Source organism: Podarcis vaucheri, assembly GCF_965113315.1.
Source record: "Podarcis vaucheri genome assembly, chromosome: 7".
In the NCBI taxonomy this organism is placed as follows: domain Eukaryota; kingdom Metazoa; phylum Chordata; class Lepidosauria; order Squamata; family Lacertidae; genus Podarcis; species Podarcis vaucheri.
The window spans coordinates 55,670,664-55,742,083 of record NC_138765.1 but is presented as its reverse complement, the minus strand read 5'-3'; the positions used below and the strand labels follow the sequence as shown (position 1 = coordinate 55,742,083).

General features: G+C 43.6%; 2 protein-coding genes and 1 long non-coding RNA gene across 6 annotated transcripts; 1 reads left to right on the top strand and 2 right to left on the bottom strand.

Annotated features, from left to right (window-relative positions):
- Nucleotides 1–12,336: 12,336 nt before the first annotated feature.
- On the bottom strand, nucleotides 12,337–15,567 carry LOC309537870. Of its 2 annotated transcripts, none has more exons than XR_014222018.1 (3): nucleotides 15,475–15,567; nucleotides 14,684–14,832; nucleotides 12,337–12,503 (listed from the first exon to the last, which is right to left on the bottom strand). It is a non-coding gene; the product is annotated as an uncharacterized lncRNA (long non-coding RNA). The 2 variants fall into 2 exon arrangements; XR_014222019.1 differs by lacking the exon at nucleotides 15,475–15,567 and adding an exon at nucleotides 14,982–15,227.
- On the top strand, nucleotides 14,831–37,490 carry LOC309537830 (hepatocyte nuclear factor 4-beta-like). The gene is made up of 10 exons (XM_082232961.1): nucleotides 14,831–14,965; nucleotides 24,556–24,727; nucleotides 25,954–26,048; nucleotides 28,798–28,904; nucleotides 30,064–30,219; nucleotides 32,079–32,166; nucleotides 34,034–34,186; nucleotides 35,680–35,916; nucleotides 36,575–36,694; nucleotides 37,326–37,490. The coding sequence occupies exons 1-10, from the start codon at nucleotides 14,848–14,850 to the stop codon at nucleotides 37,463–37,465; spliced, it is 1,386 nt and encodes a 461-aa protein (XP_082089087.1). The 5' UTR covers nucleotides 14,831–14,847; the 3' UTR covers nucleotides 37,466–37,490.
- A 3,746-nt stretch (nucleotides 37,491–41,236) lies between these two features.
- ZDHHC7 (zDHHC palmitoyltransferase 7) lies at nucleotides 41,237–68,407 on the bottom strand. 3 transcript variants are annotated; one of them, XM_082233011.1, is made up of 8 exons: nucleotides 68,178–68,407; nucleotides 60,741–60,822; nucleotides 53,937–54,259; nucleotides 49,276–49,400; nucleotides 47,785–47,881; nucleotides 46,277–46,358; nucleotides 44,810–44,940; nucleotides 41,237–44,625 (listed from the first exon to the last, which is right to left on the bottom strand). In XM_082233011.1, the coding sequence occupies exons 3-8, from the start codon at nucleotides 54,240–54,242 to the stop codon at nucleotides 44,449–44,451; spliced, it is 918 nt and encodes a 305-aa protein (XP_082089137.1). In that variant the 5' UTR covers nucleotides 54,243–54,259; nucleotides 60,741–60,822; nucleotides 68,178–68,407; the 3' UTR covers nucleotides 41,237–44,448. The 3 variants fall into 3 exon arrangements, with proteins under 3 accessions (XP_082089137.1, XP_082089138.1, XP_082089136.1); XM_082233012.1 differs by lacking the exon at nucleotides 68,178–68,407 and adding an exon at nucleotides 63,341–63,531; XM_082233010.1 differs by lacking the exon at nucleotides 68,178–68,407 and adding an exon at nucleotides 63,345–63,531.
- Nucleotides 68,408–71,420: the final 3,013 nt, after the last annotated feature.

The following is a 71,420-nucleotide window of genomic DNA, read 5'->3' as shown; positions in this document are numbered from 1 at the left end:
TCTGTTATTTTCTCCTATCAATAGGGAACCTATGTAAGGACTCTATATGGGCTCTATATGGGAAGCAAGCAAACCCTACTTTAATTTTTAAAACATATGCCCCTCCTTGGGGTCAGATCAAACCATCTGTCCAGCTACTGTCATCACAATAAAACAATTGCAAATTTGTAATTGTAAAAAAGCAACAACCCAACACTGCAAGTATAAACAATAACAGACAAGGATGGCAGATTATTTCCTGGACTGCACCACACAGACACACACACACACACACACACACACACACACACACACACCCCTACACCTTGTGCTTGAAATAGTCTACACAGTTTCTGCTGAAATCTGGACTTCAGACGTGCACCTGGGGGCATGTAGTTTCAAGACCAACCTTGGCCATGTCATCCAGAACAAAATGGCCTTTCTTATGTTCTCCTCTCTGAAGCCCTGGGCTGGTCAGGGTTTATGGGAACTGTAGCTGAAAACAGCTGGAGGACAGCAGGTTACGGAACCAACTGAATGTCCAATGGGGCATGATGAGCCTTATCCCTTATACACCCAGTAGACGGCTGCAGTCTTCAGGAGGGTTTCTCCTGCAAGTTCCAACAATCTCAGAAGGCACAGTGATTCAGATCAGGGCTTTTAGTGTGGCTGCCCCTGCTCTGTGGAATAGCATTCCTGTCAAGATATGACAGGCACTCACTCACTGCACTTTCCAGAAGCAGCTGGATAAATGAGTCTTTACTTGGAGCATCCAGTTGTTAGGGTTTGGGCCTTGTTTTAAAGATATTCATTGCTTTTAATAATAATAATAATAATAATAATAATTATTATTATTATTATTATTATTTATTTATACCCCACCCATCTGGCTGGGCTTCCCCAGCCACTCTGGGCGGCTTCCAAAAAAATATTAAAATACTGTAATACATTTCAAACATTAAAAGCTTCCCTAAACAGGGCTGCCTTCAGATGTCTTCTAAAAGTCTGGTAGTTGTTGTTCTCTTTGACATCTGGTGGGAGGGCGTTCCACAGGGAGGGCGCCACTACCGAGAAGGCCCTCTGCCTTGGTCCCTGTAACTTGGCTTCTCGCAGTGAAGGAACCGCCAGAAGGCCCTCAGTGCTGGACCTCAGTGTCTGGGTAGAACGATGGGGGTGGAGACGCTCCTTTAGGTATACTGGACCGAGGCTGTTTAGGGCTTTAACACTTTGAATTGTGCTCGGAAACGTTTAATGTTTTGAAACCTTTGAGGCGGGGGCTTTGAAGGCAATTAATAAATCAAAGTTAATTAACTAATACATTAATAAGCTCATTTGTCGGAGCTCATCGCATCACTGAACTCAATCCAGATTTGCATACTAATACTGCTTCAATCTATGTTTAAGTAACATCACCACAAAACCCACCTGGGTAACTCCCACCTCCCATTTAAGGCTTAAATGATGGATCTGATTACTCTGCTGATTCAGCAGCTTGACAAATTGCATTCCTTCAGGCTGGGAGTCTGAATGTTCAAAAAATTACGAAATGCATTGCTCAGCAAAAGAGAGGGGTGAGGAGGGTGGAGAGAGAAGCCTTTATGGATGCCTATAAACCAGTGGCCATATTTGTTTAGTTTCATGGAAAGCGCTCTCGGAGCGAGTCATTTCGCCGAAGTTCAAAGTGTATGGTTTCAAAAGGGTTTCAACGGTTGCCAAAACCTTCCTGGTTCCGAGGGTCTTGTCATGCTAAGTGGTTGTCATGGGGACAATTCTTTCCCATTATTATGCCTGGAGTCTTTCCTAAACCACATTAGAAGTGGATACTGTTACAACGGTTTCAGAATCAACAATGGAAGCTCAGAAGAGGACAAATCCTTTCCAGATGTTGTAAACTAAGAGTAGTTTACCTTTCATGCAAAAGGGAATAATTTTTGGAATGATTCTTAATGCCTGGGGGGTGGGGGTAGAATCCCCTCTAACCAATCACCTGTTATATCCTTGTAGTTAAGATCGGAGGTACACTGGTACCTTGGGTTACATACGCTTCAGGTTACATATGCTTCAGGTTACACACTCTGCTAACCCAGAAATAGTGCTTCAGGTTAAGAACTTTGCTTCAGGATGAGAACAGAAATTGGGCTCCGGCAGCGCAGCAGCAGTAGGAGGCCCCATTAGCTAAAGTGATGCTTCAGGTTAAGAACAGTTTCAGGTTAAGAACAGACCTCCAGAATGAATTAAGTACTTAACCCAAGGTACCACTGTAGTTGAAGTACCACTGTACACATTTTGGGATAGGTCTCCCTTTTAGCATGCTTCTAAGAAGTTTACATCTGAGCTGTGAAAGGATATATTTGAATTGGGAAATAGCCAGTGGCTTGTTCCTTCTTCACATTCTGTTTCAATATAGGACACCTTTTTAAGATGTAAATGAATTTGTATATATTCAAATTCGTCAGGGATACAGAGAAATGCAAACAGTGGCTTGTTTCTGTATCATATATTTTTATCAGACATTTTGCTTGTTTTCGATATTGATCCTTTATCCCCTCTTTTTGGCACAGAAAGATTGGCCTCAGTCTTGCCCCAGTAATGCTCCTTTGTAGATTTGAAATTTTAATTAAAAGCTGAGAACTTGGGTTGTGGCCAATGTTAGCCTTACTTTGGTTAGCTGAAAAATTCCTGACATCCGCAAAGTAAGTTGCTGAGCTGTTTTTAGGAAGAGTGATTTTTTGCCAGAAATTCCACCCTGACGCCATTTTTACACCAAGAACCCATTTTGTGATTTTTCCTGATGTTTGGCAAGCCTAAAGACTTGGGTCCATGTGAACACTGTATACTTAAAGCACTACGACAATGTGAATAGTCGTGGCTTCACCCAAAGAATTCTAGGATCTGTAGTTTCTTAAGAATACTGAGAGTTGTTGGGGACCCATATTCCCCTCACAGAGCAACAATTCCCACAGCGGCTTAACAATTAATCGTTCTGCACAGTGAACTCTGGGGATTGCAGCTTTGTGAGGGGAATAAGGGCCTCCTAACAACTCTGAGCACCCTTAACAAACTACAGCTCCCAGAATTCTTTGGGGGAAGCCATGATTGTTTAAAGTGATATCATAGTGCTTTGAATGTATGGTGTGAATGTGGCCATAGTTGGATGCAGCCCTTAACTAGTGGCTGTTAATGAGTCAATGCATGCTATGTTGAGGTTTGGCATCTTCAGTTTAATACATGTTGGGAGAAATGGCCAACTGCTATCGACAAGAGTGAATCAGCTGGCGAGAGGTTGACTAACGGTTAATAGAGGAATCTGCACTAGACAGTTCATGCTCCGCAGGTGATCTTTTGTAAGATGCTCCCTTCCTCTTATCTTTTCCAACAAGGCAACCTTGAGACGAGTCATCCCTCTAATCAGGCTGTGCAAATATTACTGGGCAGGAGGAACCAAATGTTCTTGTCCAGAGTGGTGTATTTATAGACCACAAGGGCTCAAGATTTCCCCTGTTCTACTATAGAAATTGAGGCATCTGCTCCTAGTACTGACAACAGCCTTACTCTGGTTGTAGAACTGATCAACGCTGATTAAGTTCCATGCATAGAAAGCCACCATAAGTCAACAAAGGAGTTCAGAACATAATGAGAGCCCTACTGGAGCAGTCCAAGGGTCCATCTTGTCTAGCATCCTCTTTCTCATGGTGTCACTAAATACCTCTGGGAAGTCCACAAGCATGACACAAGCACAATCATGCTCTCCTGCTGATGTCACCCCAAAACTGGTGTTCAGAGGTCTTTGACCCTGGAAGTAATATAGAGCCATCAAGACTAGTAACCATATGTTGATCTATCCTCTATGAATTTGTCCAGCCTCTCTTTAAAGCCACCTAAGCAAGTTGCCATTGCCACATCCTATGGCAAAGAGTTTCATTGTTTAACTATGAGCACACTTGAGCTTCAGGCAAGCAGGTAAGACAGAGTGCCTGATTGCAAACATCAGGGGCTACCACACAAAAGACCCCGGTCTTAGTAGACATAAGATGGACCTCGGGAGCATGTGGCACTACTAAAAGTGTATCCCTCAAGAATCAAAGGCAGGGATATGCATGGTAAGGTATTCCCAGAGGAAACTGGGTTCCAAGTTGTTCAGAGATTTGAATCTCTACAGCAAGACCTTAAACTTGACCCTTAAAGCACATTCCCCCCCTCAAACAATTCTGGGCACTGTAGTTTGAGAAGGACTGCTAGGAATAGCAACTATGTGAGGGGTAAACTGCAAGGCCCAGAATTCTTGGGGTGGGGATGGGGTGTGTGTTTCAAATGTGCTTCAAAGGTATAATGTTTACGCAGCCTCTCTCTTCATAGAGGCTTGTCCAGGTGATCAACCAAGGAGAGATTAAATAAGTTCTAAACATGGAAGCCAGGGGGCAATATAACAAATAATACCATGCCCAGTTGGGGCAGAGGAGTATTGGCTTTACTGACTTCTAAGCGCCGGCAGAAAACAATCCTATCATCCAGAGTTTTTAATAGATTATGTATTTATTACTCATTTGCCATCTTAATTTTATTGCTGTGCCGTGGGTTGGCTTTTACTGCTCTTGCTGCTTCTCTCCCATTCCTTCTTGTCACCTCTGCTCTCAGTGCACTTTGTCTCAGTCATCTTACGGATTGGATGGTTTGCATTTTTGGCCTGGCCAGGACTGAATTAAGACCTTTAGAAGAGGCCCTAAGCACTGAAAAGAGTATGGTGCCCCCCATAAGTGATTCAAAATAAAAAGAATATTGAACCAGAAAATATTTTTAGCGTTTTGATTTTTTGAATGTTTTAAATAGATGTTTTAAGAACATATGAAGAACCTGCTGGATCAGGCCAATGGCCCATCTAGTCCAGTATCTTGTTCTCATAGTGGATAACCAAATGTTTGTGGGAAACCCGCAACCAGGATTCAAGCTCAAGAGCACTCTCCCTTCCTGTGGTTTCTAGCAACTGTTATTCCAGCAACTATGGAGGCAGAGCACAGCCACCATAGTTTACTAGACATTGATAGCCTTATCCTCCATGAATCTGTCCAGTCCTCTTTTAAAGCCATCCAAGTGGGTGGCCATCACTGCCCCATGTGAGAGCGAGTTCCATAGTTATGTGCTTCATGAAGAAGCACAGTGGTACCTTGGGTTACAGATGCTTCAGGTTACATACGCTTCAGGTTACAGACTCCGCTAACCGAGAAATAGTACCTTGGGTTAAGAACTTTGCTTCAGGATGAGAACAGAAATCGCGTGGCGGTGGCGCGGCGGCAGCGGGAGGCCCCATTAGCTAAAGTGGTGCTTGAGGTTAAGAACAGTTTCAGGTTAAGAACAGACCTCCAGAACGAATTAAGTTCTTAACCTGAGGTACCACTGTACTTTCTTTTATCTTCCAAAATTCAGCTACATTGGTTGGCTATGAGTTCGATGTTATGAGAGAGGAGAAAAAAATTTCTCTATACATTTTCTCCATGCCATGCAAAATTGTATAAACTTCTTCCATGCCATGATCATTTCCTTAAAAATCCCTCCTCACTATTTCTTTAATCTCTAACGTATTTGTTTTGCAACCCAGGATTAGCTTGCTGTCTAGGATTCATTTCTGAGGTTTCAGAGTCCTTAACAACATCTCATCGGCAAGGCATACTAAAGTTGCCGGTTGGCCTCTCTCCCCACCCTCTTAAACCTACACAGTTTCAGCCAAATATTGGCCCCAGTTCTGAAAATAAATCAAGAGAATAATGCAAATGGTTAGCAGCCAATTTATGACATACTCTGAAGAAAGGACTGGCTAAGATTTATGCATTTTATGACACTCTGTCAAAAGACACACATCTCAACCAAATAGTAGCTAGCTAATTATTAAACACAAAATATCTATCAATGATCTGTGGAATGGGATGGGCAAGTACAGGGGTTTTCTCAAAGCTATGGTATCCCTTCTGACAATTTGCTGAGGTCTAACATTTTCTAAGGTTGAGTCTCCATCCCAGTATTGATTTGTACACACACACACATTATAATCAGTGCTCTATGTTTTCTGTGGGGCTACAGAATTCAGCCTTAGAATTAATTCAGGTTAACCAATGTATCTTGAACAACATATGTGAGGTAGGAGCCAAATGACTGAATGTTCCATCACTGTCATAGTCAGGCTACAAGTAGTGCTCTGAGATCCTTCAAAAGCCAGAGAAGAAAGCCAGCAGCCAGGACTAAAGAGCAAGTCAGGATTGAAGGGGAAATCAGGGACAACAGGTCAGGAAACAAGACCAAAGGACACAAGAACACACCAGGGTTCAGGAAGACAGTGGTTTAAGCAAGGCTCAGTTGAAAGAGGAAGTCTTCTTATACTCTCCCCTGTCCAGAAGGAACCAATGGCCAGGCTGCGCGTCATTCCAGGACCTGATGGTATTTCAGGTACACACACAGTTTCCTTGCCAATGGAAAACAAGCATCTTGGAAGGAAGGTTAGCTGACAACCTTTGCCTGGACGTTCTGCAGCCTGAGGGCTGCCATTGCCTCCTGAGCAATCTTCCAGGGGCCGTTTGCCAATGGTAGGTTTGGGCAAAAGTAAAAGTGGGTGCAGCAATGAATGGAAGTGTTTGTACGGTGCGCAGCATTTGAGTGTTGCAAAAGCCATACACCTCTCCATCCTCCATCCAGGCAGGCAAGAGACATTATCAGCAAAAGCACTGATGCAGAGCAGAGGCAGTGGGGACAATAGCCTAGAAGGGGAGTCTCAAGGGCCAGATGGAGAAGCCTGAAGGGCCACATCTTGTGCCTAGATCTGAGCTTCCCCAATCCTGAATGTGCAGAGATATTGTTTTTAAGGAAGAATCATTGTGGCATCCTCATCCAAAGCTTGTGTCATCACCTTGCTCTCCTTATTTATTTATAAGCCTTTGGGGACAGAATATTGTATGGGGGTAGGGATAAACCCTGGATTGGTTGAGAAATAGTTGCCTTCGGTGAGTCAATCTCAGGAACAGCAAAGGAGAGCTGGTGTACCCAAGATACATATGTTTTCCATTGATGAAATAAATCTCCACACACACGTCTTGGCTCCCAGAAACTGTTGATCCTCCCCATTGCATAATATTATTTTGTGGCTGATTTAATTCTCTTGCTTTCCACCCTGACACCTACCTTACAGAGAAAGCCAGCACGGCGATTGAAATAAGGCTAAGACATCTGTGATTTCTCAGAAATTACTTTCAGCAGAACTATCTATAACCTACGAAGGGAAAAACATATGCTAAAAAGTTCTAAGCAGTGCCACAAGCCTATGCAGCAACCCATCTAGCACATTCAGCAGCAGTATTTCCCCAGCCACAACTCAAAATGTTCCACTGAGTCAAATTGTTGTGATTAAGCTACAAATATTGTATCTAGTCACATGAAGAAAGGCAGATGCAACCAGGTAAACTTAGCCAAGGGGAATCATTAGGTACTTAACAGACTTAGCAGACTGGCCGATGGCACAACTTTGCATAAATTTGCATAAACTTTGCACATGTTAATTTATGCATTAAAGAATCGCCAGTGTGGTATAGTGGTTAGAGTGCTAAACTGGGACCTGGGAGACCAGGGTTCAGATTCCCACTTGGGCATGGAGCTCTCCTTGGGCCACTGGGCCAGTCACTGCCTCTCAGCCTAACCTGCCTCACAAGGCAGTTGTGGAGATTAATTGAAGAGGGAAGAACCATGTGTGCTACCTTGCGCTCCTTGGAGGAAAATCAATAAATAAACAAATATGCAGACCTTGCATACAGTTACATGTACTGAATTATATGTATACATGGAAATTTAGGCTGACTTTCAGCACTTGTTGTCAGGCCTTATTCTGAACTATGAGTTCATAGGTTTGGGAACCTAAAGCACTGTAAGTGGGTTAAGCAGGTCCCAAGGAGCTCAAAGTGCCAGTCACTTGGTTCTTCCCCTCCCTTCTTTTATCCCCACAACAACCCTGTGAAGCTGCATAGGCTGAGAGCTTCCTGGCCAAGTGGGAACTTGAACCCTGATCGCCCAGTTCATAGCCTAATATTTTAACCACTACATTCCTTCTCTCAGTTTGGCTTTCTCTGTTGGCATTGATGAAGAAATAGAACTTTCTGAGCACCTGTTTACATATGAGCTCTGACAGGGGTTGACATTCTATCCCTTTTTGATGATGTCTCCCGTATTATGGTGAGCAAACACAAGTGTTCTGGGGAAATATATTCAGGGAAGTCCTTAGTGGAGTAGACTGAGGTCACATCCACACCATACATTTAAAGACCACGATCCCCCCCACCCCAAAATTACCTCCCGTGGAATTACAATTCCCAGCATCCTTAACAAACTACAGCACCAAGAAATCTTTGGTGAAGCCATGAGCTTTAAATGTGTATTGGGTAGGCCTTCAATGTATGGTGTGGCTATGACCTGGAGCCATAGCAGACTTTCTATTTTCTTTTGGCCCGTAAATTAATGTTTGACAAATGGGGTGTAGGTTTGTAGCAAGCAGAGTCAGAGGAAGCTCACCGGCAGATGCAGCCCCCATGGAAAACTTCCGTCAACTGTGTCTGAATCAGTGTCTGTGTCTCCCTGGCTTCCAGTTGTGTTTTTCACTACTGTATCTTCTGGAAATTCCTCTTAGGCAGAAGTGTTACAGAAATTGTCAAAATCAGGCCAAGAAAAGAGAGCAGGCTGCTTTCTCCAAAGCTCATGTTTTCTTTGAATTTTTTGGACTCTTTGAAGAAGAGTTCCTACACTGACTGGCAGCAGCTCAGTATTACACTCTCTCTCAACCCTACCTACAGGTGCTGGAAATTGAACCTGGGAACTTCTACATCCAAGGCCGTTGCTCTACCGCTGAGCTATAGCCCTTCCCCAAAGGCAAACTGTACCTGCTTCAGTGTTGGAATTAATATTTTTTGAAATTCTTTTATTTAAAATGGAAATTGGAAGGGGTAGAAAGAAGAGGGGAGCAAACCAACAGAACAATGAAGTCACAGGAAGAAGGAATTTTCCGCAGCATTGTGTACATACACACACATATGCAGGAACCATAGACTCGGCACACTCTTTTACAATCCAGATCATGACTTGAGTTTAACGACAGCTTTGCTAGCGATGGGGGAGACATAACTAACAACAGCAAGAAATTACTGGCTCTAAACAACATTCCAGGATGCAATACAATGCAGGACGTTCAAAATGATACTACTGAGACAAGGCAACTGATTACCCAGCCATCTGGTTTGGGTAAATGTGTTACGGCTGCGGTTATAAGATTAGACTCTAATGATTTGATTTCACACCACTGATTATCACAGGCAGCACACTGTTTCTAATTATATGTTTCTCCCCCCAAAGACATCCATTGGCTTCTGTATTTCAGCTATTGAGTTTATCCAGAGAAGATCTATTAGATTATTGACCTTGCCAATCTTCTCTTCTCAGCCATCATCTGTAGTAAGGACGGGGAATCTGCAGCTCTCCGGGTGTTGCTGCAGTCCATCTCCCATCAGCCCCAGCCAACATGGTCAATGGGTGGGAGTAATGGGAATGGTTGCCCAGCAACATCTGGGGGCCAGAGGTTCCCCATTCCTGATCTGCAGTAAGGATGGATGAATAGGGAGTTGGGTACATTTGGCTTGGAGAAGAGAAGACTGGTTGGTGATATGATAGCCACCTTCAAATAGCAGAAGGTCTGTCAAATGGCAGATGGAATGAGCTTGTTTTCTGCTGCTCCAAAGGGCAGGATCCAAACCAATGGATTCAAGTTACAAGACAGGAGATTCGGACTAAATATTAAGAAGGACTTCCTGACAGGAAAAGCTGTTCAACAGAGAAATGGATTACCTCAGAAGATGGTGGGTTCTCTTTCATTGGTGGCTTTTAAATGGAAGTTGAATGGCCAGCTGTCAAGGATTTTTTATCTATGAATCCTACATTGCAGGGGATTGGAGAAGGTGACCTGTGGGGTCCCTTCCAACTCTACGGTTCTGTGATTCTATGAATAAGTCAATAAATTGGATTTTTTCTTTTGAGGAGAATGGGAGGGTCCTTTCCCCCATTCCCCCCTCTTCAGGTTTTCTTTTTTCTTTTTAACTTCCATTTGCAATATTTCCATGTTAGTTTATGAAGTTGTTTTTTGGGGTTTTTAAAGTCCTGGCAGAAAGAATTTCAGCATTTTAGTGGGCAAAATATGTACATTTTGTATGCAATTTTTTCCAAATATACACATTTTTGCAAGCAATTTCCCCTAATATTTTGCCTTTTGTTTATTTTCATGGATACATACACACTGTCCCTCAATATATGCATGTTATTGGTTGGAAAATAGCATCATAAAATGCAAATTTCAAACTGTAGCTTGAATTTTGGGTTGTGTATTGTTTCAGGAAGCATGAATTAGTTAGGTTCACATTAAAATGCAAACAGGAGGGAATTTCTTCACCATTCCTATTCTACAGAATATGAAGTTTTTTGTGAAGGTGAAGGGCTTCACCATTTTCTTAATGAATGAATGAATGAATGGAGGGAGAAGGAAGGAAAGAGTGGTTAGTCTTATTTACAACCCTGGAATCTCCACAAGGTGCCACCCACCCGAAACAGAGACTTCTAGGAATTTTTGGGTCCCCAAGGCATGGATGGTACCCACAAAAGCTGTGATCTTATTTTTATAAGATATCCAGTAAGTAAAAAAAGGTCAAAGTTCCGTAGAGTGACTGCAAACAGATCACATTGGGTGGTGAACTTTCTGAAATAGCAACTGGATGTAGTCTTTCCCATGTGGTTAATTTCAGTGCTTTTGGCTCAAGGCTTAAGAGAAATGCTTAGAGGATAGGAATTGGGAAAGTTTTTTTTTCAGCCCAGGGGTAACATCTCTTTGTGGGCAACCATCTGGGCCTGCAGGCCAGCCATGGGCAGGAACAGAGGAAAAGCTAGAGAGATCAATGGAAGTTTGTGCAGCAGGGTGGATTCCATTCATGCCAAAGCTATAGGTTTTCAGTCCCACATCTCTTTCTATCCTCCATCTAGGCAGGCAAGAGGCATGGTCAGTATTCAGGGACACAGTCCAGCCAGGCAAACGAGGGTATGAAGCAGAACTAATGAGGGATGTGACCTGGAGAAGGAGCGTGAGCTGGTGAGAGTACCAGATACGAAAACCTAGAAGGTTGTGTTCTGCCCCCAGGGTTGAAGTTCCCCATCCCTTTAGAGAATATACCCATCAAAAAGCTAGGTAATAACATTGTTGTCTCTTGCCACTGAGAACAGAATAGTAAGAGGAAATTACCGACTCCCTCCAAATACAGTTAAATCCTGTGTCAACACAGTATATTAGTGTGATGCCACATCAAAGGTCTTAGAAAGATGTGGGTTGGTGGTGCTCTCAGGTTTCCCTGGGCTTTGTTGACAGTGGAAAGAAGAAGAAGAAGAAGAAGAAGAAGAAGAAGAAGAAGAAGAAGAAGAAGAAGAAGGAGAGAGCTGATATAACATATGAAAAGGTAATTTTGGGGTAGGCATCTGTCTTTGAAGATCCTGTGTCCCTACTCCAAAATGGGTTTACTATTCATAGTTATAGGATGCATTTGGTACCCATTTAGCATGCTGACACTCCAAGAAAGGAGACATAACGTCTGTCTTTAATAGGCCAGCCTCCAGTGTTCTTCATGTTTTAGAGCTAGGAATGTTTGACTTTTGCAATGTTTGTGTTTGGCATTGACTGAAAGAAAACTCAAATGTCACCACCAGCCATCTTCAGGAAGCTGTTTCTGCTCATGGTACTGGGAAGTGGGAATGTTTTGATTCTGCACACTCTAACTTAGTTGGCACCAACCTGGTGTCCTCCATATGTTGTTGGACTACAACTTCCATAAGCCCCAAACAGCAATGAACTTATGGGAACTGTAGCACAAGAACATATGGAGTGTGGAAAGCTGATCTCACAGTCAACTCTAAAAGGGCATAAAGAAAAATGGGTCAGCAGGTCTTCCATAATACTGTGCAAATTCCATGTTGGACAGGCAAAGCAGGAAGTGCTAGCAAATCCAACTTCCTGTGTAATGTATCAATGGGAATCTAGGCATCTTCCTTTGTCATTACATTAGTGAGTTGTCCATGTGTCTGAAAAATACCCATTTCCTGGTTGGTTGCTTTGCTGTGACATAACTCTCCAAGACCCACTATGAGAGTCACAAGCAAAATCAGAACTACTAATTAACGCCTAATTGAGCTGATGCTGGCATTTCTGGAAGCCTTGGTACATAGTCCAAGGATAAAAAACATAAAACTCTTATCTTTCCAAGGAGTCTGTGCTGTGCTTATTCTTTGAAACAAAGAGGGAATTGATTGCACAACTTAATTATTTTATATCTTGCACATGATAACAAACGTTCTTGCTTGAAGATAGATTTTAGGGGTGGTCTTTGTTTCAGTTTTCACACCGGCTGATGGCAGACCAGACAGATCCAATCTTGTGTTTTCACAGGTCACATGTTGACGTGGTAATGCGGGGTCTGCAAGTCAGAGACAACAATCAGAGGTTGAGCCTAGTGACCTCCAGCAAAAGGTTAGCCAGTCTGAGGACTGAATTGAGGTCACAAGTATGAAAAAGAGAGAAAGACAGAAGATGTCGAGCTGTTCAAAGACTGGCTTTGGCTCGTCCCATTATTTGTATTATTTGTTTTATTAAAGGATTTATTAGGTTAAACTGGGCCTCCCTACTAATGGAGTTGAATCTGAGTTCAGGAAATTTGGCAGAGAAAGCAGTTGACAATCCTTTGGCCCAAAGCCTTCCTTCTGGAAATTGCAGGGGCCCCCCCATCTCTTTCTCTTGAAACATGACTGCATATCAGAGTAGGTTTGCCTAGAGTTGAAATAACAATCCAATCATTCAATTTTCCGTGGGTGTACTTTTAGTGAGGCACACACAAATTCTATGAAGGTCTTTCTTCTCGCTATCTTGGGCTGTGGGCCTCACTTTAAGTTTCTTGTTCAAAACTCCAAATCTGCCACCCACACAGTTTCAAAGTGTGCCACTGGATTTTATTCCCCATAACTGATGCTGCTCCCACTTCTGTTTTTGTGGTGATATTTAATGTATTTTGTGTGCATGCATGTTCATATGCCAATGTACATATATCAATTTGGTGGCCATTTTTTCCACATGCACCATTGAAACAGAATGGTGGTGGCCAGCAGTGTGATCCAAATATGGCAGCCATTTTTAAACGTGCAAATGCATGCTCACATGAAGAATGAGGACAATAGTTTGAATCAAGTGAAATTACTTGGGTGGAACAACTTCTGCTTTTGCAGTGGAACTTCCCTTCCTTCCCTCTACTTATCCCCTGTCCCCTGTGCCCCTCCCAGATCTGCTCAAGAGGGTTGGGGGGGATAACAGAGCAGATTTGGGGGAGGTCACATGGAGGGGAGGGAGGGGAAGATCCGCTGCACAAACAGAAGCCCTTCTGCTTATGCAATGACTTCATTGGATACAATCCAGAGACTCAAAGTCCCCAAATGAGCAGCCCTAACTGTGGATACTAGTACCAGATACCAGTTTATACCAAAGTATAAACAAATACTGTATTAGCCCACTGTAATGGATCAAAGTGGAGCCAACAATGGAATGACTGAAACAATTATCCTTCTCTGCACCATTGTGGTTGGTGATACTAGGGCTGCCATACATTTTCGAAAGGTGGCGCTGTGTCCTGGATCTTAGGCAAGTCAATTGAAAAATTGTGGGGTTTTTGTTAAAAAAAGCTCAACAATTTTGGGGTGTCTTTACTTTTTGAAATATGGTAACCCTAGGTGATACAGTAATGCATTGCATCTGGTATTAAAGTCTGGGCATTTGAGGACTTTGAGTTGTTGTCCCCATCATTCTTTGTGCTTGCATGCACATATGTACAAAGGATTGCCATCTTTGGCACTCAAATTTGACACCTGCCACTCCTTTTACATTTCACCTTTCCAATAGTTGTTCAGACATCAGAATTTTCAATGGCATATACACAATGGGTACGCAGTACCAGCACACCTCTCTCTTTTGGTTAAAAAGAGTAGCACTTACTGTAACAACTTCATAATGAGTATGGCACCTACTTTTCGGGGGGGGGGAGCACTGGATATACATTATATTTCCCAAGCAGAAATACATGGGGTGGTTTGTTTGTTTGTTTGTTTGTTTGTTTGTTTGGTCTAAGAGCCAACAGTGGCCTTCATAGAACCTGGATAACTTTCTCTGGGCTTCATATGCTTCCTATGAATGTGTGGCTTTCATGTAGTTTCCTCCACATAGCCGAAAACTTGCTTTTCTTTTACAAAATGGTGGCACTTTCCTTCCAGCATCCTTTCTGACAAATATCAACATTTAAAACCCTATAATAATACCTAGAACGTAAAAGGGCATGATAGCCTCCAACACTTCATGTCCTGCAGAAAGAGTATCTTAGATCATCTGTCGTTGCTTGTGCTTTTCAAAATGTTTGCTTAAGGATTGCCATAAACCACACACTATTGAACGGAGGATGCAATTTAAGTTGATTTAGACCAGGTCTTATCTGCCACCATATAATCATGATTCAGGGCATAGACTCATAGGGCACAAGGCAGAGAGAGAGAGAGAGAGAGAGAGAGAGAGAGAGAGAGAGAGAGGCAGAGCATGCAATAAAGACTAGGTCATTTTTACCTTCCAACCTTCTGATAGTGGTGGGGGAGGGAACAGCGGGAAAGTTAGGTAATGATTTGTCATCCTCAAGCCTGCCGTAGTTGTCAACCCTACCGTGCTGGAGATCCTCGCTGTGATTGACAGCAGGGTCGTGGGGGCCTCACTTGTCTCTGTTGACAGTAATAATGCGGATTTGTCAAAGCCTAATGGACATGGAGATGCCAGATTACGCTGAGTCCCTCGACTCCTCATACACCATGTTGGAGTTCGAAAACCTGAGGGTGCTGCCCACAAACTCATCAGGTGAGTGAGGAGATACCTTCCGTTGCCTCTCCAATCGGCCTCTGCTACCTTTGTTCAAATGTTGTCCTCTTCGGTGGACAAGAAGGAAATGGGGTCGAAGGGTGGAGGGTGTCGCATTTGTGTGGGTGAACTCTTGGACTTCTGCATTGGGACGGGTCTTATGCTGCGGCCTTGAATTATATTGCCGATAAGGGACTTAGATTGAAAAGCTTGTTGTATTGTGATTGAGAAAACGGATTTCTAATCAATGGAAATCTCTTGGAAAAGGTGTATTCCACACCTCACAAACCTTGCTATGACATCACAATGCTGCAAAATACTTAGCCAACAGCAAAGAATATTGTTTATTAAGCCTGGAAAAATCTACTTTCCAAATATTATGCTGATGATGCATTTATCAAATAAATGGCATTTTATACCACTGTCCACTTTGTTTGGCAAGATGTACCATTGATAAATGAGATGGTGGGGAGAGATTACATTTAAAAATATATATGAAATAGCTTGGCCTTCTTCTTCTACCTCTCCTTCTCCTCCTTCCAAATCACTCTCATCCGAAGCTGATTTCTGGGGCACAGGGAGAGAGGTCATCAGAGTTTTGTTGGTCATGTTCATTGTGAATGTTCACGGAACTTGCATATATTTAGAATCTCATGTCATCTTGGTTCTGATTGTAGCTCTTGGATTTCATGACCATTCGGACTTACTCTTTACACACGTTTCCCCCATCTACCAGCTGAGGAAAACATAACATTTTACATATCTGATGAAGTACAACATTTCATTTTCCAGAGGAGGAGCTGTGTTTGTCTGTTGTAGCAAACTCAACAGAGAACCCTGTGCTACCTTAAAGATGAACACATTAATGATCGGATAAGCTTTTGCGGACTACAGTCAATTCCATCACTCCATAAAACCTCACACCATTATAAATGAGTTAGTCTTTGAGGGGAGAAATGGCATTTCAAGCATCTGATAAAATGAGCTCGAGTCTTGTGCTACAAGATTTCTCTTAGTCTTTAAGGTGAAACACAGGTGCCTCCCTGTTCTTCTTAAACAATATGGTGACACCTTTCTGTGACTTTGACACAGAAGGCTTGTGGGTAGCCAGAAAGCTTGAGCTGATGTTTCCTTCAAATATGTCCCACCCACCCCCTTATAACCTGTGGCTCAAGTGTCACTGACTGGACATTCCTAGGAGTACTTCTTGTGGTTCCCCATGCCCCTGAATTTGGGCCAGCCTCTGCTGTGGTAGGCAGCCTTTAGTGTGGTAGGCCCTGCCCTGTGGAACTCCTTGCCAGTAGAAGTTCAGCAAGAACTGTCCCTCCCTCCCTTCAGACATCTTCTGAAAACTGTTTAATTTAGAAAGGGCTTTGCAACCTGATTTTTCTTTTAACCGATCAATATCTATTGTTATTCATTGTTTTATTAATGTTTTTAATGATGTGTTATGGATCTTTGATTGGTTTTATCTCTATAGCTCCACCTTGCTATATATTTAGAAAAGTTAGGATTCATAAATAAATTATATCTATACAATAGTGTAGAAACAACATGCTAGCTTTTCTGAAAGGTGAAGGCTGTTTCAAGTTGGCATTGTGGTATTTGCCTACTTGTTAATAAGTAAACCAACATAGTCAGGAACTTGCTGTTTTGAAATGAGCATGTTTGTCTTGGGTAAGCATCCTCATCAAAAATTTGTCCAAACAGCTTAAAAAAGAAAACACCCCCCTCCCTACAAGCTAGCCAAAACCTTGAGACCGCGACATATCCCATTAGTAAAGTGATCCAAATGTAAGAGGTCTATCCAAGAGCTTTCACAAAGCTCTTACAATAGACAAACAGCCATCTTTTTAATGGTGTTTAGGGGAAATTAGGGGAGGTGTTTGCTCAAATTACGGAATTAGCAACTGGTTTAGAAGAAAGGAAAGGCTTTGTCTTGTATTGTGTTCTCAGTCTCATTCTTATCCTGGGCTTTGGAGCTTTCACTCGTGTTCCTGCCCACCCCCCTCTACCAAACAAAAAGGAACTTTGATAAAGTGATACTTCTCTGTTGCAATGGGGAAGGGGGAATATATTGATCCCTGAAAGGAAGTTCACATTGAAACAAAATTAAGACTCTCAAAATGGTGGTACATCACTGAAGGGGGAGGAGATAGTTTTGCTGGCACTGCTCCTGCTTATTCTCTAAAGGGTGGTATGCCAGGAAAACCCTGAGGCTGGCTTTAGAGATGAAGAATAAAATTAAATCGAAATGTCTTTTAAAGCATACAAAGATGGTGTTGACATGAGGTGGTGGTGGTAAGCTGCACTGCTTATCACCAGAGATATCACAAGCACTCTCTTGAGTAAGGTGTTCATGACATTGACGCAAGCACACCTATTAGGACTCTGCAAGTTTACTGGCTGAAAAGCTGAGCTCCCCTCCCCTCCACCGATTGCAATTTATTGCAGCTTGAGCACCAGGGAAATGGGATATCCTTGAAGCAGAAACACTTTGTAGAAGGAAAACTTGGCGGATCTCATCTTGCACGATAAACAAGCAACATCTGTGCACTTGCTTCTTGAAAAGCTAATAATTGGGTAGGGTTTTAGATATGCCCCATTGAATCATCTTATTTTGTCGAAGCCAATGCCCTTTCCAATGCAGATTTAAGAGTCAAAAGAATTTCAGAATTAAAATCCAGCGATGAAACCTTCTGACTTTCTTAATTTTGTAGTGATTTCCTGTAACCTCCAAGAACCCCACTGGATTTCAGTGGCCTTTCGGTAGCCTTCCCAGTTGTTAAGATGGTTCACTTCTGACATGAAATTGGGGGAGAGCTCTATGGTAGAGCATCTGCTTTACATGCAGATGGTCCCTGAAAAGTATATGTGATGTGCAAACAATGCTAGTGGGGTTTCAAGAAGCACTGTGAAAGTTGAGATATATTGTTAAACTAGAAATAGAAGTGGGAGAGAAGTCTAATGGCAATATAAATAGAAGAAATGTGTAATTGAGAGGCAAATATGGATGATTGTCAGAGAAGCTGAAGGAAGTCTGTTTGGAGTCAAATTTGTGGAAATTTTGATATAATTGTATATTTGTGTTGAAAAATTAATAAAAATTATTTTTTAAAAAATACATGCAGATGGTCCCAGGTAACATTCCAGCATCTCCAGGTAGGCCTGGGGAAAGCTCTTGCCTGAAACCCTGGAAAGTCATCATCAGTCGGTGTAGCCCAGGGTTTTCCAAACTTGGCCCTCCAGCTGTTTTGGACTACAGTTCCCATCATCCCTGACCACTGGTCCTGCTAGCTAGGGATGATGGGAGTTGTAGTCCAAAAGCATCTGGATACCCAAGTTTAGGAAACCCTGGTGTATACAATACTGAGCTGGATCGACCAATAGTCACTAGGTATAAGACAACTTCCTATGTTCCCATGTGAAGCCGGCATAAATTGGCCTTACAAAGAACACCTATGTGGTCGCTTGGCCCCACTGCTACTCACCTCCAGGTGGACGACAAAGACAGTTTCATTTCAGTGGCATTTTTTTGAAGACTCCTTGGGAAGGGGATTTTTTGCTGACACTGTCTTTGTAATAATTTTAGCTTGTTTTATCTGGTATGATTGAAATTGTTCTTGCTTCATTTATTAGTATGCATTGATTTTTGATTTTTGATTTTTTTAAAAAAGAAAATCCATCTTGAATACTTAGTGGGAAAGTGGGATATAAATTGTGGCAATAAAAGAAAGAAATATACATCTCTTTTCAGTAGATTTTAGAATTTTGAAGATTCATCAGAAGTGGATTGAACCAGAACAAGATGTATGGTTGTAATCTAGAATACTTTATGATCCTGTTTCTTTCCTTTTCAAACCAACTCTTACAAACTTGAGAAATATTCCCCATCAGGCTACATCTGTTTATTTTTCTCTTAGGTACCATTTTAGCTGTCCTGGTCTTCCTAACTTACATTGTTTATGCTGGACGAACACCTGCCCCATGATACAATTCCTCATATTGTTGTTTCAATATCTGGCTGATGTATCTCATTACTGTAATTGGAATTGCTTTGACAACTGGCTTGGAAAAGGAACTTCTCTTATGAAAATGTTTCGTTGTTTGCCCTAATACTTTCCCCATCCTAGAAGTTCAGCATGACCCTTTTCAAAAATGTCACAGCTGAAATCTGGTCCATGGGTGGTGGCCAGGATAACCAAGTCAAACAAAGGAAGCTTATTGTAGAGTAACATACCAAGAAGGCAATAGACTATATATCTGGATTCATGGAGAAATGCACAGGGCATTGAGAGTAAAAATGGCTCCACTCTTGAGGTGTGGCAGATCAGGCCAGATAACATCTCAATGCCGTTTCAATAAGCCTCACCCAACTCATTGGCAAGGAAATACCCTTAATAAAATACATTGTGACACTGAGTAAGTTGATATCACATTATCAAGTGCCATATAACGTTCATTCTGCACTTGTAAGGAATCATAAGAACGTTAGAAGAGCCTTCTGGATCAGATCAAAACTCCATCTAGTCCAGCCTTCTGTTCTCACAGTGGCCACCAGATGCCCTTTTAGGAAGCCTGTGAGCTGAACTTGAGTGCACCGGCACTCTCTCCACCTGTGATTGCTAGCAATGGGCAACAGCACCTACTCTTTGGAACACTCTGCCCATTGATATTAGGCAGGTTGCCTTCACTGTATTGCTCAAAACTTTTTTTGTTTCACCAAGCTTGCAAAGGCATGCCATTTTAACATGTAATTTTTAGCAGGTAGCATGGCTGATTTTATTTGCATTTTGAGACTTTATCCGTGTCAGCTTGATTTTAATGCTTGCTTTCATCAATATTTTAAATGAATAGTTGTTATTGTTCTTTGTAAACCCCTTGAAGGTTTTCTGTCCAGTTAGCAGGATATACATTTTGTTCCATAAGAAGTACAGAAGAAGAAAACAGGGAGAAACTTGACACACAAGCTGCAATTCCACTGCTAGCTCTGTGGAATTAAAATAATAATTGAGATTCCAAGATGAAAACTAGGACTGATCCTTTGTTATATAGAGAAGCTCTAGGCTGCTCTGAGTGACTTACAATTATAAAAGCATACATGATACAAAATTTAAAAGACATCAGATAGATGAAATGGCATCCATTGGCTAAACTCTGCAAAAACAAAAAGGGCAAAATCTTACCCCACACTACTAAAAGAAGAACACCAATACAGCCTAAGGTATTGTCATTCCCAAGTGACCCCAATTAATAGGCAACTAGTTGACTGAAGAGTAACATCTTTGCTTGCACTAAGAAGCTGAGAATGATGGCACCAGGCACATCTCTCTACGCACGCACATAATGAAAACACACAATAAAATAATTTCACCAGAACATCAAAATAAATTAAAGTGTACAATAAAACAAGCCCATTAAAACAACACAACAATTTTAATAGCCCCCCCCCCATTTAGAGCAGGAATTTCAACTTAGCCAATTAGGGGAATGCTTGTCTAAACAAGTTTGTCTTCGAGAGCCGGAGGAATGCCAGTACTGATGGGGCATCTCAGATTTCAGCAGTGAGCTCATTCTACTACACTGGTTTCACCAGCGAAAAAGCCTGCTTCGTGTTATCACAAGCTGATAGCCATCAGACCATGGTGACATTAACCAGGTTCCATTTATTGACCGTAATGCCCTTACTGGCCAATAGAGTGAAATAAAGTAGAGGGGGTTTTTTTAGGGCTTTATAAGTAAGAACATGGCCCAGAGTTGTTTAGGGATTTATAAGTAAGAAGGAGTAACAAAGAAATAATTAAGTCTATCTTGTTGAGTGCTAAGCATAAACTGTAGGTTTTCAGGTTTAAACGTCAGCCCTTTGTTCTGCATGCACTGTATATATTGAAGATCAACAATGTGCTACGCACTTCCTCCACACATGATGCGGTTGTGAGGATACATTTTCTACCCCGAGACATTGCCATAAATTCCCAAACTGCACACAGTGCATCCATCATAGCCAGAATGTTTGTGGAACTTGGACGGAGTAGATTATTTTTCTGCCAGAGAATTCTCACCACAAATATATATCAGAGCCACTCCCAGGAATTATTTTCTTGCCCCAGAACAAGGCCATTTATTGTATTTAAATTAGGGTATGATCAGAGGAGATCTAGAACCCAAGTTCCATTAAGAACAATTTAAAGAATTATTTTTTAGCCTGGAGAAGATTATGGAGAGACATCATAGTGGTCTTCAAATCTCTGAGGACTGTCGCACAGAAGATGGACAATACCTGGGTCACATCCGCACCTTTTACCATACATTTAAAGCACTATTATACCACTTTAAAAGTCCTGGCTGCAATTTCTAGAGTTCTCTATGAAGAGTGATTGATTGTTAGACCACTCTGGAAACTGTAGCTCTGCAAGGCGAAACAAGGGATCTCCTAACAATTCTCAGCACCTTTAACAAACAACAGCTCCCACAATTCTTTTGGGGGAAGACACGACTGTTTAAAGTGGTATCATAGTGCTTTAAATGTATGGTATGAATGTGGCCATATATTGCCTGCTTTCTTCCCACCCACCACCTGCTTTTGAAAAGCACTTCATCCCCCCTCCTTTTGACATCATCATAGCATCATTAATATTATTTCACTCACTAAAAGAATCAGCCAGCCTTTTCTTTCCAAGCAAAGGCATTGAGGAGTCTTTATGGCCAAATAAAATGTCATCATCATATATCCCAAGCTAACATTTACTTAGCTGAGTTAAACTAAATGACAGGTGGCAAGCATCAACAAAGGATTCCATTTTTTTAAAGGTTTCAGAAGGCAGGATTGGAGAGATGGCCCTGTGACACAAAATATTAATGCCAATGATGCTTACCTTGGTTGGGCACCTTTGTGGGATGGCGTCAGGATCCAGCAAGCACTCTGGTGGCGAGGCACTTCCCTGAGCCTGGGTGAACCCACAGGAGAGGAGAGTGCTGTTGTGTTCAGGCCTTGCTTGCAGCTTTCCCAGGGGCATCTGGATGGCCACTGTGAAAACAGGATGCTGGACTAAATGCATCATTGCCAGTGTGGTGTAGTGGTAAAGAGCAGTGGACTCATAATCTGGTGAACCGGGTTTGATTCCCTGCTCCTCCACATGCAGCTGCTGGGGACCTTGGGCTAGTCACACTTCTGTGAAGTCTCTTAGCCTCATTCACTTCACAGTGTGTTTGGGAGGAAGGGAAAGGAGTTTGTGAGCCGCTTTGAGACTCCTTAGGGTAGTGATAAAGCAGGATATCAAATCCAAACTCTTCTTCTCTTCATCATTGGCCTGGTCCAGCAGAACTCTTCTTATGCTATCTTCCCAAACACCTGAATGGCTAAACAAGGGAGGGACTTTTCAGTGCTCACACCTGAATTTTGGGATTAGCTTCCAGAGATACCCACCCAACTCCATCACAGTTGAGCTTTAGGCATCTGATTCATAGAGCAGAGGAGTCAGTAGATGACCAGCCTGTTCACTGCTGGATGGCTTGGCTGCTTTACTGATGCTGTGGTCTCTTATAATGCTATGTTGTATTTTAATTCTCTTGGTTTTATGACCACAAGCCACTTTGGCGATTGTAAATATGAGAACGTCGGTTATGGCTTATGGCTGTGCACAGCTCATCCTCCTTCCATCCAGCCTGTGGTCTCAATTTGGGTGGGCAATCAGGTTACACCCCCCACCCCACCCAGCCACTACCCCAGATCCAGTCCCAAATTAGTTTAGGGGTGGGGCTAATGTTTATTTCCCCCCTTTAAAACCTAATTAAACATACAGGTGGGGGATGTTGCAACTCCCCACTAACTGAGAATAGGAGGGTTGAACCTGGAGGGGGCGCTGTTTCACAAGAGGCTTTCCTGCAGGCAAGCCACTTGGGAAGGAACACCCTGCATCCGTTGTTGCACAGAGACACCAATCATGTGAGGTGCTGCTTCAGAGATGGCGCATCAGCCAGGAAGGAGAATCAGGCAGCACTGGGCCCCTATCTTATCTTGGGAAGATGCAGCTGGTGGTCAGATAGGCCTTGGCCTCTTAGTGGAGGTTTCCTGTCCACCACCTGCCTCTCATTGCTGCCTGATGCCAAGTTGGTTGCTTGTTTTTTAATGTGAAATGGCAGCTGCCTGGATTGAGAAAGCAGCATTGGTAAAATAAGGTGGTCTGTGAGGGCAGTTACTGGAAGATCCCTGTGCAAGACAAGAAAATAGAAGTCCGTTGGGATACTTCCATGTGTGCACAGTCTTGTTGCACCATCTTTTGCACGTGGCCTTGCACAACATTTCAGGATACTTGCTCACAGAAGATCCATTGCACATCACCACACAATGTTTTTCTGGTGGCTCTTGCACAACAGTTAAATTGAACAGCACCGCTGCCAGAAATTTGTCCTCTACTGCATCTTTGGATCCAACTCTAAATAAATAACGCTTCCCCTCTCCCCAAAAGATTGTCAACTGATCCTGGTTAGGCTGCTAATTTATTTCTCTGCTCTCTTGTGTGGTGTAGCTTGAACCACCTGAATCAATAGCTTTTTAATGATCAAGAATCTGTTTTGTTTCGTTTACCTTTTCAAGACCTATAAGGCACCATCTCTTGGCTTGGTCATGGCTTGTAGCATCATATCCGAGGACTGCATAGACCAGGCATAGGCAAACTCGGCCCCCTTTTGGGACCACAACTCCCAGCATCCCTGACCACTGGTCCTGCTAGCTAGGGATGGTGGGAGTTGTAGTCCCAAAACATCTGGAGGGCCAAGTTTGCCTATGCCTGGCATAGACTGATTTTCAGGATCCTGATTGGACTAGCTTAGGAGTGGGCAGATCTTGCTTCCATGGCCAATTTCTGGTGGACCACCTAGAGTCAGCTAGTGGCTTTGCTAATTTAGACCACATTCATATCATAGACTTAAAGCACTGTGATAACACTTTAAATAGCCATGGCTTCCCCCAAGAATTCTGGGAACTGTAGTTTGTGAAGTGTGCTAAGCAATGTTAGGAGACTCCTCTGTTTCCCCTACAAACAATGATGCCCATAGTTCCTTCTGAAGAGTGATAGATTGGTATATTTTTGAATTGTAGCTCAGGATGGGTAAAATGTGAGTCTCCTAATAATTCTCAGCACCCTTAACAAATTCTACAGCTCCCAGAATTCTTTGGGGGAAACCATGACTGGTTAAAGTGGAATCACAGTGCTTTAAATGTATGCTGTGAATGTTGACTCATTTAACACGAAGCAGTGAGCAACGTGAATTTGGATTTTAAAAATAAGGCAAGACCCAATACTCTATGGATTGGGTTGGTTTTGTTCCTTTCCAGAGCTGGTCCAAGAGGAAATATAGAGCTTACCTCCCCACCCATTCTCTATATAAAAGCCAACCAGATTGGTGGTTGCACCTAACTTAGACATAGGTGGTGAGAAACCATCCTCCACTCCACTAGAGGGCAGTAGATTAGTTTATAATCTCTTACCTATGGTCACCTGTGGCAGCTGCCTCCCTCTGCCTCACAGTAGGATTGGCATCCCCAGGATACCCACTTTATTGACCACTGGTGAACTCCTTTTTTGCAGATGCCATTGTTTCAGAGTCAGGGAGTGGCGGCCTGCTGGCGAATGGGATCAGCTCAATGTGTGCCATCTGTGGAGACCGTGCTACTGGGAAGCATTATGGAGCTTCCAGCTGTGATGGCTGCAAAGGGTTCTTCAGAAGGAGCGTCCGTAAGAATCACGTCTACTCGTGCAGGTAGCTCTATAGTTTTGTAGGTCATCCTTAGGCACTGACCGGCTTTTCCATAAGCTTTGAACATTGTCACTGGCTTGAAGATGAAGACGAATGACAACTTGAAATTTTCTCTAGTTTGCACTGCCTGAAACAATATGTGAACCATCCTTTGAAATTCACACGTTTCCTAATTTTGCAGTGGAGTTCTCCATCCAAGTAATTTGTACAAAAATGTACATACTAGGGTAAAGTTTGCATATAAGGGCATGTTTTCATGAAAATAACACACAACAATGCATTATATTTGGGGAAATTGCATGCAAAAACAAGCACATTTAATCAAAACTGGATAGCTCAGTTGTTTTGAGTATAGTGCTGGTAACAGCAAGGTTGCAGGTTTGATCCCCATAAGGGACAGGTGTATATCCCTGCATTGCAGGGGGTTGGATGAGATGATCCTTGAGGTCCCTTCCAACTCTGATCCCATGGTCAGGAGAAGTTTGCACCAAATTTCTAATAAATTCTCATGAGGACTGTTTTACCTAAAATTCATAAATTGCTACAGTAGCTTGAAAAAATGAATTTAAGCGGGTGGAAATGAGAAATGGAGAAACAGAATTGCCTATCTCTGTTGGCCGTCCATGAAGCTGCCCTAACACTTAGCTGAAGCTAAGCAAGTCTGGCCAGTGGCTGGCTGGGTGGCCACCCAAAGACCACTTGTACTCCACCTTGGGCTCCGTAATGGACAAATAGTGAGATATAAAATGTAAAATAAAATAAGAGCCTAAGACATTTCATTGCCTGAGGCAAAGAACAAGATAGCTCTCAACCCAACCACACTGACAGTTGACCCTTGCTTCAACCCTGGCAAAAGGACAGCATACAAGGCAGCAGGATTTGGGAAGGGCTGGTAGCTCATTGTATCTGCTTTGCATCCAGAAACTCCCAGGTTTAATTCCCAGCACCTCCAGGCAAGACTGGGAATGTCCACTCCTGTCTGAAACCCCAGAGAGCTGCTACCATTCAGCATAGACAACACTGAGCTAGATGGGCCAATGGTCTGACATGGTATAAGCTTCCCCTCTTCCTCTGCTTAGCAGGGGAGTTTCCAGCCTTTAGCATTGCTCATTGCCACCTTCACCCCTGGCACCTGCCGTCGAAGGCAGCTGGCTCACTCTGCCAAATGATAGGACCGGCCCTTCATATCACCAATGATTTTTTCAGAGCTTGCCTCTTTCCCTTTCCAGATTTAGCAGGCAGTGCATAATAGACAAGGACAAGAGGAACCAATGCCGATACTGCCGTCTGAAGAAATGTTTCCGGGCAGGAATGAAGAAGGAAGGTAAATGGTCTAAAACTATCCCCTGATCCAGAGTCTCATGTGCACTGCTGTGATGCTAGCCTTGCATTCAGTAGCCTGCTGCTAGCGTTGGGGGAGCTGATGAGTTGTGCCAAGTTCCACATCAGCAAATTCCTTTGCAGCACTGTTAATGAGGGTGCTGAATCACAACGGATGAATTCTGAATCACAAATAGGCAGAGCTGGATCATGTGGTTTGGAAGGGGGGGGGGTTGGAAAAAAATTAGGACGTTGCCCAGACAGTGCCATCCCAAGACATTTTGCTTCTGAAGAGAGTTCAAATTTGTATTAGTAGTTTGATATATTGTCTACCGTTCACTATGCAGTCCCAGGGCAGGTTTCAGCCGTTCAAAAATACATTAAAACCAGTTAAAGACAAATTGCAATCACAAGAATATGATGGCCCCTGAAAGGTGCATCTTCAGTATTTGATAAAGACAGTATAGTGAAGGTGCCAGATGAAACAAGATGAAAAACAAGGATAGAAACCTCATCTTGTTTTAAATTTCCTAAGCTGCTTTGAGAGCATTTTGCAGAAAAAGGGACTATTTTTTAAAATAAAATAAAATAAGTAATTAGTATATCAGCAGAGCACCAGATGTTGCAATCAGACCCTCATCATTTACTTAGTATATGCAAATCTAGTGAAAGTTTTGGGGAGTTACTGATTTGCTTCCTTTGCCAGAAAAATGACCTCTACTGGGACAGGTATCGATTTCCTATGGTTTTTATTTATTTATTTCCGCCCCTTGCCCCACCCTGATCCACCCCCTCTATAGCAACCCAATCAGGTTTCAGGGGAAATGAAGCAAATTGTTTGGTTGGTGTTGCACTAGGAAGTCAAACAGCAAACACAGTCCTGTTTGTTCAAGATTTTGAACCTGGAAGGGACATCAAAGTTTTCCATCACTTGATTGCAGAATGCTCAACAAAATTCAGATATAGCAAGGCTCCTGACAGGAAATACTCAGTGATTTTCTACATCCTAAATTCTGGTCCAAAACACCAAGAAGGCATTGAGTTGGCAAAGGCAGAGTCAAAACTTGTTCTGTGATCATGCTGTCTTTCCAGGGATGCAGTTTCAGTAAGCCTTTGTGTCTGTCCAGGCTTTCAGACAGGCTACTGGCCTCAGCTTAGAGATGGAAGAGAAACTCAATTCAGTTTGCATGTATGGGCAAACCTTCCTAATTCACACTTTCCATAATAATACACTATCTAAAATGCAGCCATCCTTCAAAATTCACACATTTTTGAACTTTGCAATCTACTTCTCTAGTCAAGTAACAAATAGAAAAATGAACATACAGTATAGAGGCAAAGTGTTCACAAAAATGCATATATAAATGAAAACTGCATATAAAAATGCATTATATACGGGAAAATCGCTTTGCAAATATGTGTACATTAGGGAAAGCTGCATACAAAGGTGTGCACTTTAGGAGGAATTCACACTAAAATGCTGCTGAATTTTCACAAGGAAAATGTGGAGAACTCAACCTAATTCTGGGAAACAGAAAAACTGAAATTCACAGGTTTGCCCATCCCTGTCTCAGTCTTAATGTTTCCATTCACCAGAAATGCATTGCAATGCACTCACCACCTAATAATGACTTACTTTTACAGTAGGTAAAATATTAACTGGATAAGTTTCTTCCAAGGAACCTCCTGCGATAATGCCAAAATCATCTTGAGAACGTCATGCTTTAGGCTGGGGGATTGTTATCTGCCTTGAAGGGAAAACAGAAAAATATACACCATAAACCACACAAAAGATAAACAAGGAACCACTTTGCTCTCCAAAGGGTGTGATTATGATAGGAGCATTAATGCAACTCACTTCAATTGGATCCTGTCTTCATTTGTGCTTTAAAATGTATGTGACACACCTGTTTTTTATCTCTTGCGCGGATTACCTTTTGGCCTCACTTTGTCATAAAATAATTCTTCTTTCTGTTCTCAGGGTATATATGCCTAGCTTATGCATCCATATACCTAAGTGGGACCCACAAAAGCTTTCAACACAAAAATGTGTTTGTTAGCCTTTAGGGTACTGTGGGAGAACACTGAGTCAGACCATTGGCCCATCCAGCTCAGTATTGTTGACACTTAATTTAGATCCTGGGCTTAGCGTAAATGAAAACAGATGCAACTTAAACCACACAATGAATATCAACAGCGGCACTGAAAACAAACCACACAGAGAGACAAAAAGACAACGCCCACCCTCAGAAGACACAGCCACAACAGCTAGTTGGTGGCCAAGGACTGTTGGAACAAAAAATACATCTTTGCCTGCTGGCAAAAGGAAAGCAGAGGGGGTTGCCATTCTAGCTTCCCATGGGAGGGAGGTCTACAATCTGGGAGTAGCCAGGAAGAAGGCCCTGTCTTGTGTGCTTACCAGATATGCCTGTCATGGTGGCAGATAAACACCTCCCCAGAATATCTCTCATAAGGGAGAGCCCGTCCTTCAGAAAGGAACATGAATTCAAAGGGTGTGAACATTTCCAAATGATTCTAACCATGTCCCCACCAGAACAGTTGCCTATGGGTTCTTCCTACCTGGCCTGACCACTTCCCAAGATTCTTAGCATCTGCATTTGGTGCAAGTCCAGTAAGAAATGTAAACTTGGGAAATTACAGTGCAAGTCAGCCCTCTTGCTTATTGACAATTGGTTGTGTGGTCATTGGAGGGGATGCCTGCCTGACACGGTAGCTTCGTCTCTCTTGCAAAGCTGTACAGAATGAGCGTGACAGGATCAGCATCCGCCGGAGCAGTTACGAAGAAAACGGAGCCCTGTCAATCACCATTCTGACCCAAGCAGAGGCGATGGCGCATCAGGTAGGAGGGGAACCTCCCCCCCCATTTCTTCTTACATCTTGTGGTCATTGGGAGTCTTCTTATTCTGAGGTCCTTAACCTCACGGAAACCTGGCAATAGGGTATAATCTTCTGCTGCACCTGAGGCAGCACAATGTGGTTCAGGTCACATCTAAAGGTGAACCTACCTAGTCTGTAGCACAGCCATCTTTTGAGATTTGTGTATCTCCATATTTTGCAGTGTAATTGTCAAGCCAAGTAATGGGTTCAAAAATACTAGGGTGAAATGTGCAATAAAATGTGTATATAAGCAAAAAACAACAATAACAAAAGGAGCAAAAGTGTGTTGTGTTAAGGAGAATTGCATATATGCTCTAAAATGAATTTTCGTGAGAACTAGTTGTTGGGGAAATGTGGATGACTGAACTTAAGGAAGTCAAAATGAGAAACCAAAATGGAAAAATTCATCCACCCCCAAACAACAGGCTAGTTTAGGAGGCCAAAGCAGGACAGATACTGTACATGGCTATGAACTCTTCAGCCTCCCTGAACGCTCACATTTCCTGAAATCCCCAACATCCTCAGCTGGGCTTTCCCATTAGCCCCAGTAGGTGGGGAAGCTTCTGACTGTATGTTTGGAATTTGTTTATCATTTTTTTTGGCTGTAACATCCAGACCATTCCCCCCCATCCTTTTCTTTATTCTTTTTCATTGTCCAACCACTCCCTACCACATAGAAGATCTTATCCAACAATGAACTCTGGAGAACTCTTAAGCTTGCCACATTTTGGCTACTTTTTGTTTGGTCCTAAAATAAAGGTATTAGCTAACTGTGTACTATGGAGTTAGTTTCTCTCTCTCTCTTTATGAAGAAATTCTAAAGTGCCCCAAACAGGAATCAATAAATAAAATGCAAGCCTCTTGCACCGAAGGATTACAGATTTCCAGAACTTGGAGGGTGAGTTTGGGCAAAAGGCAAATTCATAATGTCAACGTAAGTTGTTGTTAGAATAGTTGTGATCTATTGCCACCTTCTGGACAAAAGGGTAACTTTCCATTTGGGCACGATAGACTCATCTATACGATGGTGTGTTATATGGAGGGGTGAAGGAGTGGGAAAATGGGGAAGAAGGAGATGTAGGCTTGCCCAGTTAAAGGGTGCCTTATCTTTTCTCTTATAGTATTCAGCTCTCCGTCCTGTGCACAGTGCCGATATTGCCATGAAGAAGATTGCAACCATCAATGATGTGTGTGAGTCGATGAAGCAGCAGCTCCTGGTCCTCGTTGAGTGGGCAAAATACATCCCAGCATTCTGTGAGCTTCCCCTGGATGACCAGGTGAAAAAAGCAACATGTGGCTTCTGCAACCTGGATTCTTTGAACGTTATGCTTTCCTTCTGCAGACTTGCAATGTGCAAAGGAGAAACTTCCTAACTCAAAAATCTGTACATTTGTTTGTTTCACAACAGTTATGGATTGATTTAGTGATTTGGGAGAGACAAACTGGGGCAACAGGAGGCTCTGAAGAGACCTCACAGTACTTAAGGAGGTGGGGAAGAACATAAGAAGAGCCTGCTGGATCAGGCGAATGGCAGTGAGGGTTGTAGGTAGGCAGCATTGAAGGAACCCTAGGGAGGCAATGAGCATGAAGAAGCTGTAGGGAGGTTACCAGGGAACAGAGTTCACATATTGAGGCCAGCTTGGATGTACTGTAACAATCCTAGCTGCTACTCCAGTTTAGCAGGCTGCGGGAAAAGCATCAGGTTTGGATGGTGACTTCTACATTACCAAAACATATACCGTATTTTTCGCCCTATAAGACGCAATTTTCCCCCTCCAAAAATGAAGGGGAAATGTGTGTGCGTCTTATGGGGCGAATGCAGGCTTTCGCTGAAGCCTGGAGAGCGAGAGGGGTCGGTGCGCACCGACCCCTCTCGCTCTCCAGGCTTCAGGAAGCTATCTGTAAGTCTTGCAAGCCTGGAGGGATGTCCCGCGGGCTCGCAAGTCTTGTGGGCAGCAGCCTGCAGCCCCACAAGCTCGGGGGATAGGGGGATGGCAGAGCGCCACCATCCCGCTATTCCCCGACCTGATCTGGAGGCTGGCTGCTTCTCCCCCCGCCAGCCCCACAAGCTCGCGGGATAGCGGGCCAAGCTGTCCCTGAAGGCAGAAGAGGGAGACGGAGCGCTCCGTCTCCCTCTTCTAGCTTGGGGATGGCTGCGCAAACCTGGGGGGGGGGGGGAATAAAAATTTTTCCCTTGATTTCCCCCCAAAAAAACTAGGTGCGTCCTATGGGCCGGTGCGTCCTATAGGGCGAAAAATACGGTATTTTAACTTTGGTATGTTTTAAAGTATGGTTGTGATTTTTTCTCAGTTTTATTGGGTTTTTTTGTAAATTGCTTTGAGGGCTTTTTTTTTTTACATTTGTGTATATATTTTTATGAAATACACACACACAGGAAATACACCGTTTGTAAAGGAAACAAAGGAGAGGACAGGTTTGCATACAATTTGCAAATGCTCATTTCCTATCTATAGAGGCGCATTGAAAGATAATGGCTATAATTCACACAGATGTTACTGTGACCAGTGTGGAGAAGACTGTGACCAGATGACCCATTTGCCTAGTGCTCACTGTCAAGTCTCACCTGCTCTCCCTTCTTGGGGTCCTTTATTTTTAAGCCAAGCTTAGACCAGACAGCCCTTCAAACAGAGGCCACCTTCAAATAGGGGACTGACCTCTGTAGAGTTGGACACATGGCCACCCTAGCCAGGCCTTCACACTCCTCTCCTTTTTTGTGGCTTTGGGGCTTCAGTCCTAGTTAATTTAAAACAAGAGTTCTCCCATATATCCCAATGGGTAACTCTCTGGTTTTATGCCCATTTAATTAACAATAATCTTAAACCTATGGTTTGTATTTGGTTTTAGGACCCCCCCCCCCCGCAGTACCAGTAAGGGGAAGAAAGTATAGAGGCTGTAGGTAGGAAGGAAGGAAATTTATGGCAGCACCAGACATAAGGATGTTGGCTGATTTATTTCATGTTTTGATCACTTCACCAGAACTAGGACCTGATCAAAATCCATTGTTGGCGTGCATCAGTAAAGCAGACTAAAGTTTAGTCAGTATGAAATTGTTCTTTCTTTCTTCTCTCTCTCTCTCTCTCTCTCTCTCTCTCTCTCTCTCTCTCTCGATTCACAGGTTGCCTTGCTAAGAGCCCATGCTGGTGAGCACTTACTGCTGGGAGCTGCAAAGCGTTCTATACCATACACGGATTTTCTATTACTAGGTAAAATACCCATGCACTATAACACACCTCATTGTCTGGTTTCCACAGAGTAACCAGATCTCTGTACTCTCTCCATGTTTTCAAAACCACAGTGGTTCATTATTATATTTTTGGTGTTATAGAATAAGACAACTGGAAAGATTACCCCCCAAAACCATATTGTCCAACTCCCTCTAGTAAGGTGAAAGGTAAAGGTAAAGGACCCCTGGACGGTTAAGTCCAGTCAAAGGCAACTATGGGGGTTTGGCGCTCATCTCGCTTTCAGGCCAAGGGAGCCTGAATTTGTCCACAGACAGCTTTCTGGGTCATGTGGCCAGCATGACTAAACCGCTTCTGGCACAACAGAACAACATGATGGAAACCAAAGCGCACAGGAACACTGTTTACCTTCCCACCACAGCGGTACCTATTTATCTACTTGCACTGACGTGCTTTCAAACTGCTATGTTGGCAGAAGCTGGGACAGAGCAATGGGAGCTCACCCCATCGTGGGGATTCGAATCGCCGACCTTCTGATCGGCAAAGCCCAAGAGGCTCAGTGGTTTAGACCACAGTGCCACCTCTAGTAAATTAACAATAATCTATAAACACCCCACCCTAAAATGTGTCACCCTAACGCAAGAAGATCCCTGCTGGATTCTGTTTCCCACAGAAGATAAGCCAGGTGTTTCTTTAAAGCTCCCATGAAGCAGGGCAAGAAATTCACTCTACGCACTGCACCTAGTGATATTCAGAGGTAGACTGTAGTTGAACATGGAGGTTCAATGATCAATAGCTGCTGATAGACCCATCATTCACGATTTCATCTAGCCCCTTTATAAATCTACATAAGTTAGTCGCTCTTGTCACATCATTTGGTGGCAAATCCATTTATTTATTTGGAACAATAAAACATGCATGCATATACATACATAATTGATGGAATTTATGCAGTATGTGAAGAAGTACTTTCTTCTGTCTCAATTTCACTGAGCCTTTATTATGAGAGAGGGGGAAAATATCTCTCTGGTTCCCTCTCACCACACTAAAGATAGCACATTAAACAGCTTTATAAACAGCCACCATATAATATCCCTTTTATAATCCAAATCTATACATGCCTACTCAGAAGCAAGCCCCAGGGAGTTCCATGGTACCTACTCCCAGGAAAGTGGGCATAGATTATTGCCTTAAAGTGTATACTATGCATCCATTGTCTACTCAGAAGTAAGCACCCCTGAGTTCAATGAGGCTTACTGCCAGGTAAGTGTACACAGGATTGCAACCTGAAAAGCCCTGAACACTCTAGCTTGGAGATGGAGATGGGACCCTCTAGATGATGCTGAACTCCAACTCCCCCCATTGGTCATGTTGGTTGGGGCTGATGGGAGCTGGAGTCCAAGGACATCTGAAGGTCTACAGCTTCCACATCACTTTTACATCCTTTCCCCAGCAGAGAAAGGGGTCCACCCTTTTCATCCTTTACCACCAGGTTTTCAGACAAGGCAACCAGAGAACTGTGCCTTAAGTTTGTTTGATGAAAAGTCCCATTTTAAATCCAGAAGCTTGTTCATTCTTACTTGCGGGGCCAATTTGTTAAAAATAATAATTTTGAAACAGCACATCAATATTTGCACTAAACATTGGAGAAGGTCTAGAGAGCTCAGTGGTAGAACATCTGCTTTCCATGTAGAAGGCTCCAGGTTCAATCTCTGGCATCTCCAGATAGGGCTGGCTGGGAGAGAACTCCGTGTCTGAAATACTGGAGAGTCAGTGGCGACAATACTGAGCAAGATGGCCAAGGATCTGACTCAGTGTATAGCAGCATCTTATGTTCCTCTTTGCATCAAGGTAAGATGCTTTTTCTCCTCTCCCCCTCCCTTTTCAGGAAACGACTTCATCATCCCAATGCACTGTCCAGAGCTTGAAATTGCCCGTGTAGCTACCAGAATTCTGGATGAGCTGGTGAAGCCCTTGCGAGAAATTCAGATTGATGAGAATGAATACGCTTGCCTGAAAGCCATTGTGTTCTTTGACCCAGGTGAGGTCCTCTCATGTGCTACTGACCGTCACAAAATCTATTAATCATCAGAGGATGGTCAGATTTCAACAGCAAGACTTCACTGCATATCTCTGCCCATCCACTATGCTTCAGGTTCCTTCCTGGGCCATTCATTGATATGGTACCCCCTTCATCCTTTCTTCAGAACCCTCCCACAAACATCACTTTTCTTCAAGGCCTTTTGTTGAACCCCTTAATCCTCTAGGTATACTGGAGGAATTCAGTTTTGATGAATCTGAAAAGTGAACTGACCTGATCTACACATTCAGGATTAATGTGTGGATCGGAATGCAATTTTCTTTTGGATTTTGCACTTCTCTGAATATTACAACATGGTTCTTGACTCGTGCGATTTAGCATTTGTATTGTAGGAGAAAAGAGTGTTTAGAGCCAGTGTGGTGTAGTGGTTAAGAGCAGTAGTCACGTAATCTGGGAAACCGGGTTCGTGTCTCCGCTCCTCCACATGCAGCTGCTGGGTGACCTTGGGCCAGTCATACTTCTGTGAAGTCTCTCAGCCCCACTCACCTCACAGAGTGTTTGTTGTGGGGGAGGAAGGGAAAGGAGAATGTTAGCCGCTTTGAGACTCCTGAAGGGGAGTGAAAGGCGGGATTTCAAATCCAAACTCTTCTTCTTCTTCTTCTAGAAATGCATAGGTTGAAATAATATATATTTATAAAACAGCTATTTTTCAATAATGTATGTATTTAAATACAAATCTTCATGCAGATTTCTTAGAAAACAGCAACAGAAATTGCAATAAGAGGATAATTTCTTTTAAAAAGGTATATCCTGAGTTTCACCATCTCAGTCCCCAATGGTCTTACAAAATAGAAACATATGATATACAACATTTGAAACATAAATTAAATGCCAGAGATTTAAACATGAGTGCAGCAGAGTCCTCCTGGCATAAAACAGTTTCAACCAGGTGTCTGAAATTTAACAGGAGTGGTACAGGTTAATGTGGAAATGGGTTGGAACAAGCTATGAAAATATGTGAAATTAACATGGGGCATCTTTATCCCATAACCAAGCCTAAGTCCATCCAATGGTATTTGCCCTTATCCATCCCTTGCACCTCTTGTCTCTTCTTCACCCTCTTCAGTTGTCTTCACCACATGTCCATTTCCTGGGGTGGGGAATTCCACAAACTGGGCTTCACTGGGGAGAATGTTCTTTCATGCACTGTTGCGAACCACATCTCAGATGGTGGCAGGGCACACAGAGAAATCTCCTCAGGTGATCTTAGAGGGTATTGTGCATATCCTAGTTGGAAACCCTTTAAGGCAGGGACAGGGAAACTGCTGCCCTCCAGATGTCAGGCTCCAACCCCCATCAGTCCCAGCCAGCATGGCCAATGGTCAGGGCTGATTGGGGGTGGAGTCCAACATATGGAATACCACAAAATCCCCTGAGTCAAACTGCTGCATGCAAGCCAAACTAACCTTAGTTAGTTTCTCTCTCCCTCCCAGATTGCAAAGGCCTGAGTGAGCCTGGGAAGGTGAAAAACATGCGTTTTCAGGTACAGGTGAACTTGGAAGATTACATCAACGACCGGCAGTATGACTCGCGAGGCCGATTCAGTGACATTCTCCTCCTGCTGCCTCCTCTCCAAAGCATCACTTGGCAGATGATTGAGCAGGTTCAGTTCGTCAAGCTCTTTGGAGTGGCAAGGATCGACAGCTTGCTGCAGGAAATGCTTCTGGGAGGTAACAACATTTGGAATGGTGTTGTGTCTTTCTCAGCTGTGTGTCTTAAAGCAGAGGTGAGGACCCTCAGGCCTAGAGGCCAGAATGTGGCCCTCCAGACCTCTCTATATGGTCCTCAGAACTCTCCCTAGGCCACACTCTTCAGTGGCTTTGTGTCATGCCAGAAATGTTTTTGCCTTGTTCGGATGTGTCATTGAACTCTGGTGATGCCCCTTGCTTCCATGCATAGAGAACGTACAGGTGTGTGTAGACACTAGCCTACTAGACTAAGGTAAACTTGCTGCACCCACTTTTGCCTCTTGCCCTGCCCACTGCTGGTATGTGGCCCTTGCAGAGTTGCCCAGAAGGAAAGGCAGCCCTTGGATTGGAAATGTTACCCTGCCTGTACCTTGAAACAAAACTAGGGGGAATGACACACTTTGGGCAAAAGCCAGGAGACAAATCCATCCGTCCATTTGGGTGTTTGCATACAAAGAGAATGGCATAATTAGAAAATGCTTTCTGAAGGCTCAGCGTGGGTCACATCAATAAAAGCAAAAGGATTGCATTAGGCTTTCCCATTAAAGGCAGAATGAACTTCAAAACAAAGAAAAATGACGCCTGTGTTTGGTCAATAATGACTGGCAGAATGAGACAGCTTTTCTCTCTGTTCATGCAGGGACAACTATGGATGCACCACAGTACCAGTCAGGGCCTTCCAGCCTTAACATGGAACCTCTTCCAGGACACATTGTGCTCCCCAGCAGCATCGGATCAGTAATTCACACCATTTCAGCCTGTAGGTGTCCAATTTCCTATCTGTTTTACTTAGTCAAAACTTTTGCTTATTAAGGCTACACAGATCTTTCCTCTGAAATATTAAATTCTGAATGTGCACATATTGGAGCATTTCAGAAAGGCATGCGCTTTCTTCCAAGGAGCGAGGATAAGAAGAGGAAAATCTGGGAGCGATGCTTCAATTTCACTGCTAAAATTTAAGATGCAATATGCAATTTCCTGAAAAGGAAATTGCATACTTCAAGTGCACATTTCTTCACAGCAATGGGAGAAATTGTACAGGGCACTAATGTAATTCAATGATAGCAAAGATTCTTTGCATCCAGAAGTACTCTGGTTTGATCCTGCCAGGATCCTGTCCAACCCAGAGACCTCTTTGGAGGAAAGGGTTCAGGGGATGATTACATACATAACATTTGCAGACTTAAAAAAAAAAAGCTAGTGAATGTTACTCATATTTACTTGTATGATTCCAGTTCCTGATCTCCAATGAACATGCAAATTGCAGCAATGTCCACTCCTGCTCCCATTTCTGATGGAATTCCCCAACATCTATCGTCCTGACCCACTGGTTGAAGACTAATGCCAGGCTATTGCAAATAACACCTTTTTGTGTTTTTTCCCCTCCACAGCATCTCCTGAAACATCCCTTCCTTCTCCTTCAACCAGTACAGGAAGTGAAGATTACAAGCTAGGTCCTGCCCCCAGGCCTGAAGTAGTACCTGCGACTGTTTTGCCTCAGGCGGTGATACCCAAACAGGAGATTCTATAAAGAACCACGCTGAAGAAATCAATAATTTAACCTTTCAAGTCTTAAGTCCAGTAGCAGCTAGCACTGCCAACTTCGCGGGGCCCTTTTCAGACACTGAAACAAAATGGCACCTTTCAGCAAAGACAGGAGAGAGCCCACCTGTCGGCAGTGTCCCCTTCCTATGGGTTCATGTCGTTTCCTCAGTTAGAATTGTAAGGTGTTTGGGGCAGGTGCTTCCTAATGAAGCAGCAAGGGTTCTTTGTTAATGGAGATTAAGTAGAAGATAGATGCATGTGTTCTAAGTTCTCTTGGTGACGGGTCTTCATGTTTGTGTGTGTTCATGCTTTCCAAGCTCGGCCTACATACCAACAATGCCTGGAAGGCTCAAGCAGCAGACAGACTCAGAGAGGCACATTGAAAAATTAGAAGCAAAGAGCAGGAAGCACATTGTGAATCCTAGACCTGTCTGCTGCTCTCTTCTCCTCTGGGAAGCTCCACAGTGCTCCAACACAGAAATCTCCTTCATGGGGCTTGGCAATATTACATCTTATGAGGCCTTAATAATGTGTTGCATACTAGAGAGGGCAAGCAAGCATAAATGCATCATCAGACCTTGTTTCCAAAGTCCCATACCCCCCCATATTTCTCCAGTGAAAATAGAGACATCCTATTCAACAACAACAACAATAATAATTTTACTATTTATACCCTACACATCTTGACTGGGTTACCCAAGGCACTCTTGGTGGCTTCCAACTCACAATGACATTCAACATTAAGAAGCTTCACTATACAGGGCTGCCTTCACGTGCCTCAGGGGTGAGATAACTCCATACTCTCCAACAGTTCTCTGATGAAAATAGGAATGTCCTAAAGAAAAGCAGGACATTCCGGGATCAGATCAGGAACTGGGACAGTTCTGTAAATCTGCAACTATCCCTGGAAAATAGGGACACTTGGAGGGCATGGGATTCCAGCTGGCTCCGTTTCACTGCAGAACATCCAGTATCTCAGTCTTGGTCTTGCAGCACTCACTAAAGAGAGGCCCACTGTTTTACTATTTGGGTAATTAATTTGCACTCTCCTCAGTTGGTATCTCAATGGAGGCTGGTTCCTTTGGGAAAACTGGGCACTGCCCCACCACCCTCTAGCTGCCGTCTGCCAGTCCCCAGCTGCCTGCTTTCTTGCTCCAGGATGTGGCGACACTGGCTGTCAGCTTCCAACTTCTTAAGTCCCAGTGTTGGCCCTGTGGAACTCAGTGTGGAGGAGGATGGGGACAAAACTAAAATTAGTTGGCTCCACCTGTCCTTGGCTTTGTTTCTATGTGGGTCTCCCTGGCTTCTACCTTACCAGTTCCAACGGGCATCAGTCTTCACTGAAGAGCATGCTGCTCATCAAAAATTGGCAGTTCATTTTCTGTTAACACTCCCAGCTGTTGTGTGGTTCTTTTGGAATAGAATACAGGATACATAATCCAAAGTGGAGAAGATTGGTTCTGCTCATATCACAGCCACTGCCAAAATTGATTCCTACATTCTCATTGCTATTTCTTTTGATCCCATAGGTGTCTGTTTATTAATGTCTGATCAGCATACTATTAGGACTTATTAACGTTTGAGATTTGTTATGCTGCTTCTAAAAGCCATCAACATTTGAAAATAGGAACATGCTGTGCTTAAATAAAAAGTCATGAAGTATGTAATTAATGCTTCAGTCTTTCCATTGCTTCTTGGGGACAGAAGCCTCTTCATACGCGTCAAACTATGAGGTGCTCCTAAGAATACGTATCATGTGAAAGCCACAAACCACTGTATTGACTTGGATGGATGCATTGCCACTGCTGCCCTCATGAAGCGGGAACCACGACTCATAGCAATTATTGAAAGCCAGGGTCACCAGTGCTTTGGACCCAGTGATTACATTTGGGATTTTGAGAAAGTGCTGTGGCACAAGTCACAAAATGGCTGCCATGGAGACATGACAGAGCATAACACAAAATGGCTGCTGTGAGGTATGTGGAAGACCACAAAATGGTACTGTCGTGCCTCTCCATCAATGGTAAACAAAGGCACCTACATCAGGCACTGCCAAACTTGCCCACGGAGAAGCTCTTGGCACCTCTCCTATGTTCAGAAGGGTGTCCTGTCCTGCTACACAATGAACTGTGGACATGCCTAGGAGGACATGTTCAATGTAACAATGCAAATAGAAACTGAGTGGAAAGAGCGCTCATGGCTTGTGGATTTTTGAGGGGAGACCTTTTGTAAACAACAGGGGAAGTACTTGCAGACACACTGAAACATGTGGGCACCACCTCTGATTTAAAGCTACCTTCTGAGGATTTTGAGTTGAGAAATATCCTTTACTACATGGAGTATGTGGGGTATCAACAAATACATTCACCACCAACACACCGTATTTTTCCGTGTATAAAACACCCCCATGTATAAGGCGACCCTTATTTTTTAAAACCCAAAATTAAGAAATTAAGTTGCTTAGCTTTTGGGGTGGGGGTCACTTCTGCCAGTTGCTCACCTGTCTGCCTGCCCTGCCACTTGTCTGCCTGCTCACCACTACCAACAGCCCACTTGCTGCAGCCACTAATTGTCTGCCCACTTTGCCAGTCGCCAATCGCCTGCCCAATTGCTGCAGCCGCAGCCAATCGCCAGCAGACCTTGCCGCAGCCACCAATCACCCGCCCCATTGCTGCTGCCAATCTCCTACTTGCTGCTGCCATTAATCACACGTCCCCCCTCTGCATTCACTATCCGTGTGTAAGACGACACCCAATTTTTGCCTTTTTTTAAAATAGCAAAAAGCATTGTCTTATACATGGAAAAATACGGTATATTCTATTCTGGCCCCAGCAGAGGAAGCTAGTTTACATGCTATGAAAAAGCCACTGGGCAGCACACAGGGATGTAACAAACATTTCATTCAAAATGATACCATACTATGACTTATGCTAGGACAGTGCAACAATGTCATGGGTAGGAGTGCTTGCTATGAATACATGCAGATCCTGTTGATTGCTCCTTCCTGGTAAAACTCCTTTGTTTGATATCAAGTATAACAGAGGGATATGTAACTACACCTCTGTTGAACCAAGGTGAATCTTCCAGGGTGGACACATGCCATTTTTTACAAAGCACAGCCATCTGTTTGAAGGAGTCCTCTGTTGCAGAGCTATTTGGTCCAAGTCTAATCTACAAATAGCCAACACTTAAGAGTGAAGAAATTAAGGCAGGAAATTGAGTGAGCACACAGGAAACTCACTATGTAGAGAAGTAATGCATTTCTACAAACAGGAGATGGGTCGGAGCTCAGTGGTATTTACTTTGCACCCAGAAGGTCCCATGTTCAATCTCTGGCATCTCCATGTAGGGCTGGGAGAGACTCACAACTGAAAAACTGGAAAGAGTTTTTCCCAGCCAGTCTGTGAGCTAGATGGACCAATGCTCTGGCTCAGTGTAAGGTACCTTCCTATAGTGCTAATACAACCAGATACCAGGCTTAACCAAAGCATATGTTAACAGTTATTTCCTTCCTGAAAAAAATGTCAGGAGGACATAGTCCTTGAAGGCAATGAAGTTCTTAAAAGACAAATGCACAGGGGAAAAAAGACATTAGGTCATCTGTCCCTCTATTGCCTCCTCTGTTTGGTTTCAGAGTTCCTGAAAGTCTTTAGGTATTCTTCCCAAATTCAAAAAGGATGCCCAGACTTCTATGCACGCAAAACATGAGCTCTGCTGTCAATATATAAAAATGAAATTAAATATCCAACACAAAGCCCTCAATTAGTTACTTTATTTTACATTAAAAAAATTACAACAGAACAAGGATTCGAAAAGCCAAGAAACTCCATTTTCATACACACACGCACACACACTTGCTAAGTCACACACAGGTTCAGCTGCTTTAAAAGGGATTTGCTGAGTTCCAGCAGTATACAGTCCATCAAAGTGTATGTATGAAGTCTTGTGTTAAAGCAGATATAACCAATTCCCAAACTAGGTGAAGGTACAAAATGGAAATGGGCAAGATCTTCCTGGGCTTGCTGCATTTTTACCCCTTGCTTTGGTGATCCGAATCTAATGTTATTTATCTGCTTGCAAGTTCTGCCTCCCTAGTAATACATGCACAGACTTGACGGAACTGTGAATATGTACATAAGAACAAACTGCAGGCTTTTGTTCATGGGCTGAGAATGGACTGCAAAGATCCCTTGAGGCATTGTCTGAGCATTTTTTGATTCTTACAGGTTGCTTAGTTCACCAGCTGTGTGTGCCTGGCTTCGCTACAAGTCACCGCCCACTTGCCATGAGCCCATTTTTCTGTATAGCAGGTAGTGCACACATCACCATGGTTCCAGTTTATGCCCTGCATGGTGGGAGAGCAAATAGGACCCCTTCATCACCATATAAATACTGTGATTTTGTAAGAAGCCTCTCCTGATGGAGGCCCAATTCCCCTCCTCCAAGGGAGAATTGTTTACATGGATGTATGTACAGTGTGCTTGCCCCACAGCTTACACTATGTGTGTGTGAAGAGGGGGAGCCTGTAACAAATTCATCACCTACATTAGGAGGGTCAGTGAACTGGTATGCAGTATGAAACAGACCCTTCCGTTGTATCTCTTGTTTCTCCTCCCGTACTTCTATTCCTCCAGATCACACAGTTTTCATTTAATGCCAAAGACCAAAATGGTCATGCAGGAAGCCCCCTTCATGGGAACACACGCTTGGGCATCATTGCCATCCTGCTATAAAACACAATTCAGGTCATTATAGTTAAGACGCTGCACAGAGACATAGAGAAATAGGCGAGTGAACCTCCAGGAATTAAAGATCCTACTGGAAAACTCACACTAAACTTATAGCCTACAAGTCATTCAGAAGAGGGAATTCTGCATGAGACAGAAGTTTGCTTGCTGTTTGCTTGCTTTTGTAATAACAGAAGTCGCAATCCACTCTCTAAGCCACTTCTTTTCAGCAGTGGGAAGTGCTGGGGTAATATCAGCAAAGTCCCAGCTTCCCAGGCACATGCATACTCTGTCATCTGTGGGGTGTGCCAGCCTCCAGATTCTTGAGCATGCTGGTACTGTGATACCAACGGCTAAGCAAAAGCTCAGTCTCGATATGTTTAAAGGCAGGTTTCAATTTAGAAAGGCTTCCCCCGCCCCCTCAAAAAACATTTCTCCTTTCTATATATGCATGCTCAGGATGTGAAGTCTCTTGTTTAAATGGCATTAAAAGAAATTGGGGGGGGGGGGAGGATTAGCTTCTGTTACTGAGCACACATATCATTCCCTTCAGACAATGTTTCATTACTTGCAGATGTAACAGCACATTCAGACCATGTAGTGGTTTCACTCTACAAGGGATGGTAAAAGCTGGTTTGATACCATTGATTTCTCCAGTTCAGAAGTGATTTTGTTTGGAATATGGTAGCATGCTGTATTTCCTTTTGCTGCCAAGGATTAAAAAAAATAAAATCATTACATGGAATCGTCACAGTCAAGTACTGCACTTGTTTCTGAAGAAATCTGCCCATCTCCTTTGCCGACAATGGTAAGCAAGTGTAGCTATGAGTCACACGGTTGGCATGGCTGCAAGGAGACTATCTGAACAATTGGCAACATTCCCAAATGCATTCAAGATTCATCAAGAGAGCCCCATATTTGTGTAGGAGTGCTGACGAGTACTCAGCGCTCTCACAAGAGTAGTGCCAATAGCTTTAACAGGACAATGCCACTACAAGACTACAAGAATCCCTTTGCGGAATCAGGAGGCGCCTCTCCCACTGCAATGAACATGAAAACTGGTGTTATGTGGCAGCGGTGCATGCACAATGGTGCATTAGTGAACTCAGCAATTAAGGCCATCTGGACCAGCAAGTCTGACTTCCACAGAGCATGTTTAGAATCTGGCTGCAGGCCAGCATGTTTAAAGACATGCCTGTTCTTCAGATCTATTTCAGCTTACATCTTCCCACCCCCTATGTGCAAGTTCACTAGGTCTTACCCATAGCTTTTGAGAGGCCTGGCTTGCATTCTGACAAATTTATACAATGAAATGCAAGAAGCAATTGAAGCTGTTGGTTCAATTAAGATACTTCCAATATGCATTTTTTCATGCCACCAGAAGTTTATGGTTCCACTTCCGCCCCCCTTTTGGAAGGACAAAAAGTAATCCTTCAATGCACCCAATGATGAGTTCCCTTAGAAATTATAATGAACAGGAAATTGGTGCAAATACCTCAGGGTAGAACAAAACCCTGCAATATGATTTCCGCACACTTACCACTTAAAACTGAATCCCAAAAAAGGAATACTTTTCTGAGCCTATGGAAATTTTGGACACTGATTGGCCTTGTATGTTTTGGCTACAAGGTAATGGATTACAGACCTGTTCAGATACCCACATGCAGAAGTACAGCTGAGGGAGTCTTTGGGGACAAACAGAAAAGTTACATAATGGGGCTGAGCATTGCCTAAAAACTATCAGGTCAAAAATGGTTTCTTTTGGCTCATGATTTCCAGCATTTGTACTTGTATAATAAAATGATTGACAACTGTGCCTTGCCACAAAGTCATATAAAAACAGCAGAGGTCAACTCCTTAAAAAAAAAAAAAAGACACATATCAAATAAAAGGGGTTTGACAAAAATAAATGCATAATTAGTCCTCTAAAATAATAAGTTACAGTAGTAAAGACAATATTTTGGCTTCATAGTGTGACTGTCCACTTTTCTTGGTTGTTTCTGATTGTTTTGTCATCTTGCTTGAAAGCCATGTGTGGTAGTATCCAGTTTACACTTCTGAGAGTTAATGAGATGTCTGTGACTATAAATGTATAAAATTCTGCTTGCTACAAGCAAAATGTTTCATGTGTGTCAAATCTTCATTGGTCACAGGTAACTTGTGGGCAGCTTTTTTCTTTTTTCCTGGTGCCCAATAAATACAATATACTACTTTTTGTGAGTTCCAGCATGATTATACAGACTCAAACAGAAAACTCAGGACCTCCTTTCTTGGCTCTTAGCATAAGCCGTCTGATTCGAAATCCAGCAAACGGATTTATCCATAGCAGAGAAGGCTGGCCCCCAAAGACAGATTTCATTCCTTCCCAGCGCAACCTCCGTTCCCATGTAGGCTTCTCACTCTTCAGTCTTTCAATCTCCTGCAAGTAAATATGATAAAAATTGATGTTAAGAAATTTGGAAAGCGCGCTAAACTCTAGCCAAGACTGAACATCTGTCTCAACAGAGGATATGGAAAGGGGCAGAACAAGGGCATAGGAGATGCAGGTTCAAATCCCTATCCAGTCCTGAAACCAGACCCCAAGAAAAACCCTCAATTCTGACCGTTTCATCGTTGCATATTGAGTGGATCTGGGTGCCAAACATTACTGCAGTAAACGTCAGAAACAGAAAACCCTCAAGGCACAAGAAGATCAACAGGATCACAGTCACAGGTGGTGAAAAGTCACTGCATTCTGAAAGAGAGCAGATGAACTTCAATGAAAAAACAAACCGCAACAAGCACGCCAACAAGAGTTACCTTCAAAAGGATTAGCAAATCTGAGAATGTAACAGGAAGTTAGGAGGATCACATGCATACACATCAGTAGCCAGACTGTTGGCCTACAAGGGGCCAGTGACATGTAGAATGGGAGTTTGTTCCTGTATGGAGCTGCCACTGTAGTGGGACACCATGTGCTCAAATGGAAAGCGCCTTCCAGGTGCTTCAGGCTCAGGTGCCACCAGAATTTTTATAGATCAAAATACCCAGCTGTATTTATATGGCAAAATATAAAACACAATATACGCAGGCCTCCCTCATCACTGATTCACCATGCCAGGTAGGAATGCATGACCTGTGCCCACATGCACAATTTAAAAAGGCAATTATTTTAAAAGCAAAGTTAAAAGGCACGGTCTATTGGAATGTGTCCCACCATTGTCAAGCTCCAATGACTTCCTTAATAAGGAAGGATGATGCCTGTTCATCTTTGTGATGGAAATGGCAAAAACCACCTTAGCAAATACTGCAGGGCTTCTCAATCATAGATTTACATGGGTGACCAGCTTTTTAGGCCAAAATTTCAAAGGGCTGTTTTTAATCTTGAAAGCCCTATACACCCTGAGCTGCCAGAGGACTGCCTTCTCCCCTATGGATCTGTCTGACCCCTTCAGAGGTCCTTCTCAAGGTACCCCCATCTTCAGAGGTAAGGAGGATGGTTGCCAGGGAAGAACTTTTCAGTGGTGGCTTCTATACAGTCTTGGTTGACAAATGCCTTGCGACTTGAACGTTCTGGCTCCTGAACGCCGCATACCCGGAAATGAATGTTCCGGTTTGCGAACGTTCTTTAGAACCAGACTGTCCGACGTGGTTTCTGATTGGCTGCAGGAGCTGCATCCAATTGGAAGCCGTGCCTTGGTTTCCAAACGTTTTGGAAGTTGAATAGACTTCCAGAACGGATTCCATTTGACTTCCGAGGTACCACTGTACAATCCCCAAACAAATCTGGGAGGCATTTTTTAAAATAATACTTATGTGGTGAGTGAAAGCTTTTCTTTATTAACCAAGGTGTTTGAATGACTGTTCTGCTGTTTTTACTGTTTTAGTGGTTCTTGAGGTTTATCTGCTTTAAAAAACAACTCTGTTGATTATTATTTTTTAGATAATGCTGTTAACATTTCAATTGTTTGATTTTTACATGGTAGTTTCTTTTGTGGCACTTGGATACTCTGGTAGAAAAGTGATTTAGATATACCAAAAATAAATAAGTAAAACGCCATATTACAAAAGCAACTGAAGTGTGTGCTTACCAATCCACTGTCCTCTGACGCAGGAGAAGAACTGAAACCCACACAGGATGAGAGCATGAGCTGAAATTAGAGCTATGTACATCTGGAAGTGAGAAAAAAGATTTGCAAATCAGCTCTGAAAACCATGCAACCATTAGGCAGGCAGTCAATATTTAAATTCTTTTACAACTTGTAAGAGGACCATGCTACACTGTGCAGTGCTTTCAAAATTCTCTTTTTTTGAGACGGGGCAGGTGGGTAGGGAATTTGCTGCATTAGCTCAAGGTTTCATAGCAAACCTTTCCCACCATGCCTCCACCCAGATGTTGTTGGACTGCAACCCCCATGATGATGATGATGATTTATATCCCGCCCTCCCCAGCTGAAGCCGGGCTCAGAGTGGCTAACAACAATAAAAGTAACACAGCATTCTAAAATCAATTCATCTTAAAATCAATTCAAAATCAAATTAATGGCAACCATTGGGCTGGAGTTCTTTGAGGATTACCAAAAGAGGGGGTCAGACTGTGCCTTGGCCAAAGGCCTGGTGGAACAGGTTTGTCTTGCAGGCCCTGCAGAGAGATGTCAAGTCCCGCAGGGCCCTACTCACTTGTGACAGAGCATTCCACCAGATCGGGGCCACAGCCGAAAAAGCCCTGGCTCTGGTTGAGGCCAGCCTAGCCTCCCTGTGGCCCAGGACCTCCAATATGTTTTTGTTTGAAGACCGTAAGGTCCTCCATGGGACATACCAGGAGAGGCAGTCCCATAGGTACAAGGGTCCTAGGCCGTATAGGGCTTTAAAGTTTAAAACCAGCACCTTAAACCTGATCCTGTACTCCACCGGAAGCCAGTGCAGCTGGTATAGCACCGGGTGAATGTGATCCCGTGGCGAGGACACCGTAAGGAGTCTCGCCGCGGCATTCTGCACCCACTGGAGTTTCTGGGTCAGTCTCAACGGCAGCCCTACATAGAGTGAGTTACAATAATCAAGTCTGGAGGTGACCATCATGTGGATCACAGTGGCTAGGTCAGAGCGAGAGAGGTAAGGAGCCAACTGCTTAGCTTGGCGGAGATGAAAAAATGCCGCCTTTGTTTTAGCTGCAATCTGTGCCTCCATGGAAAGGGAGGTGTCGAAGATTACACCCAAACTCTTAACGGACGGTGCTAGCACTAATTGCGCCCCCGCAAGAGATGGGAGTTGCCCCCCATCTCAAACCAACGGCCATGAAGGCTGGGCACTGAAGGCTGGGGATCTACACGCTGACTATCTGTGATCTAGCCCATCAATGTTTCCCAACAACAACTAGTCAGACGGATCCAGAAAGCCATGAAGTCAACAGCTCTCTCCTGCAGTTTTGGCATCTGCCCCATCAACTGATATTCAGAAGCACACTGTGCCTCTGAGTGTAGAGGTTCCAACTTGAAGATTCAACCCCCAAATTAGGATAGCCAGGGACAGTTTTACATTGGCAACAAACAAACAAACAAACAAACGCTAAACAACTAAATAAATAAATAACCCTACTCACAGTAAACAGCACAAAAAACCTCTGGTTTCTTTCCCCCACACAGTTATTGACCCAGGGGCAGTGATGATCCATCTTCCGAATGCATCGCTTGCAAATGCTAGTGGAAGGAGGGGGAAAAACACTGAAAGTTATGCTGTGGTATGTGTTACGGATATTTTGCCCTTGGTGACTGCAAAGAGGCCATCTCTCTGGAAATCTAAGACGCTGGCATGCGTGGTACAGGAGGCCAAATGGAGGATGATTTCAAACTGCAGCTCGTTCAATGCAGCCGCTCTACATTAACAGATGCCGTAGGACATTCAAACATTGTGTGACTTAATATTGTTTGTTTTCTGCATGTCAAAGTGAATAAACGTGATTAAAATACACACAAACACACCTCAGGGGGCACAGCTTGCTCCCTCCCCAATAAAAACAGTTCAATGAAAACGGAATATACTTAGAAGTCTTGGAATATTGAGTATTAGCTGGAAAAGAAAAAAGGAAAATTGGGGTGGGATAATGGAGGAGGGTATGACTGGATGGGTGGCTCTCTGAGCAGCACTCAGGTTTGAAGGTGAGTATATACATTTTGTTCCTTGCCCCACCAACAATACTAATGCTACTAATTATAATAATTTTCAATATATAACAACATTGCACAGTTCCACATTTCATTCTACATGGAGTGCTGGCACTTTCCCTTACCTTGAAATGAAGGCTCTCAAGCACTACATTTTCTAAAGCTAGCAATTTTTAGTGCAGATGAGCTCTGCCAGATCTTCCAGGAATGGCCAGATTCAAATGCTTTGCTATCACAAAGCCACAGAAAGCTTTTAAGCATTCAACTTAATGCTTAGAAGAGCGACTCACAAAGAGATGGTGGGACAAAGTGGGGAAGCAGCTGCAGGCAACTTGTGGAGAACAACAACCCTCCATGCTCCTGCTTAGCTTGTTCAGACAAAAGGGAATCTGAAAGGAATCTTGAAAGAATTGACCTTATCTGTCACTTTTGCACAAGCTATAGTGAATTGCAGGCAACTTAAAAGTCACACAGCAATGCTCTGTTCCGAGAAAGCTGCAAATAGAACACACATGAAAGCAAAGAATGCTTTTAGGGAAATGTGCTGAAAGATGCATCTCTGAGGTCTGAGAAGCCACGCAAGAGTCAAACTATATATTACACTGAGACTGCCATTGTTTATGTGATTTTTTTTTAAAAAAACAAACAAACCACAGCTTCAATCCTTATTGGAAGTATTCTGCAGAGACCGTGAGGCTAACTCATTTCCCCAAGAGCTGAAGTCACAGGGAAAATTGCCTTACTATTTTCCCCAGGAGGGAAAGTGGTGGAGGAGGATGATTTTCACACTGGAGCTGTGGAAAGGAGGAAAGGGGTCAACTTCCTCCCACCTGCATAATTGCAATATGCAAAGATGTTTTTAATATCACTTATAGTTTGGGCCTTGGATTCCAGGCTGAGAACAGTACAGAAGCAGCAATGGGACATACCTGCAATGGTGGGCACGTTCCGGTTTAATGCTGCAGCACTTTGGACACTTGTAGATTACTTCGCCTGGTTTCAACTGCAAACTCTCCATGTACTCTTTTGTGGCATTTCCTTTTGGAACAGCCCCCTAAGGCATTACAGATGGAAAGGAAGACAAGGCCCAGTTACTGGTATATATCTGAAGAGTCCCAGTGGAGTTTTCGAGAGTGATCTAAAAGGCAACCTGAAGGCACAGCTGAGAGCAACTTTAATGTTACTTCTATAGGGGCTGAGGTCCACAAGTTTCATGCAAAAGGTATATTCCAAGCAGGGATTTGGATAGAAAGAAACAGGGCACCACCACGTTTTTGAGGGAGTTCTCAGCAGAAAGGAAGAAAAGGCAGAGTAATTTAGAGGACCTGGAAACATTTGGGCAGATGAGGTGGCAGAGCAAGGTGGTTGCAAGTAAACGTATAGCAGGTCAGGAGGGCAGAGTAACAAGATAGGACAAGGATCTGGGAGATCTTTGGTGGTAAGGACTAACTGCCCTCAATACGGAGCTTATATACATAGAAATAACATTTTAGAAAGTTAAGAGAGAAACTGCCATATTTCCTCATACACTGGGCCTTCTCAATAAGCTACCAAACTGAGCAGTATCATGTTCAGACAAAAACGTGCTTGTATTATGATTTACAATCCTAGTTTAGGTAGATAAAAAAGGATCCTATTCCTCCATTTCTTTAGCAAGTGATATTATAGACATGTAAGATTTAATCTTGGGAATACACCAAGGAAAAACACAGTATGTCCATGAGGAAGGTCTGTAGGAAGGAAGATGTATTAAGGGTTTTCTGGTAGCAAGACCATAATGGGGCAGACACTGGAGCAATTTCTTTGATTTCTGGCTACAATTTCCCACTTGACTATTCATGATGGTTTAAGCTTTGGCAACTTAATGTTCACTATGATCCAAGCCAGAGGAGTGCATATGTATTCTATGTGCAACTGGACGGTTTTCTTATTTTCAACCACAAAGTTCTGTGCGGTGCGCGTGTATGTGCAAATCACCTCTCTCAACTCTAAAGGCCGCTTTCCATGAAAGAGAGAGAAAGGCAGCAACACAAAACTGATAGCAGTTACTGAAGCAAAGGTCTTAACAGTAATGGACAATTAAAAGAAACAAGCAGGCACTAGGGCCTGGAGGAAGTACTGCCCCAAGTTTCAGTGTGGTAGCTAGGGAGAACTGCAGAGGGTGAGGCTATAGGGATGGGGAATTCTTACATGATAACAAAGCAGATGCAGCAGTCTAGAGGTAAGGTTGAGCATGATATGTGTCAAAGAGGAGGCTAATGGGGGCAGCTGACCTATTCTTGCCCTTCAATTTCCCCTCATGTCATTTAAGGTGAGCCTCCTAACTGCCCTCCGGTCAGTGAACCTGCAGTTCACTGACTGTGGTTTAACTCAATGTAACTGGCTCTGTATTTAAAAGCTTTTCTAAATGACTTACTATGAAATCTCTTAAGTGGTGTACAAAAATACTATACAGTGGTGCCTCGCAAGACGGAATTAATTCGTTCCGCGAGTTTTGTCGTCTTGCGATTTTTTTCGTCTTGCGAAGCACGGTGTTGGGAAAGTTTTGGAAAAGCTTCAAAAATCACCAAAGTCTTTAAAAACCTCAAAAAAGGCTACCACACCGCGTTCTATGAGTTGTTCCTCAAAGTCAAGTCGCAACTGTAATAGTGGTATTAAGGAAAAGGAAACAAACTTGCAAGACGTTTCCGTCTTGCGAATCAAGCCCATAGGGAAAATCATCTTGCGAAGCAGCTCAAAAAACAAAAAACCCTTTCATCTAGCGAGTTTTTTGTCTTGCGAGGCATTCGTCTTGCGAGGTACCACTGTACTGGCCACTCTGACTGGTGGTGACTCTTCAAGGTTTTCCCTAGTCCTGCTACCCATGTTTCATTTAACTGGAGGTATGGGAAATAAGTCTGGGACCTTCTGCATGCGCAGTGTGTTTTTAACTTCTATATGGATACTCCTACCATTCTCAACACTGAGCCTGGAATGGGGAACTGCTGGTTTCTTTGGAACCTGCCCATAGTCTCCTGTCCAAGATCTCACCCTCTGATAAATAAATTAGATTTAGTTGGGAAAGCTTCCATTGGTGCTAATGGGAGCTTTTTCTCTAATCCCAATTACTGTGCTTGGAAATTCTAAAGGGGTGGCAGCTGAAGAGTAAGGTTAAACTCTGCCTGACATGACCCCACCCTCCCAAAAGCCCTCCGGTGTAGCAACTGAGTTTAGAACCAAAAGCTTCCACTGGGGTCAATGGAAGCTTTTCTTTCTAGTTATTGTGTAGGGCTGATTTTCAGTGTGGAAAGAAGTGCAAAGAGGAAGAGGAAGAGGAAGAGGGTGTGTGTGTAAGATAAATGAAAAAAGAGGGGAAATCGTGTAACATAAAGATGAGTTGGCTGTGGTATTTGTCACTGTAACTGACTTGTACAGGTTTGATATTAAAGAGATATATAGTAAAATGTTATTTAGGGAGATATTTGTAAGTTGTAAGGTAAGATGAGTGCAAGGGGGCGCGAGTGAGAATGGGACAGAATGGTGTGGTGTGTTGTGTCCCGATTGGCTGAGGGTGGAGTATGACAGTGTGTGTGCGTGTATACAGAAAAATACAGTTGCGGTCTCGAGAAGGGTGGTTGGTGTGTGTGCTGAGGAGCAGGGGGCAGAGTGGGCGGGATAGGATTAGGATTTGTATTTCTATTAGGAAAAGAGTTATAAGCACATGCTATGAAATTTCTAATGCTATTGTTGAAAGCAAATCATACCTATTAATGACTGCTTTTAATAAATATTTGTTCATTCAAACACTTCATATTTGGCCAAGCCATCAAGGCTGTGACAAAGTTGGTCAGAGATATTATTGTCTAGATGGCAGTAGCAGAATACCAGTGGTTAGAAGATTGCTTGAGGTACTGGAATTCCAGATCTGGAAACCTGATAAGGCAAATAGGAGCCCAGGGAGTTGAGAGAACATTCACCAAAAGGGATTGATGATTTGAATTAAAGTATACAGTGGTACCCCGCAAGACGAATGCCTCGCAAGACGGAAAACCCGCAAGATGAAAGGGTTTTCTGTTTTGGAGGCGCTTCGCAAGACGAATTTCCCTATGGGCTTGCTTCGCAAGCCGAAAGCCCATAGGGAAATCTCCAGGGACCTCTTTTAAATGCTGGTGGTGGGGAGCAAAGCCTTTTCCCCCCTCCGGCCTTCAGAAGAGGTCCAGGAAGGCCGGCGGGGGCCAAAAGGCTTTGCTCCCCACCGCCAGCATTTTAAAAGCAGTCCGGCATAGCAGGGAAGCGCTTCCCGCTATCGCGGACAGCTTTTGAAGGCAGGCAGGGGGAGCAAAGACTTTCTCCGCTGTTCCCAACGGCTTTTGAAGGCAGGCGGGGGGGGGGGAAGACTTTCGCCCCCTGCCCGCCTTCAGAAGAGGTCCAGGACCTCTTCTGAAGGCCAGCGGGGGGCGAAAGTCTTTGCTCCCCCCTGCCTGCCTTCCCGGGAGAGCGGAGAAAGGCAGCGTCTTTCTCCGCTGTCCCAGACGGCTTTTGAAGGCAGGCGGGGGGGGGAGACTTTTGCCCCCCGCCCGCCTTCAGAAGAGGTCCTGGACCTCTTCTGAAGGCCGGCGGGGGGCAAAAGTCTTTGCTCCCCCCTGCCTACCTTCCCGGGGCAGCGGAAACTTCTCTGCTGTCCCGGGCGATCTTAAAATGCTGGCGGGCGGCAGTGAATCCTTCGCTGCCGACCCCCAGCATTTTAAAAGCCCCCGGGGCAGTGGAGACTTCTCTGCTGTCCCGGGCGATCTTAAAATGCTGGCGGGCGGCAGCGAAGCTTTCGCTGCCACCCACCAGCATTTTAAAATCGCCCCGGGACAGCGGGGGCTTTTAAAATGCTGGCGGTCGGCAGCAAAGCCCTCCTGTCCCTGGAGCTTGCGGGGCGGGAGGTGGGGAGAAGGGCTTTTCTTCCCACCCCCAGCCTTCAAAACAGCCTTCTGAAGGCTGGGGGTGGGAAGAAAAGCCCTTGTCCCCCCCCCCAGCCTTCAGAAGAGGTCGGGGGACAGACTGTCCCCGGACCTGGTCTGAAGGCGGTTTCCCTAGGAACGCATTAATTGATTTTCAATGCATTCCTATGGGAAACCGTGCATCGCAAGACGAAAAACTCGCAAGAAGAAAAAACTTGCGGAACGAATTAATTTCGTCTTGCGAGGCACCACTGTACTCTTGCTCCTAAACCTGAGTACGACAATGGGTATGGCCCTGCCTGATTTTGGCTTTAGCAGTATGTGGTCCTCAAAAGATTATCACTAAAGGAGCACAGTCCTTAGCATAAAAAGATTTCCCAACCCTGTGGTATGCAATCCACAAGTGCATGCCAATAGAATAAATTACTAGGAAAGGCTTCACACACAGTAAGAAGTGTTGACTGTTCAAGCATGATGTGTATAATGCTAGTTGTGTTTCCTGTTTGGGGCATTTTAATCCGACTGTAGGTTTTGTTTCTTCCCAAACACGTTTGTGGTGCTATGCAAGTGCCAAAAGTTCTGCCCAGAAAAGATTCCCTGTGTATCACTGTTCCATGCACACAAAATGGTTAAACCCAACTGTGAGGAACATGTCTACTCACGGGATCAGTCAGCATTGTTCTCAGGTGTGAGGACAAGGCGAGCACTGCCAAGCAGTTGAAAAGGACCCCATTGATGAGGGAGTACCAAAAGTCTTTGGAAGGCAGCAGCATGACAAATGTCACTACAAAATCCGCATAGATAACGAGAAGCCAAGTCATCACTGCACAGACCATCCCACAGCCGTCACGGATGAACCAGACCCGGTCGGCCATGTCAGACTCTGACGACGATGAATCATAGCTGTCATTTTCGGCAAGCAGCGGGTGATGCTCGACGTCGCGGAACCTGTGCCCAGATGACTGCATGATTTTCTGGACTGGCCCTGCAGAAAAATAATAAGAGGGCAGCCATGAACCAAGGCGTTTTGACAGCAGATGTCAGGTTCTATTACCATGGGACAGAAGCAGGTCTGATGGTAGAGGTTACCTCACCATAACAATTTTGTTCAAGGAACAGTACTTTAGCAAGAGAAAGTGCAAATCTTCTGTCAGTTACCTGAATATTTTGTACCTCCCACTTCTCTCTAGCAGACAATTTGTTGTGGTTGTAAGAACATGCACAACCCAGTAAGATACATCTCACACCACTTCAAGGGCCAGTTATATATTTTTACGAACTCTGAATTCTTATGTCAACTGCAGGAAAGCATTTTGTTTAAAAAATTTACTGAAGTTTTTGTTTTTGTCCCTCCTTCCGAGTTCTCTATATGTATTCTCATCTGTTCTAATCCCAAACCTGTGGTATTTTCTGCATTTCACAGCACACCATTTTTTCTCTTTCTGCACTCCATCCATTATCCCTCTTTTCCATTACTCATGAGTAGGGTGAAGGAATTAAGCCAAAAACAGAAAAGCAAGTGGAAGCAGAGATTGCTGCAGTTAAAGGTTCATCTGTGGTCAGGAGCATAAATTAATCAAGCAAAGACATCACTGTTGTTTTCTTTGAGTCTGCAAGTGACTTTTTAAACCATTGTTTTGACATTTGCTTTAGACTGAAATGAATGTAAGTTACATACCTTAAGTAAATAGTTATTTAACTTATGTTAAACAGCAGACAGAACACAAGTAACACTGTATATGGTGGAAACTAAACTGCAGCGGAATGGAAACAGTGCCGACTGTGATGAATGGAAATTGCTGCCTTTTTACATCTCTATCTGCAGATTTCTCAGCACCCCCATTTCATAGGTACTTTTTCCCCCTCTTCCTCACCCCCCAAATCACTTTGTACTCCATGTCACCCCTTTTTTCTCTGTGCATCCTTGTCCCTTATTATTATCCTCATCCCTTCCAGGCTCTAATTTTTGCTCATTTTGTTGCTGTTGTGCACTCCCTTCCCCACGATCACTTTACTTCTACAACCACTGTCTGAAATTGGTGGCAACAGCAAACCAAATGTTTGCTACCCCAACCATTAACCCCACTAAGGAGTCTTCAGCTGCAATCACCAGCTCACGTACTAGGGAGTAAGCCCCAATGGATCACATGGGATTTCCTTCAGAGGAAGCATGTTTATGATTATGGTACTACATTCAAATGGAGCATGCAGCAAATTAGCTAAAAATACTGGTGCCAACTCCACTGGCTGCCTCAGCATAGAGGGAGAGGAGCAATGAAGATATTGTGCTGTAGACATTCTCCCTCCCTCATCTCTGCCTTTAACAGGAAGGAGAAGCAGGCTTAGTCATTTTCAAAGAGGTGGGAGATGACTGTAAGTTGTAGGCATTTGGAATTCCCCAAATAGGAAAGGAGTACAACTGGCTCATGTGACTAACATTACGTGAATGCTCTTTACAACATTCACATAAGACAAGAAAATGAAGCCTATGCAAGATAGGTTTTTAATTCACTGAGGGAAAACATTTATACATTTGTACAGAGTTAAAAATAGTTTATATTACATCCAGGACAGATTCCTCACTTACAACAGTTAATTCTAAGTCTCATTTAAAAGTATGAAGAAATGGCCTTAACTGCTCTAGCTAATTAATGTTTACTCTGAAGCAGGATCTACTGAATTCAACTGAGGCTCATATTAACATTTCCCTGAGAACCAGCATCATTTTTTTGATCCCAGGGGCCAAAAAAAAAAAAAAGGATTCTGCCCCCCACCACCACAAGTTATAAGTACTTTAGGCAGAACAGTTAGCATATGATGAGAGCACACTACAATTGGTTCAGCAAGGTGGCAAAGAGATTAAATGAGGCAGGAAACCCGATGTGATTTTCATTCCACCATAGATTAGATGGCCTAAGGCAAGCCACTCTTGATCTTAATCTCTGCAATTTGAGGCTTATCAGACTTGGGTACCTTTCAGGGTTGTTGTGAAGCAGGGATGGAAACTTTGCAGCTCTCTATATGCTGCTAAACTACTAATTCCCATCAGCCTCATCCAGCATGCCTAATGACCAGGGGTTCTGGACATTTGGAAATCACGTAAATGGTTATGTTCACATCACAAACCAAAAATATACACTTCTGTGCAGACGGAATAGCAGGGAGATCAAACAATTGATCCCATATGGTGCTGGCAAGCAGAGGCGATTGCTAAAGCAGAGACAATAGCTAAAGCACACACACAGCAAAAAATATGTATGTCTCAATTTATACAATGACTCAGCGAAAAAAGAAAAGAAAAGAAACAGGGCAGAGGCTACTCAACACACTGCGGCAGCAAGATCTCTGGATGGGGTTGTGCTTTGCACTTTCAGCTAGCAATTTAATCTTGGGAACAGATGCTCTTTCTGCTGCCCACACATTCTGTTCATTCAAAAGTGGTTAAGTGGTGAAATAGGTTCCAGCCTTATGAAATAAATCTGCTTTCCACGAGAACACCTTATTTTTACACACTGACTTTTATACTCATTCCCAGGATAGAACGATCTAAATCAAGTCAATTTAAAATCAGTTAAAAATAGTAAAGTTATTTAAATCACTGTCTTTAAATTAAGTTTCCCCATTTTAAAATTGATATATTTTGTGAACAAGTGTTATATTCACTGATTCCTGTTGTGAAGCAAATTGGTTGCAACTAAGCTGAGTTGTTTTACAACCTACAAATGTAGGAAGTTGCCTTATAGAGACTACAGTCCTACACAGAATCAAACCAGTGGTCCATTTAGCGAAGTACTGTTTACACGAAGGTAGCTGAGGTGGAATCCTCCAGATGTTTTGGACTCCCAACTTCCATAGAGCAAAACATCATCAGGCCTGGCTCGTGCTGAAGGGAGCTGCAGTCCACAACACAGACAAGAGACAAATTTACCGTATTTTCCGCCCTATAGGACGCACTTTCCCCCCTCCAAAAATGAAGGGGAAATGTGTGTGCATCCTATGGGGTGAATGCAGGCTTTCGCTGAAGCCTGGAGAGCGAGAGGGGTTGGTGCGCACTGACCCCTCTCGCTCTCCAGGCTTCTGGAAGCTATCCGCTTTTGGAGAGCTGCCTGCACCCTGAAGCCTTGGGGCGCGCTGAGCTCAGCGCCCCCAGGCTTCGGGCTTCACGCAGCTCTCCCACGGCTTGTGGAAAGCTGCCTGTTCTGGGGGCTGGGGTCAGGGGAAGCTCGGGCTTCCCCCTCCCCAGCCCCGCGTCTGGGGGAAAAATAATTCCCCCCCTTCATTTCCCCCCCAAAAAACTAGGTGTGCCCTATGGGCCGGTGCGCCCTATGGGCTGAAAAATATGGTATCTTTAGCCTTCTGCACACATATGCATGGATATTAAGTGAGACTGCCTTCCTGTAGAATATTCACATTTATGTGAAAATAACACCTACTGAATTAGGGACGCGGGTGGCACTGTGGGTTAAACCTCAGCGCCTAGGACTTGCCGATCGTCAGGTCGGCGGTTCGAATCCCTGCGGCGGGGTGCGCTCCCGTGGCTCGGTCCCAGCGCCTGCCAACCTAGCAGTTTGAAAGCACGCCCGGGTGCAAGTAGATAAATAGGGACCGCTTACTAGCAGGAAGGTAAACGGCATTTCTGTGTGCTGCGCTGGTGCTGGCTCACCAGAGCAGCTTCGTCACGCTGGCCACGTGACCCGGAAGTGTCTGCGGACAGCGCTGGCTCCCGGCCTCTAGAGTGAGATGAGCGCACAACCCCAGAGTCTGTCAAGACTGGCCCGTACGGGCAGGGGTACCTTTACCTTAACACCTACTGAACCAAGTGGAACTTATTAAAAAACCTGTATATGATCAGATGTTCAAAACATTACAGAAATAAAGGTTTGTCTTAAGTGGGAAAACTATGAGATGAAAAATGCCTGTGCTGTTTGGTTATTGTTGAATCATAACTATTCATAATTTGGAAACAGAACACCTTGCAGAGTTCAGATTGTTGGAGGACATAAAATAAAAGGTATAAAATCACCCATATGAACTGGTGAGATAAAGGATGCCATCTCCTGGCTCCCAGTCTAATGACTGAAACTTCCTCCAAGAACACAACTTTGAGCTCATTTGTCTTACTTTCTTCAAATCCTTCCTTGAAAAGCCACATGTTCTTTAGTGCATCCCTATAGTTCTCATAACATTACCAAATCTAACATTGTGCTGCTGAAATATTATTCCACTGTATACACATGCTTTCAATTCCTCCCTTCCTCTTCTGCAGCTATCTTCCTTGTCAGAAACTGCCAGCCCCGTGCTTGTGGGTACCGTGGCACAAACAAAAGCTTTAATTAGTGACCCTGGGCAGGTACCCCAGTGTCAAATGAGCACCTGGGAGACCAAATCCCCTATACAGTGGTACCTCGGGTTACATACGCTTCAGGTTACATACGCTTCAGGTTACAGACTCCGCTAACCCAGAAATAGTACCTCGGGTTAAGAACTTTGCTTCAGGATGAGAACAGAAATTGTGCTCCGGGGGCGCAGCGGCAGCAGGAGGCCCCATTAGCTAAAGTGGTGCTTCAGGTTAAGAACAGACCTCCGGAACGAATTAAGTACGTAACCAGAGGTACCACTGTATATATAAATGTGTGATATAAACGCAGCCATAAATAAATAGATAGATATATAGATAGTCTCTAGCTCTTCTAGAAAGAAATGGGGCAAAATGTGCTGCTATCTTCTATGTGACTTCAGTGAAATGAGAGTGAGTGCCGTGTCTTTGTACTTAGTAAAGCACCATGACGACGGATGGCATGTTGTAAATAAGAGTAATTTTGATAGATGCTCACAATAATGTCAAGTGCATGCATTAACATTGTTCCTTTTAAATTTGGCATATTTTTGAAAGAGAAACAGTATCATTTACTTAAAAAATAAAATTGAGGGTTATATCCAATGTTAGACCCATTAATACTACTTTACTTGGAAACAGCTCAGCATCTTTAAATACTAAATAACATTCCGACTTTTTAGCTACCCTATTGGTTTCATTTTGCAATAATGCTCTCTCCCAGCAGATGGAGGGTTTTTGTTTTGCTGGTGCGACTAGGTGTTCACTGATCTGCACTTGGTGTCTGGAGTGGAACTATAATGAGCTTCATTTATTTGCTCATTGCCTCATCGCACCAGGAACAGAAAGGAGGCCCCAGAGAGCCTCCAACTATCTATATAGAAAATCAAAGTATTATGACCAGATTGCAGCATAACCCCAAAAGTGCCAGAAATAGCATGAAACCCTAGAAGCACTTTCATCACTGAAATCCCTATTGATTCACTGCTATTAAGGACCATGTTGGAGAGCAACCTGAAAGCACTGCATTGATTTGTGATATCTGAGCAGATGCCTCACCGCTTTCCAGCTTATGCTAGGTCCCCTTCCCTATAGCAAGTCAGCTTCAATGTAGTTTAAAGCGCCTGCTTACCAATTTTGTCATTACTGATTCTCTTCCAAACATTAAGCTTACACCATCCAATTTGATCATAATAAGAACTTTTGGTGTTTCTGAACCATATAAGGCAAACCCCACCCCTTGTCAAAAGGTATTCACAAACAATGGAAGTTGTAGTCCAGGAACACTTAGAGCAAGATTTGAAGTACAGACTTCAGTCTCAGTCTCCTTACAGCACATCACCTCTGTGCAACAAGCTGCTTTAAGTCACTAAAGCCTGTTGAGCAAATAAGCAAGTTGAACTGCGGAGGGGGAGGGAAGCTGCAATAGGATGAAATTTGAGGTAGCTGCATAAATTGCTCAACTTACTCCGATCAGGATGCAAGTACAAAAAGGCCTATTAAGGTAACGTCCCAGGAACAGCATGAACTTTGAATGGAAGCATGCTGAAAGTTTATCTGCCTTGAAGACAAAGACCTAATGAACACATACAAATGATCTGCCATTTATGTGTGGCAGGTTGCTATGCCAATCCAGGGGTGCCGCCAGTTCATAGGAACATTATACTGAGTCAGACCATTGGTCCACCTTGCTCAGTCTTGTCTACGCTGACAGGGAGTTTTTCGCAGCCCCACCTGGAGACGGAACCTAGGACATTCTGCATGCAAAGCTGGCGATTTACCACTCAGCTAGGGCCCTCCCCTCGCCTTTTTTTTTTCTTCGTCTGGCAAATACAGCATTTGAAATAGCAAAGACAAATGCCACTTCTGCTTGCTGAGCCGCTACACACAAGTTGCTTGAAGAGTGGAGGAGCCTCCCTGCTTTGGCATTTTAAGGTGAGCTGTTGTAGCTTGTTCCAAGGCATCATACTTACGCCTATTGCTCTATTTTTACAAATCTGAAGAAAGCTTATTCTGGGCTACAGGCTCACCATTAGGGACTTAACAGCATCTAAACATTTGCATTTCTATTTGCAACCCACCTTGAGCCTCTGGGGACAGGCTGGGCAATAAATCCAGAATGAACACATACCTGACAAGGAGTGTGAGTGTTAGTCTGACATCTTGCTGTTCCTTTGGGCTTCTAAGATGCATGTAGTCATAGTTGATGTAACCTGCACAGACATAATAAAGCCACTCATTAGTTACAAGCACAGCAGCAAGGTTATAACAAAGCATGAGGTGTCTTCTGTGATGGAATTACAACACATCTGTAGAAGCCAAAAACCTGCACTAACGTGGAGGAAAACTTCCATTCTGACCTCTGATTCACTTATCAAGTTAAAAAGGCCGCTTTTCTCCTCTGCCCTTGGATAAACACTGAATCTCTAGGAAAAAAGTGGGGGGAGGGGCTTTGGCTTTTCATTTTTCTGACGAGAGGATAATGTTAATGATAGGCATTATCTACCATCAGCTGTTCAGGAAATCTCAGACTCAAACCATTTGCCCTGCCCAGCTGCTCCACGCTGCTGTCCAGCTGTCTGATCCCTTCACCTCCATGTTCTTCCAGCAAGAGATTTCACAACTGGGAAACACCAATATGTGCTGTAGAAGACTATCTATCTAAGAACTTCTACCTAGAGCACAACATGGTTGCTAAATTACTGACTTGGATTGTATCTTGTAGTTTCATTCTGGGCACAATTTTAAAATGCTGGTGTTGACTTTTAAGGTCAGTAAAGACTTGGAACCTGGATACCTAAGAAGCCATCTGCTCTTACATGAACCAGTCCAGCCATGATAAACTTCATCGGAAGTCCTTCTCCAAATATCTGGGCATTGTCTCTTCCTCCATGGCTGAACTCCCTCCCTAGGGATGCTTACCTGACACCAACATCATGAAGCTTTAGGTGCCAGTTAATAATGATGTTATCTGCCATTTGTTTTTCTTTTTTTCTTTTACTGAATTATGATTAAATTTTACTACTTCTGAGTGGATTTTTGTGTGTCTATATTTTGCTGTCTATTTATGCTGCCCCTTTGCTATTTATACAGGCAATGCTTTGGGGAAGGTCTTAATTATGTTTATTTTTACGTAAACCTTAACTGGGAACTTGCCTTGGAAATTTTAGCAAACTGAAAGGTGGGATATCATTCCCTCCATTTATGAAGTTCAGAGGTAGGTGACAGAACTTGCATAGCCAAAACAGCACACACTCACAGGAGCGGTAACAGCAAGTTTGTGGAACAATCAGAATTTGCTGAAGTTAAAAACAACAAAAAAGCGGGATCCCAAAACAAACCACTGAGCACTGGCCACACTCAGTGGTCACAGAATGCTGACTAATGATTTGGGGAGGGAGAGAACAGAAAAGCAGGTAGGTGGGGAATAGAATGGAATATTGTAGACTACCTGAGACAGTAAACCAGTGTACAGTGGTACCTTGGTTCTCAAACGCCTTGGTAATCAAACAGCTTGGAACCCAAACACTGCAAACCTGGAAGTAAGTGTTCTGGTTTGCGAACTTTTTTTGGAAGCTGAACATGCTCTGTTTTGAGTGTTACGCTTCCGATTTGAGTGCCACATTTCCATTTTGAGTGTTATGCTGAGGTCTGTCTGTTTTTGCTATTTATTTTACATTTCTGTTTTTGCAGATTTTTCGTTTTGTTTTTGTGACTATGTGGAACCTAGTTCAGCTACTGATTGTGTGAATGTAGTACATTGTTTATTGCTTGCATTTTATGGATCAACTGTCTCGTTAGATAGTAAAATACATGTTAAATTGCTATTTTAGGGGTTGTTTCTAAAGTCTGGAACAGATTAATAAATTTTGCATTACTTTCTATGGGAAAGCGTGCCTTGGTTTTGGAACGGACTTCTGGAATGGATAAAGTTTGAGAACCAAGGTACCACTGTATGGACATTGCAGCATCATATATAGAGGCATCTTCACCTATTATTTCAAGTATGAACACGTCCCCAGACACAGTGCTTGAGGTTTCATGACCATGAATTCAATTGGGAAAAATTCTGTCTCTGCAGTCAGATTAGCTCTCCCTTCCCCCAAAAAGATTTCTGTTGGCAGAAAAGAAAAATCTACAGGGCCCTAAACGTGAGCACCAGTGACAATATTAGCGAGAATATCCGCATTGACAATGTAAGCAAAGCTGTCACACACAGTTAAGGCATGGTTTCAAAAACGAAAAATGAAAATCTCACAGCAAACTGGCTCTGCTAACTACAGAGTCAGCATCTCCTCTCTCAGAAGGAAGGCCAGCCAGTCTTTCATTATACAGGTCTGTAGCCCAGGGGAAGCCCTTCTGCAGGAAAGCAGCAGCTGCAGGAGACTCAATCTACCTATAAGTGCCCAATTAACGCCCTCTTGATTATTTTGTCCAAGTATTCCATGCTCAAGGTCACAGTTGCTCTACTCTAGCTAATGGTAGATTTTCTGCAATTGGATACGCAAAATGATCTTGAAGTAAGATATTTTCCCTGGAAGCTGCCTTTGTACACGGCCAGCTGTACGTTAGGAAAGTCAGGGAATTATTTTCAATTATGCTAGGCTACCTTTCACTTTTTGTATCTCCCAAGTCTCTGACCTTCACAGTTTGTATATCCTTGTGTCTTGCACCATCTCCTTCCACCCCCTGCGTGATCCGTAATCAGTCCTTTAAGATGACTTTACTTACTTACATGTAAGTAAGGTGAACTGTTCTAGCTGAAAGGGTGAAGGGGCTTGGGAATTCTGCAGGCCTCGCAGGCGCTGCCCGACCCACACGGTGCTGCATGATGTCATCCCATCATGGAAAGCGGGCAGACCCTGTTCAACCTTGAGAGCCAGTCACAAGTCCATAGCCCCCTTCAGCAGCAAGGCTCAGCCATGCTGTGTGAAACCGTGATGTCACAGAGCCCAGCCATCTCCACTCTGCTTGTGAGGAGGGCAGACCCACGTATTCAGCAACAGGCTGGTTGAGAGCAGTCACAATTTGAGAGTTGGACACAGACACACCTAGAAGGGCCTGAAGTTTACAAATGGCAAGATAGGAACAGACACACAAATCTGAAACTAGTCCTTCTTCCTACATAGTTGAAATTTACTGAACCCTGGCTTTGGTTAGGATTACACAAGCAAGCCCACACACACTACCCCCCCATTACAGTTACACACACACAAAACCCAATCCAGGTTTTGAAAGGCAGTCTTCTGGAGCTTTCTCAATGCTTATGACATTAATACGAAGCAGTGTGATGTATGTTCCATTGAACTGTATACACATCCAACCACTTTCTTTTGAAGAGTTTTCCAAGTACATACAAAAATCAACCTATTCTTTTGCATGCCAGTTACTGGATTGTTTAATCCAGTAGAGAAGGACCATAGCTTTCAGTGCCCACTTTGCATGCAGGTACAGTCACTGCCTTCTCCAGTTAAAAGGACTTCAGGTCCAAGTGCTTGAAATAACCTCTGCCCGAAACCCTGAAGGACCAGTCCAATCAGAAGAGAAACAATTCAGCTAGATGGACCAATAGTCTAACTCAGTTCCACATAGAGCTGCTTCACATGATTTGTCTCGAGTACTGCTACCGACGCCTTTATTAAAACACTAGAGAGCTTGGAAGTACGCAGGTACACAGCTAAAGTATTTGACATCAAAGTCCAAGAAACAGCACTTATCACAACTACTTACTAAACTACTGACTCCTATTTCTGGTTAACGAACTTTACTGACGAAGGTTCCCTTCCCCACAAAAATTCATCATGCTCACATTCATCACGTTAAAAATTCAAGAACAAATTATGTCACCCAAGTCAGTTTTCGGTAAGCAAAATAAGAAGCCAAAGGCTGTTCTCTTCTAATAAATTATACATGTAAAGATCCTTATTGTACCAGGTAGACTGCTTTACACCATTTGGTTTTCGGCAAAACATTTCAACAAAGTGTCCTACTGCACTGCACGGTAACGACAAATATGCATGGGGAAACTACCATGATTTTGTTTCACTGCCGTCGTGTTTTCAGACTCCCAACAACCAAAAGGACTAGAATCATATTTGAATAATAGGTAACAATATCACAATACCACTGCTCAGTGGTGCAGCACCTGCTTTGCATGCAGAAGGTCCCAGGCTCAATTCCTGGCATCTCCAGGTAGAACTGGAGAGACCCCTGGCTGGAACCTTGGTGTGTTTCTGCCTGTCACTGTATACAATATTGAGCTATTATTTACTTATTGAATTTATATCCCGTCCTTCCTCCCAAAGGAGCCTAGGGTGGCAAATGTGTCCATGATTTTCTTAAAGAGTATTCCAAATTCCCAGATGACAGCTCCCAACATTTTTATACAAATGTTAAAATAGCAACGAGACGAAAAGGGCCCTTGTGGGACCCGTAGTCCAAAAACCACAGAGCCAAGCGACAATCTGCTAGTACTACTTCCTTGTAGCAACTCTGCAGGTAGGAGTGGACCCACTTTAACACAGAACTTCCTGCTAGGTGGACCAATGGTATGACACAGTGTAAGGCAGCTTCTTACGATCCTAAAAGCTGCACAGAGATACAGCAGGGACTTCAAATTCTTGTAGTACAATAGGGACCCTCTCTCAACTTAGGTGACTGTGGTTGGCTTTAAACTGCTTTAATATTGTATTTTTATAATGCTGTAACTTGCCCTGGGATCGCACGGTAAAGGGCAGGTAAGAAATCAAAGAAACAACAACACAAGTTGTGTGTGCCTATTCCAAAACGATTATCAAAGTTTCAGGTTCTTACTTGTTTTACAATTTGCTTAAATCATCTGAAATGTGAGGACCTTAAAGAGAGAGGTTGTATTGAGCAGTGATGGTGGTGGGGAGCCAATTGAGGAGTTAGGTGGAGTACATGCAGTTTCCTGGCAGTATGTCCTACCTAGTTCAATCCCTTGTCACAGAAAAGGACAAAAAGGAGTGAGGGGAACCAAAGACTGCTGAGATGGAAATATTATCTCTCTACCAGAGACTCTTGAAAGCCAATGCTAGCCACAGTAGAGAATGCTGGTGTAGATGGACCACTGGTCTGACTCAATATAAAGAAACCTAATGAGCAGTGTCTCTTAAAGCCAAGGATAATGAATTAAATCAATGACAATGTTCCTTGATTTCTTTGCTGCAAAGACAGCAGCCAACAAAAGCATCAGCATCTGGCTCTCAATGTGAGTTTTTCTGTACAAGGTGAATGAAATTTTTTTAGCAGACATATCAGAACAGAAAGCCAATTATCCCAGACACTGGGTTGATTAAAAACATTTTCTCTCAAACTTGGTCCTACAATCATGGAGGAACACAAAGCCATGGCTGGAAAAGAAGGAGAAAACTTATTCTCATTCACAGGAGTAGGTCACTGGCAGTCCTGGAAAATGAATGCTAATGGTTGAAGATTTCACCTTTATGCCAGGAGGAAAAATGTAAGCCTCTGTATTAAACTGTGCTGAGACAAGAACAAAGATAACAGCATGATGGGAAAATCCTGATCAACAGGGAAACCAGGACCAATTTCTCATAGAGATGGCAAGCCAGTGTCTAGCCTACACCACATCAGCCTGTAAGTGGTGACTTGAAAGTAAACCATCAAATCCTGTGCTTAAAAAAACACACCACAATTATGTCAGGGAGACAGCAGGGTTCCTGATTCCCTGGTTTTCTATGTGGATGGATTTTTAAATATATATATATATATAGAGAGGGGGGGCATTCAATCAAGTGCATCCCCCCTAAGGCAACACAGTTCAGGCAACCATATGCTCAGTGAGCCCTAGATGAAGCATGGTACAGCTTTTGCTATGGGATGGAACAGTTCTCCAAGGGCTGCAATCTCGTGCACATTAATTGGGAATACCTCCAAGTACAGGATAGGGCTACAAAGATGGGATAGTGTTGAAAGTGTGAGAAACACAAAGTAACAAAGTATTGAAGAGTAGAAGGCAGTAACGACTGATTTTATCCATGATAGTTTGTAGGGGTGGGGGTGAAATACAGGCTATCAGTTGTCAGATGGCGATGAAAAGTGTGGTCAAGTAGATGTCGTTTTCAAATGCACAAATAAGACTGGGAGGGGTTTACAATTAACCAGCTGGAAGAGAGAAAAGGTGTTAGAGCTGTTGGTTTAGGACTGGAGAGACCCAGGTTCAACTTCCCATTCAGAAATACAGCTCAACAAGTGCCAGCCATGACCTCAGCCTCACCTACCTCAAGGGTTAGTGAGGATAAGAATGGTAAAGAGAACCAAGCGTACCTTCGCAGAAAGGTGTGATTTATCGTAGGTAAATAAGCATAAATAGTCAAGCAAACTAATTAAGTACCGTGGAACCTTGGGTTACGTACCATTCTCCTTACGAACACTTCGGGTAACGAGCTCTGTTAACCCGGAAGTAGGTGCTCCTGGTAGTGAACTTTGCCCTGGGATGCAAGCGGAAGTCGCACGCCGGCAGTGGGTGGCCCCGTTAAAGCGCGCCTTAGGCTAAGAACGGTTTCAGGTTAAGAACGGACCACCGGAATAAATTAAGTTTGTAACCGGAGGTACCACTGTACTTATTTTAGTATATATTTTAAACATCTATTTTATTATATTTATTGCATTTCTATCACATCTTTTCTCCAATGCTCTCAAGGTGGCGTATATGGTTCTCCACCTCCTCATTTAATCCCCACAACTCTGGGTGACCTTGGGCCACCTCACAATGAGCTTCATGGCTGATTTCCTAGGTCCTAGTCTAACACTGACCATTACACAACACTGACCCCACTGTTTCTCAAAGGAGTTCATCACAAACCACCTCTCACCACTTTCCCCAAGATGGTGACTACTAAATGTTGCTGAACTCCAACACTGTCAGTTCCAATCAGTGTGGTCAATGGTAAGGGATGGGAGCTAAAAGCTCAACATCTGGAGGATGCCAGCTTGGGGAAGGCTGCTCCAGCTTAAATGTGCTATATGGCAGCACAGGTGTAGGCCTTCCCAGTGGTGGCACCACGTTAATAAACTTCTTTTCTGAAATACTGGTAGTGTGAACTCTTGATTGGTTTTTTTGGCACCGCCCAAAGGCCTTACCTTGTCTGCCCTGGCCTTTGTTGGGAATGAGCACTGACGCTGGGTGTTGTGGTGTTCCTCTGCCCACGCTGGCTGCAAGTTTAAATTGCTATTTGTTCGATATAGTTTTAGTTTTGATTGCATTCCCCTCCATGGGGTCGCTTTAGCGATGGCAGCACAGGCCAAATAAATAAATATTCCAAATAAATAAACCAAATCTACTTCACACAGCCATGAGAGAAGCCCGGTTGGGGGGAGGTACAGTTTGTGGGGCAGAGGAACATGGGGGGGGGGGGGAGAACTGGTGACATGCTTGGTAGGCGTGGTCTAAAGAGGAAGGAGGAGTCGAAAAGGGCGTGGCTTGGGATAACGGAGGCGTAGGGACACCCGAATAGGCGTGGCTTAGAACAAGGGCGTGGCTTGCTTATCTCTCTTTCTCCCTGCCCCTCCCTCACAGACTCACCGTCGCTTCGGTTCCTTCAGGGCTTTGCCGACGACAACTCAAGATGATGAGGGCGGCGGCGGCAGCGGCAGCAGCCTCGCATTCCAAGGCCCGGCCCATCCCGGGGAGAGAGGAGCCCCTCCGCTCGCGGCCCGCCGAAGGGAGGTTGGCAGGCCGTGTGTGTAACGGCCGCTGCCGCTGCTGTGAGGGGAACAGGGCGAGCGCGAGCCTGGGAAGCCAGCCCGGCGCACTGCGCAGGCGCCTCGTCGCGCGGCTTAGGCCCTGCCCCTGAGGGGTGGGGAGGAAAGATGGCTCTACGCATGCGTAGAGTGATGGGTTCCAAAGGGGACAAGAGAAAGAAGAGTAGAAAAAATTAGGGCACTGAAGCGACTCTGGAAGTCATGAAAGCAAGCCTCTTTTCCTGTTCTCCCATTAATCGAAAATGCCGGGGGGGGGAGCAGAAGTAACAGCGCGGGAGCTGCGGAGCATACAGGGCATCTCGTTTTGTTTTGTTTTGCTCCCAATCGGAAATGCCCCGCAAATGGCAGCTGTCGAATGGAAACTCGAAGTGAGGGGTGATGGGCAGCGCTCCTGGAAAGGCCCGGATTCCTCGTTGCGCTTGCGCAGTGCATAAAACGTGCCTCTGCTCCTGTTTTTTCATGTTTTCTCCTGGGAAGTTTTTGACCTGTGACCTTTGCCGTGATTGTAATTAATTGCTGCAACGGGGCTTCATTAGAATCCGGGGGCTCAGCCTCACTTCCAAAGCCAGCTTCTCTAGGCCAGGCTTCATCCCTGGAGAAATCATCCCCAAATTCAGGAAGGATAGGAATGCAACTTTATTTAATTACAATTAAATTAAATAATTTCTTTAATACAGTTTAATGTGTATTCTTTCACACACACACACACACACGTGTCATTTATGACTCCTTTCCCATAATAGAATCTCGAAGTGATTTCACATTAAAACATTAATAAAATTTGCACAGCTTCATATATAAAATCAATCAGAAACATTAAAACCATTTAAAAACACTCATTTGTATTTTTAGAGGTTCATATGTAATATAGATACAGACTGGAATAAATTCCCTGCTTTTGTTGCCATCCTTCTGAAAATGAATCTAAAAAGAGCTGCAAAATCAAAACAAGCACTAAACTAATTAAGCAATACTAGATAAAACGGAATGAAATGACACAATCTATTCCCAGAGCATCCTACAATAATTTTCTTGCAAATACCTTGATCTCCAAGTGGCTCAAAAAGCTGAGATTAAAAGCCAAATTAGACGTAGGGTTGGATCTGAGCATATATAGGGCAAACCTGTAAAAGTCCGAAGATAGCCTCACTGAATTTAGTGGGAGCCCAAGGCAATGTACACACAACAGCCTTGTGAGGTACGATAAGCTGTGGTAATTACCTGCCTCAAGGTCAGCCTGTGAACATCATGGCTGAGAGGGGTTTCCATGCAGCTGTTCTGACAGCTTAACAACCAGTGAGAGCCAGTGTGGTATAGTGGTTAAGAGCAGTGGACTCATAATCTGGAGAACTGGGTTCGATTCCCTGCTCCTTCACATGCAGCTGCTGGGTGACCTTGGGCTAGTCACACCTCTCTGAAGTCTCAGCTCCACTCACCTCACAGAGTGTTTGTTGTGGGAGAGGAAGGGAAAGGAGAATGTTAGCCGCTTTGAGACTCCTTTGGGTAGTGATAAAGCGGGATATCAAATCCAAAATCCAATCCAAACTCATAACACCTACACTGGCTCTCTACTCAGCTGTCAAAAAATAAAGAATAGCCAAGGAATGAAAACACCTTGCTATAACACATATCAAGAAAGAGCCTTGGCATTTCATTTCAATGTAAAAAAAGACAGAAGCCTGATGTCCATTTTCCAAACTCCTCACTGCAGTATCTCATCCCCGTGCAGGTTTACTTGGCAGTAAGTCCCACTGTATTCAAAGGGCCTTATTCCCAGGTAAATAACCATAGAACTGCAGGCTGAAATAATTCCCTGGTTCTATTTTCCCCATAATCCATTGATCTCTATTTGGCCACCAGGTGGTGCATTTAATTCAAAGGCTGGTGCGGGAAAGGTGTTACTTCAGTTATTCCAGTGTGTTATTTCAGCCCTCTGGGAGCTGATTCAGACTGGTCCAAAGTCACCTAGTGAGTTTCATGGCAGAGTGAAGATTTGAACCCTGGTCTCCCGGGTCCTAGTCTGACACTATAACCACCATGCTGCACTGACTCTGTTGGAACAGGGCTTAAAATGGAAGGTGGATGCAGCCACTAGGCAGTAACTCCTCAGTGGCAGCATAAAGAGGAATTATTGTGGGATGGTACTCGGACACTCATATTTCCAGGATGGATAACTTATTCATTGCTTCCCTTCTAACAACATTTGTAAAGCTTGGTCATTTGTGTCTGATGGAGCACAGCTGCATGGCTCAGCTGGGATCCAGATGTTCCTGAATATCTTTACATCTGCTGTTTTCAGATTGGTCTTCCTTTGCCTGGCAAGAGAATATAAATGAAAACAATCTTCTCATCCTGCTTCTCACTCTCACACTCTTTCATCCATTCCCTCCCAAAGTGGTGATTTTAAAATATAAATATATGGGCAGGATTCATTGAGGAAATTAAAGAGCACGAAAATAAAGAAATCTCTGACTCCTTCCAGATGGGTGTCTCCTAGAGCTACCCAATAATTGCTCTTTTGTTGTAAGCTGTGAGTAGATTTGCAAGTGACTTTCCACACTATTGGGAGGTGGGCGGGTTATTTTTTGGTTTTTAAAAGAAATTATGGTTCTTCTGATCCTGCAGCACATATGGGGCTTGTTGGCCATTTTTAGAGCAAGAAAATGTGTTGAAACTGTAGAAAAGCCCAAGTTGTGCTCGCAGTGGCACAGAATCCTTTGAAAACAGACTTCCATTGCAGCAGCATTCCCTTGTATGCCTATGTGACTACCTCAGCAGCTGGGGTGCAACCAGCCTTGAATTAGTGAAACCAGACTGACTCCTTGGAATTGGTGGGTTCTTTGGGACCCACCAATTTCCAAAGATTATTGCAACCTTACTTACATAGGAAGCTGCTTTAGACTGAGTCAGACCATTTGCAGGTTATGGTGGAGCCCAGGTAGACTCAACCGTCTACAACCTTTCAAGCATTCAAAATGTTTTCAATGTATTTTTCCAACAAGACTCACAACAGCCCTGGTAGCAAGTACCGACCCACGTTGCCAATGATGGACTGAGAGTGAGA

Excerpts from the sequence above, each read along its gene's own strand:
- LOC309537830 (XM_082232961.1), top strand. The coding sequence starts at position 14,848 with ATGCGGATTTGTCAAAGCCTAATGGACATGGAGATGCCAGATTACGCT. Across the intron at positions 28,905-30,063 it reads CAGAGGCGATGGCGCATCAG|TATTCAGCTCTCCGTCCTGT; the intron begins GTAGGAGGGGAA and ends TTTCTCTTATAG. Across the intron at positions 30,220-32,078 it reads AGCTTCCCCTGGATGACCAG|GTTGCCTTGCTAAGAGCCCA; the intron begins GTGAAAAAAGCA and ends CTCGATTCACAG.
- ZDHHC7 (XM_082233011.1), bottom strand. The coding sequence starts at position 54,242 with ATGCAGTCATCTGGGCACAGGTTCCGCGACGTCGAGCATCACCCGCTG. Across the intron at positions 47,882-49,275 it reads GAACGTGCCCACCATTGCAG|CATTTGCAAGCGATGCATTC; the intron begins GTATGTCCCATT and ends TCCTTCCACTAG. Across the intron at positions 44,941-46,276 it reads CGTCAGAGGACAGTGGATTG|AATGCAGTGACTTTTCACCA; the intron begins GTAAGCACACAC and ends GCTCTCTTTCAG.